We start from the raw sequence: 72,089 nt of genomic DNA, 5'->3' as shown, positions 1-72,089 counted from the left end.
TAAATTGTTGGTTATCTGCACGAACCCAGTCTCACTATGAGTCATCCATACATCAATTGTCTTAAATAATTTATTTATTAACTAACTAAACAATCACAGAAGTGCACACACAAACAAACAAAGTAAATATGGTTACAAGAAATGATAGGGGAATGTGCCCTAGTGGGCTAAACCGGCATGGCGGCTTGGTGTACAACAGGGAAGTGGGGGTAGACTGAGATAAGACAGTTGATAATTATAACAATTGAAATGCTAATCCTTTGCCCATGAACGCTCACTCATTCGGGAACAATTGCAATCAATATACACTGCTCAAAAAAATAAAGGGAACACAAAAAAAACACATCCTAGATCTGAATGAATGAAATACTTTTTTCTTTACATAGTTGAATGTGCTGACAACAAAATCACACAAAAATTATCAATGGAAATCAAATTTATCAACCCACGGAGGTCTGGATTTGTAGTCACACTCAAAATTAAAGTGGAAAACCACACTACAGGCTGATCCAACTTTGATGTCATGTCCTTTAAACAAGTCAAAATGAGGCTCAGTAGTGTGTGTGTGGCCTCCACGTGCCTGTATGACCTCCCTACAACACCTGGGCATGCTCCTGATGAGGTGGCGGATGGTCTCCTGAGGGATCTCCTCCAAGACCTGGACTAAAGCATCCGCCAACTCCTGGACAGTCTGTAGTCTCTCTCTCTCTCTCTCTCTCTCTCTCTCTCTCTCTCTCTCTCTCTCTGTCGTGGTTAGAATGGATAGTTCAGAGTGACATTCATTCATTTCGTTATAGATGTTTCAGCGGTTGTCGTTCTTCGAGTTCAATGATATCGAATTCCTAGCTGCAGACTAGTAATTAATATTAAAGACTTGTTCTTATTCTGTCGGTATCCATAGTCTAAGAGTTTAACCACGTGGGATGGTTAAAAGATTCAGCAATCATCTCAAACCTTGGCCCTCTTGTTATCGAGGTAAGCTGGTCTGGGCTCATGGGCGGTCCTCTGATTTAGTTCAACTCACAGGGGAATTGGAGTTTCCTTCATTAAAAAGTCAAAAATCATATTACACAAACAGTATCATCCTCACTCATTCATCTTATACAACAATTAGATGTAAACCTCATATCTGAGGCTATTATATAAACAGAGTTATGGTAATGTGGTCTCCCATGAGCTTCACCAAATTGCACCAAACGGACCAGTTCGTAGCTGGATTCTTCACCGATCTTTTATACCTTCTCCGGAACATAAATGTTGTTCGGACCTCAAGTTCTGTGAGGTGGAAGAAATTCCTTTGTTCTCTATGAAAATTCACTCTGTCTCTATACTGTGGCCATGAGGAGATAATCTCCTCCAGGAATTTATGACCTCTCTGACCACAGCAGCCTAGTTGTAGGAGACAGAGAGAGGGGGATGGTACTCGCTGTACCCAAAGAAGGCAATGTCATGACAACACCTAGGGAGAAAAGAGGGAGAAAGTTTCAAAGAGAGAGAGGGGGATAGAAAGAGGAAGAGAGGTGGTTAGACTGAAAGAGGGGGGGTGAGAGAGAGAGGGGGGCAGGGGATATAGAGAAGAAGAGAGAGAGAGAGAGAGGGGGGAGGAAGAGAGAGACAGAGGGAAAGAGAGAGAGGGGGATAGAGAAAGAGAGAGAGGAGGATAGATAGAGAGGAGGGAGAGAGAGAGGGAGAGAGAGAGAGAGAGAGAGGAGGGGGATAGAGAGAGTGGGAGAGGAGAGAGGGAATCTTTAAAACAGACTAGACAGAGAGGTAGTAGAACAAACTACCTCACTGCCTATTGCATTTATACTGAACAAAAATGTAAAGTGTTGGTCACATGTTTCATGAGCGGAAATAAAATATCCCCAAAAAGATTATTTCTCTCAAAAGTTGTGTACAAATGTGTTTACATCCCTGTTAGTGAGCATTTCTACGTTGCCAAGATAATCCATCCACCTGACAGGTGGCATATCAAGAAGGGTGATTAAACAGCATGACCATTACACAGGTGCACCTTGTGCTGGGGTAGCTACACTTGTTGGCCACTAACATATTATGATAGTGTGTGTGTGTGTTGACACTGATACATTGTGACAGAATGTTGTTCTCTGGGACTACAGGGCAGATGGTCCTCGCTGGGTGGGTCCACACACATTTCAATATGCTGTGTACTCACACACACACACAGAGACACACACACAGACAGACAGACAGACAGACACACACACACACACACACACAGACACAGACACACACACACAGACACACAGCAGTGTTCTTACCGTGAGTAGACAGAGAGAGGAGAGACAGCATTAACGACCAACTCCACGGCCAGCTCTTCCTGAGCACCATACCACTGTCCTCTGACACAAACAGACACACCAATACACACACAGAAACAAACCAATACACACACAGATACACACACAGATAGATACACACCAATACACACACCAATACAAAAAAAGTGTATTGTATTTTGAATGTAATCACCCAATGGTTCTGCAGCGTGATGCCAGGCGCTCTGTTAAGCCTTTGTAACACGCCGTACATCTACCCTCTCCCTCACATGCCTCCCCATTTGATCTCTCTTTTTATTCTCCCCATTAATTTTTCAGTAATCTGTATATATATATATATATATATATATATATATATATATATATATATATATATATATATATATGTGTGTGTGTGTGTGTGTGTGTGAGTGAGTGAGTGAGTGAGTGAGTGAGTGAGTGTGTGTGTGTGTGTGTGTGTGTGTGTGTGTGTGTGTGTGTGTGTGTGTGTGTGTGTGTGTGTGTGTGTGTGTGTGTGTGTGTGAGTGAGTGAGTGAGTGAGTGAGTGTGTGTGTGTGTGTGTGTGAGTGAGTGAGTGAGTGAGTGAGTGAGTGAGTGAGTGAGTGAGTGAGTGAGTGAGAGATTGATGTTCATAGGGAGCTCAGGTCATCCATCCTATTACGGCCCAATAGAATATCCTCCTGTCTCTCCCATCCTTTTCCTTCCTCTCCCATCCCTCTCTTCTTCCTCCCCAGTTCTCTCCTTTCACCTCCTCCCTCTACAGACCAGAACTAAACTGTCCTGCAACCACACCCCCACATACGCACACACATGACACAAGACAACAACAAGTGTTTTACAGAATGTAATAATGTTATAATTATGTTATATTCTATTTAACCTTTTCCTATATAATAATAATGTCTGTGATCTCGAGCTCAAGGTAAAAATAAACAGTCCACTCACCTGATATCTCAAACTGGCACCACAATAAGAACAAGAGCCTTCTAGACAAGACAAGGGAGTAGCCTTTCAAACAGGGAGGACCAAACTGGACCCGTCTCAAACCTTTCTTCACTTTTCAGGCCAGATGGACAAAGCAATGAAACAAACAATGAAAGGGTTAGTTTTCAGGGTGTATTGCCCAATGATGATCTGGTTTTGTAAGTGGTGATTATTTAATTAAGCAGACAATGAAGATAGCTAGCTATATGTGATGGGACAAGAGACAGACCCTGAGAAAGGGGTTTTGGTTGGATAAACTAGTATGAATTAGAGGTTTAGAAATGTTACATTTTCTATTTAAGTAACAACAAATCAAATCAGGCTATTCTGTAATACCATACTGTCTGAATTCCATTGGTCAGGCTATTCTGTAATACCACACTGTCTGAATTCCATTGGTCAGGCTATTCTGTAATACCACACTGTCTGAATTCCATTGGTCAGGCTATTCAGTAATACCACACTGTCTGAATTCCATTGGTCAGGCTATTCTGTAATACCACACTGTCTGAATTCCATTGGTCAGGCTATTCAGTAATACCACACTGTCTGAATTCCATTGGTCAGGCTATTCTGTAACACCACACTGTCTGAATTCCATTGGTCAGGCTATTCTGTAACAACACACTGTCTGAATTACATTGGTCAGGCTATTCTGTAACACCACACTGTCTGAATTCCATTGGTCAGGCTATTCTGTAATACCACACTGTCTGAATTCCATTGGTCAGGCTATTCTGTAATACCACACTGTCTGAATTCCATTGGTCAGGCTATTCTGTAATCCCACACTGTCTGAATTCCATTGGTCAGGCTATTCTGTAATACCACACTGTCTGAATTCCATTGGTCAGGCTATTCTGTAATACCACACTGTCTGAATTCCATTGGTCAGGCTATTCTGTAATACCACACTGTCTGAATTCCATTGGTCAGGCTATTCTGTAATACCACACTGTCTGAATTCCATTGGTCAGGCTATTCTGTAATACCACACTGTCTGAATTCCATTGGTCAGGCTATTCTGTAATACCACACTGTCTGAATTCCATTGGTCAGGCTATTCTATAACATCCTTTTAACATATTTTTTACCTATTCAAATTCTGGCGCACATTGCTAAATAATGAGGGATTGATACATTCATTTTTGGGGGCTTTTAAATGTCTCATGAGCTTAGTTCGACTGTCTTACTGTCACAACTTCCGCCGAAGTCGGCTCCTCTCCTTGTTCGTTCGGCGATCGACGTCACCGGCTTTCTAGCCATCACAGCTCCATTTTTCAATAATCCATTTGTCTTGTCTTGTTTCCATACACACCTGGTTTTCATTTCCCCAATCAATCTACGTGTATTTAACCCTCTGTTTCCCATCATGTATTTGTGTGTAATTGTTTCATGTTATTGTGGTGTCTTATTACGCGCTTGACTTTAGTTCTGTTCCGTGTTTTGAGCGCGTTTGATTTATGTAGCGCTCTCGTTGTGGAACTAAAATAAAGTGCGCCTGTTTACATCACTCTACTCTCCTGCACCTGACTTCGCCTCTTATACACTCGATGACACTTACTACATTTACAACCCAAAATATAAGCTTGATGTACTACATTTTGTGTAAATGATGTAATTGTAAACAAACACTGTATAGCTTCAAAACGTGGTTAAAACTATTATTTCCACCTCATTGATGGCCAATCCTTGCATCCATAGCTCGAAAATTTGAGAGTGGTCAGAGGGCTCCCGAGCGGCGCAGCGGTCTAAAGGCATTTCATCTCAGTGCTAGAGGTGTCACTACAGACCCTGGTTCAATTCCAGGCTGTATCTCAACTGGCCTCAATTGGGAGTACCATAGGGCGGCGCACAATTGGCCCAGCGTCGTCCGGGTTCGGCTGGTGTAGGCCGCAATTGTAAATAAGGATTTGTTCTTAACTGACTTGCCTAGTTAAATGAAGGTTACATTTAAAAATGTATCCAGCCCCACCTCTCAGCAACAAAACATGTATTGGTGTCAGCTTTGTCGATGTTTGAATATCAGGATTGCCACTTTAATGTATGTTTGAATTATTACAGATTTCTCCTTGAGGAGAATAAAACTTGACCACCTGTAAGACTGAACCAGTGTTTCATTCCACTTCAGCAAGCCAACTGTACATTTGAGAATTTTAAGTGTTTTTGACATAATGTATGTTTGAGTGGGTTTTGTTTCTGTTTAACCATCATATTTTACATATATGGATTACCAACTGCGGTCATTTTAACCCCAAGAAGAAACTATTGGCAAATCATAGAAAAATATCAACTTAACATTATTTACATATAATAAGAATTATCTGAAATTCAAAAAAATAACCAAAACAGGCTATTTCATTTACATTTAATTAGCATATTCTGTAAAAAGAAAATATGATTTTTTTTACTTAAATAATGTGCAGCTTTTTTCCAAAGTACAATCCACATTAGTACAAAAAAGCTGATTTAACATAATTTGATTGTAGTATCATTTCACTTTTAGAATTTTGAAGTGTGTGGTAGAAACGACTGCCATTTAAAGGGGCAGTAACCAAGTAATATACTTCATTTTCATTGATCTCATCCATTTATCCTGAGAGACATTGACCAAAAAAATACCTTTTGTTTCCTTTATCTACTTACCCCAGAGCCAGCATTAGCATTACTGCTAGTGAAACAGTGGGAGTAATAAGGCCTATGGCAGAATGCTTCAAAAAGCATGCCCAAATCATCAAAATCACTACAAACCAAATGGTATAGCAACCCACATACAATATTGCAATTATATAATATTGGAGGATATTATAGAAATTCTGGTATTTAGATAACACTTCCTGTATAATTGTTCTCTCTCCAGAGAATACACACCAAAACAGCCCCGTGTACATTTAGAGAGTAGCTGGTTTCTGCATTACAGTTCTATCATGTATTCATACCATTGACAGACTTTTATGAGCTGTTTTGACTGCAACTAAGCATACAGTGGCTTGCCAAAGTATTCACCCCCCCCCCCCCCCCCCTTGGCATTTTTCCATGTTTTGTTGCCTTACAACCTGGAATTACAATGGATTTTTGGGGGGTTTGCATCATTTGATTTACACAAAATGCCTACCACTTTGAAGATGCTAAATATTTTTTATTGCGAAACAAACAAGAAATAAAACAAAAAACTGAAAACTTGAGCGTGCATAACTATTCACCCCCCCCCCCCCCCCCCCCCCCCCTCCAAAGTCAATACTTTGTAGAGCCTCCTTCTGCAGCAATTACAGCTGCAAGTCTCTTGGGATATGTCTCTATAAGCTTGGCACATCTAGCCACTGGGATTGTTGCCCATTCTTCAAGGCAAAGCTGATCCAGCTCCTTCAAGTTGGACAGGTTCCGCTGGTGTACAGCAATCTTTAAGTCATACCACAGATTCTCAATTGGATTGAGGTCTGGGCTTTGACTAGGCCATTCCAAGACATTTAAATGTTTCCCCTTAAACCACTCAAACGTTGCTTTAGCAGTATGCTTAGGGTCATTGTCCTGCTGGAAGGTGAACCTCCGCTCCAGTCTCAGATCTCTGGAAGACTGAAACAGGTTTCCCTCAAGATTTTCCCTGTATTTAGCGCCATCCATCATCCTTTAAATTCGGACCAGTTTCCCAGTCCCTGCCGATGGAAAAACATCCCCACAGCATGATGCTGCCACCACCATGCTTCACTGTGGAGATGGTGTTCTCGGGGAGATGAGAGGTGTTGAGTTTGCACCAGACATAGCGTTTTCCTTGATGGCCAAAAAACTCTCATCTGACCAGAGTACCTTCTTCCATATGTTTGGGGAGTCTCCCACATGCCTTTTGGCGAACACCAAACGTGTTTGTTTATTTATTTTCTTCTTTAAGCAATGGCTTTTTTTCTGGACACCCAGCTTTGTGGAGTGTACAGCTTAAAGTGGTCCTATAGACAGATACTCCAATCTCCACTGTGGACCTTTGCAACTCCAAACAGGGCAATCCTGTAGTAGTGTTCTCTCCCAACTCCTCACGATCCAGCAGGTGGTACATCCCACCTGAACCCACAGGAGAGGTTACACATGGAGGGAGAGAGATAGAGATGTGTTATAGAGGTAAGAAAGAAAGAAACAAGATTACATGGCAGAACAGGCGAGAGACATAGTTTGTGTATGTGTGTACTCACTAGTAGAAGAGAGGCTGAAGAAATAGCTGGCGACAGCACCACTCTGAATCACATCACGTAGAGCATCCTGCAGAAAACACTGTTAGTCACAAGCTCTCTCACACTGACACACCTGTGTCCTCAGGTTGTACATGACACCCATGATACTGGACAGGAAACTAAACTCAGACACAAGCTCTCTCACACTGACACACCTGTGTCCTCAGGTTGTACATGATGCCCATGACACTGGACAGGAAACTAAACTCAGACACAAGCTCTCTCACACTGACACACCTGTGTCCTCAGGTTGTACATGACGCCCATGACACTGGACAGGAAACTAAACTCAGACACAAGCTCTCTCACACTGACACACCTGTGTCCTCAGGTTGTACATGACGCCCATGACACTGGACAGGAAACTAAACTCAGACACAAGCTCTCTCACACTGACACACCTGTGTCCTCAGGTTGTACATGACGCCCATGACACTGGACAGGAAACTAAACTCAGACACAAGCTCTCTCACACTGACACACCTGTGTCCTCAGGTTGTACATGACGCCCATGACACTGGACAGGAAACTAAACTCGCCTTTAGAAGCCTACTTCTTTTCATTCTTCTTCTTGGAACCTGAAGCTGAGTGTTTGTCTCCTGTTGCAGAGGCCATTCTGGTGCTGGCTATAGCTTCTAGCTACATTAGTTGGCCAGTTAGGGGTCTATATTTTCTAAATAATAATGTATAAGCAGACTAGCTGCAATAGCAGCTATAACTGCCTCTGCTGCTGCCAAAGTCCACTCCACAGTACAGCATGTGTTTGTTTTGGTGTTAGTAGTTATGCTAATTTAGCTTGCTATAGAGTGTGTGCCGTTAAACGCGAGCGACACATGCATGTTCAGCTTGTACACACACACCAATCTAGATGTTGCCTCGCTGGATGTGAACCACTGGGCTATACTATTAGTTTAGTTTGCTGACAGAATAAGTTATGTGTTAGCTATCCGGTTAGCACTGCTCAGTTTCTCCTTTCTTCTGGGTTCCTGTTGTAGTAAAACCAGTTGGGTCGGCTGTCTAATATCACCCTCTAGCGTCGGTTTACAGACCGCCTCTGCTCGTCTGTTTTCATTCTTGATAAGGAAAAGTTGACTTGCTGCAGATAGGCCTGCCGTTTTTGTCGTTTCAGAAATGCACTACTGAAAATGACGGCGCTGACATGTCAAATGTCTGTGTTTACTGTTGAATGCTAAAACGTATCGCTATGCATGTCACAGTTTAGATGGGTGCACCTGTCCTATCTATAGCCGCAGACAGAAAACCTTTCCGCACAACCAGTCCCATGACAGCTGACGTCACCGGGAATCTGCGCAGAGGTGGCTTGACCTGGATATAGAGAGAGAAAGAGAGAGAGAGAGATTGTGGAGAAAATTAATAAAGAGAGATTGATTGCGGGGATTAACTGTTGGGTCTCTCGGGATCATTTCAGCGAGAATGTCTGTGCTATTCTGTTGCTGTGTCTCCCCTTTCCAAAGACAATGACGAGGTATTGTATTGGAACAGGAAAGAAACATGATGTATTGTCTGGGGTTAAAGTACACTTTATTTTTCACGGGGGAACATCATTTATGGAATCAGACACATAAACACGGACGGCAGGTAGCCAGCCTATTGGTTAAGAGGTTGATCCAGTAACCCGAATCCCCGAGCTGACCAGGTGAAAAATCTGCACTTGAGCAGGACACTTAATTAACCATAATTGCTCCTGTAAATTGCTCTGGATTAGAGCGTCTTCTAAATTACTCCAAAATGTGAAAATAATCACACATGCCATTAGGCTGCTTTCAAATAATAAGCTTGATCAGATCATATTTACAATAAACCAATGTAATAGTGCACAACACATGAGCTACATGTATCTGCATCAGGACGGGTTATGGCACAATATTACCCACTTGAGTAAAACACACACTACTGAATATAATAGGTCTGTTGTTACAGTGTTTTAGACATTGATTGGATTTGTATAACCCGCCCCCATACCTCACTCACATAGTGGAACGTGTTTTACAGAGACAGCCTCGACTTCACACCAAGCCTTCAAAATCAGCTAAACCAGAGTCGGACAGACAGCCTCGACCAGCACACACAGGTTCAATCACACATATTACCACAATATTACAAGTGTGTGTGTGTGTGTGCGCGCGTGTGTGCGTTATTGTGTGTGTGTGTGTGTGTGTTTCAGTGAGTCAAAGTGGTCGGTTGGTCCTGAAGCTTGTGTGTGTGTTATTGACTCTGTTTGTGTGTGTGTGTGTGTGTGTTATTGACTCTGTTTGTGTGTGTGTGTGTGTGTGTTATTGACTCTGTTTGTGTGTGTGTGTGTGTTATTGACTCTGTTTGTGTGTGTGTGTGTGTTATTGACTCTGTTTGTGTGTGTGTGTGTGTTATTGACTCTGTTTGTGTGTGTGTGTGTGTTATTGACTCTGTTTGTGTGTGTGTGTGTTATTGACTCTCTCTCTGTGTGTGTGTGTGTGTGTTATTGACTCTGTGTGTGTGTGTTATTGACTCTGTGTGTGTGTGTGTGTGTGTTATTGACTCTGTTTGTGTGTGTGTGTGTGTGTGCACGTGCGCGCGTTATTGTGTGTGTGTGTGTGTGTTTCAGTGAGCCAGAGTGGTCAGTTGGTCCCGAAACGTGTGGGTGTGTGTGTTATTGACTCTGTTTGTGTGTGTGTGTGTTATTGACTCTGTTTGTGTGTGTGTGTGTTATTGACTCTGTGTGTGTGTGTTATTGACTCTGTGTGTGTGTGTGTGTGTGTGTGTGTGTGTGTGTGTGTGTGTGTGTGTGTGTGTGTGTGTGTGTGATTGACTCTGTTTGTGTGTGTGTGTGTGTGTTTCAGTGAGCCAGAGTGGTCAGTTGGTCCCGAAGCGTGTGGATCTAATAGACTTGGACCAGCGGTTCTCTGATGTAGCCGTGACGTTCAACCAACAACAGGAGAACTATGATGTCATGAAGGAACGCATCATCTCTCTGCGACGCACCTACGCCTGTAACAATGACAGCAACCTGACTCTTACGGAGTGTGTGAGGAAGATTAAAGAGGAGCACAGTGAGACACACACACACACATTTGTTTTAGTATCCTTGTGAGGACCAAACAATTGATTCCCATTCAAAATCCTATTTTCCCTAACCCTTAACCTAACCCTTAACCTAACCCCTTACCATAACCCTTAACCTAACCCCTTACCCTAACCCTAACACTTAACCTAACCCCTTACCCTAACCCTTAACCTAACCCCTTACTCTAACCCTTAACCTAACCCCTTACCCTAACCCTTAACCTAACCCCTTACCCTAACACTTAACCTAACCCCTTACCCTAACCCTTAACCTAACCCTTAACCTAACCCCTTAACCTAACCCTAACTCCTAATTGTAACCCTAACCTAAAATAACCTTTTTTCCTTGTGGAGACCGGCTAAATGTCCCTACTTGTCTGAATGTTCCTTGTTTTACTATCATTGTGAGGACTTCTGGTCCCCATGAGGATAGTGAAACCAACCAAAAGAAAACATGCAGGCATAACAGAGCCATGCCAGTCCTCTCTTTCTTCCTGACCTCACACAGTTCCAACTCCATCATCAAGTTCGCTGACAGTTGTAGGCCTGATCACCAACAACGACGAGACGGCCTACAGAGAGGATGTAAGCACTCTGACGGCATGGTGCCATTTAAACGTTTCTCCCTCAACGGCAGCAAAACAAAGGAGCTGATTGTGGACTTCAGGAGGAACCGGGCTAGGCATGCCCACATCCTTATCAACTGGGCAGCCGCGGTGACGGTCAAAACAGACCAAGTTCCTAGGCGTACACATCTCCGAGGAGCTGAAATGGTCAACCCACTCGGATACCGGGGTGAAGAAAGCACGACAGCGACTCTTCAACCTCAGGACATTCTACTTCTCACTTCCTCCCCATTGCTCCCCCTATGGACATTCCCTCTGGAACATTCCATTGTTACAGTTAAATATGTCTATATTATTATTTGACATTTTGTTATTATTGTTTCATTAACTACTCTTTATGACCTTCACTGTTGGAGCTCAGAGCTTAATAATTAACTGTACCCTGTGCATGTGACATATAAACTCATCTAATCTAATCTTTTTACCCCGCTCACTTCCACTCCCTTCCATTCGACAGGTAAAGGGTAAGTCTAAAGATGAAGGCATTATAACGTCTCTCTCTCTCTCTCTCTCTCTCTCTCTCTCTCTCTCTCTCTCTCTCTCTCTCTCTCTCTCTCTCTCTCTTCTCTCTCTCTCTCTCTCTCTCTCTCTCTCTCTCTCTCTCTCTCTCTCTCTCTCTCTCTCTCTCTCTCTCTCTCTCTCTCTCTCTCTCTCTCTCTCTCTCTCTCTCTCTCTCTCTCTCTCTCTCTCTAGGACAGTTGGTGTGTAACCATGGTGATGAAGGGGTATGACTTCTCTCTCTCAGTGGTTCCGCTGAGGTCTGAGGTCGATGAGTCTCCGCCTAGCCGCCTCCGATTAGCTCAGGCGGAGCTCTGGGGCATTTCCCAGGGCGCCAAAGCGATAAGCTGATAGGCTGGCCGCTGAGTGGGGGGGAGCGAATGGCGGAGAACGGTCAGGGAGGCGGTACCAACCCATCAGGACCACTGTAGGCTGGAGGAGAACCTGATTGAGACCATGCAGGAAGTGAGAAGGGCGAGGGAGCTTTCACTAGGTTACCGCCAGCAGGCTGGAGAGGTCCAAACTGAGGCTGCACAGATAGCAGGACTGGCCTGACACACACCAAACCACCCGTGGCTCCCCCAAAACATAGCAGTTTCTGCAGCCCACTCAGACACTCTCCTGCCATGTTACATAGCCTGTTTATACACTTATGGTTGAGTTTTGAGTAGTTCTACTGTTGTGGACAATAGTTAGGCTACACTCTAGGCCTAATTGCCATTGAAACCTATAGGCCTAAAATGGCCGCAAGGTAATTTAGATATTCAATTTGGCACCAGCTGCCATATGTTACCGCATCGAGAATATTGAAATACTGCTAGTTTTTAATTAAACTGCCTTTTTTGTCAGCACGCTAGGCTAGCTAATGCTAAAGCAAGCCATTGGATTCCACAACACTTCCGGAAGCTACTCACCCCAATGGTAGGTGTTGTATTTTAATGGAAAGCAATGGGCTGCTTTAGCATTAGCTAGCCTAGCATGAGGAGGAAAAAGGCAGTCTACTTGAAAACTAGCAGATTTGCTATATTCTCGATTTATCGTTTCTTGATATTGAGATAATTAGGAGTAAGCTACAACAACATCTTCCATCCCTGGATTGAGGTACATTTTTGAGCAATATCACACTATTATCCGGGTAGTATTTTCCCTGTATAGCTAGCTATTCCACTCTGTCATGTATGCATCATTAAGTCTCTTCCTTTATAGTGATTCCCCTCTATCTGGGGACCCAGCGCTGTTGTTCCTCTATCTGGGGACCCAGCGCTGTTGTTCCTCTATCTGGGGACCCAGCGCTGTTGTTCCTCTATCTGGGGACCCAGCGCTGTTGTTCCTCTATCTGGGGACCCAGCGCTGTCGTTCCTCTATCTGGGGACCCAGTGCTGTTGTTCCTTACACCTTGCGCTGTTAACTCTATGGGTTCACCTCTTATCGGATAGTACTCTCACACACACTGAGAGGAGAGAGACCTCTGGGGACACTGACCTATGGGGACACTGACCTCTGGGGACACTGACCTCTGGGGACACTGACCTCTGGGGACACTTTTAAATATTTTGGGAATCAACGTAGGCTATTTTTACTATCATGTAAAAAGCACACTATGGACCTACGCTGTTAGAAAACACTCCTGCAGGGTTCGGCTGGTCTTGGAGTGCCACAGATTATGACTGGTTATAGATAGTGTTTAAGTATTGTATTGTGAGTATGTCTAGAAACTCGTTAGAGAAATTAGCTGAGATATATCCTGATTTTTTTCTGGACAGGAATTCCTATTCTAAATCCTAATCTAATCAAAACAATGTTGATTAAACCGCTGTCGATATTAGAAATCACGTTAGGGTTTCTTCTGTGTTAATACTGTATGTTATTGTGTTTTATAACACATTAAAACAGCACTCTGTTGTTAGTGTCTTAAGATTTGTATGAACATGTTTGAGTGACATAGTGGAGCATTAGAACATGGTACACTGCACATCTAAACCACTTAGCACACAGAGACTCCTGATTGGTACTGACAGGATCCCGCAGCAGGACAGCGAGATGTAGGGAGGGAGGGACTGTGTGTGTGTGTGTGGGGGGGGTTAAGGGTGGGAGAGAGATGTGTGTGTGTGGGGGGGGGGGGGGGGGGGGTTAAGGGTGGGAGAGAGATGTGTGTGTGTGTGTGTGCGTGGGGGGGGGGGGGGGTTAAGGGTGGGAGAGAGGTGTGTGTGTATGTGCGTGCGTGGGGGGGGGGGGGGGGTTAAGGGTGGGAAAGATGTGTGTGTGTGTGTGTGTGTGCGTGGGGGGGGGGGTTAAGGGTGGGAGAGAGATGTGTGTGTGTGTGTGTGCGTGGGGGGGGGTTAAGGGTGGGAGAGAGGTGTGTGTGTGTGTGCGTGCGTGGGGGGGGGGGGTTAAGGGTGGGAGAGAGATGTGTGTGTGTGTGTGTGTGTGTGTGTGTGTGTGTGTGCGTGGGGGGGGGTTAAGGGTGGGAGAGAGGTGTGTGTGTGTGTGTGTGTGCGTGGGGGGGGGGGGGGGGGGGGGGGGGTTAAGGGTGGGAGAGAGATGTGTGTGTGTGATTGAGAGAGAAAAAGGGAGATGAGAAGTTAGAGGAAAAGCTTTGCTACTGACATGTTGCACTGTAGTGTGGACTAGGACAAGCCAGTCCATGTGTCTGGTCAATCATTTACATCATGTATTAGTTAAAATATTACTGCAATTATCTGAAGGTGGTTTTTTTTATCGCATTGATAACCATTGCAGGACCATTAGCTATGCACATCTTACCTCGTAAACTACTGGCAGATGGATGTACCAAATTATCATAATATACTTCCAGGGTTACTTTTTTTACATCAACCTGGTATAATTATTATTAAAAGCATTATATTTTTCTGGTTAATAACAATTATATATTGTAAGTCAATAGGCCTTGCAGTGATAACCATGTAGATACAATTTATAATACAGCATATTATAAATACATGCCCTTTGAAGAGCTGAGAACATTGTATACTTTCCCTTTTAAAATCACATATAAAGATGAATTTCAATGTTACAAATATCAGATATTATATAAAACACAATGGTTCATACATGACCAGTGTCTCTTCCTCTTCCCGTGGTCTGCCCTGACTGTCAGAGATGACAGCGACAATCCCCCGTATTTGCGGATATTATAAAGTCCCGCCCCTAACACCAAATTGCATTGGTTGCTATTTCTGGAGGCGTGGGGGTTACATTTTATACTGTTTGACCATTTGCTCACATGCCTGTCATTCCGAATTAATCCTCGGATTCAAGCTAGTAGGAATTGTGGTCGGAAATGAAGATGGAGGTGTATGTTGATAAATGATTTAGATAGTGGATTTATGAAGTAATTCATAGCTACCCATATGCTTGGACGGAACAATAGTGGACTTGGAGACAAAAGGAAATCTCGAGATAGCATGATAGTAAGTCAATAATACATTTTTCCAGCTAGCTCGTCTCCTTGGAGAGGCCATTCTGACTGAATGCACATTTTCAGTTTGAAATCTGACTCGAGTTGGCGAATGATTCTGCTCTGAGGAAACAAATACAGCTAGCTAAAGTAGTTACTACTGCCAGCGACCTCACACAAAGTAGCTTGTAATAACTGTTAGGTAAAATAGCTATCTTACAATAGGAAGCAGCTAGCAGATTGCTGTAGAGCTCACTGGAGAAGCTTTGAGAACTAGGAACATTGCCAAGTACTGTTAGCATCTACTGTAGCTAACTAACGTTGAGTCAAACGTGTCAGGCGTGAGTTAAAAATCATTAATTAGTAGCTGGTTTCGTGACTAGGTTGGCAAGATAACTACGATCGCTGGTTAGATGGTCAACTAGTTGCTAGTTAGCTAACTGTACTGTCATTGGCATGACAAGCCCAGGTGGCTTCCGTAATCAGACCGCTGTCAAAAAAAGTTTGTCCCTCAGCTAGCAAGTCATTTATACCCTAGTCTTATTTCCAGCAGTACCCGTTTCAGTCTGGTTTAGTCTCCATACGATGTAGCTAATCAATTGACTATGATTTGTATTGTAGTGACGGTCAACTAGCTACTGCTTAGTGTTTATGCCGGTAGATATTGTGGCTATACACTGATCAATAGTCTTGTAACATCGATCTGCGGTGGATACAGACTCACCAGGGTGGGAATAATTAGGGGAACTTTCCAACAGGAATCTGTTCCAAAAACTTCGTAAATAACAAGGACGCCAACAAACAACTCATACAAAGTAGCACGATCAATTCACCTTGTAAACTAGCTGCCGAATAGGCATCAACTCACCACGTAGATTATTCTTAATGTTTGTCCATAGGCAACCAGAGTGAGGACAGACATTGTTCGGAATAAACGTGGTGAGTGAAAATGTAATGAGGTAGCCCGCTCCATATCCGGTATCTTATTCTGCCGCTATACAACGTTGTTTGTTGGCGTCCTTGTTATTTACGAAGTTTTTGGAACAGATTCCTGTTGGAAAGTTCCACAAATTATACCCACCCGACTCACGACTGTAGAGACAGACGCACACAGAGAGTCCCTCTGCTATAGAGCAGTTCCACAGTGATGGATTTACACTTTGATTCAGATTCTTCACTTTAAAATGTATGCCAAACCAAAAACATTTGATTTCAAAATTTAACAAACCATGCACAAGGACTACTTTGAATAATTTACACAGACATTTTGGAATAATTGTGCTGAAACACATTTTTGTAAATCTCCCTCAGTTTTTATGCGATTTAGGTTTTTCCAAAAACTCTGCACCAAATTAAGATTCAAAGATGTCTGCAGAAAGAACATGGTGTCGGCTATGACATGACACTTGAGTTTTGAGGGAAAAAATATTATTGAATTACATTAAGTGAAGTGGATTTACATCTGGTAAAGGAATAAGATCATGTGACCCTTATCCGTACTACACAGACATATATAATTATGGATATGAATTATGGTAATGAATTTCACTGTGATGTATCTTCAATAGGTACACAGGTAGAAATATCCAATATCTGTCTTTTGCATATTTGGGTATTCTACACACTGGCTATTATTATAATGAGCTCCTCCCCCAAATAACACAGCGGCAAAGACAGTACAGTACTGCTTCTCCAATACAAATCCCAGATCATAAATGTAGGCGATGCCATGGCGATGTTGGCTAGCTAAACTCATGCGTGGGAACACGTCATCGGCCCTAACGGTCGTCTTGCGCTGGACTGCGCATGTGCAGGCCATCAAATCAAAGGCACTCCTTTGAATATAAAGTTGTTTTTGACAACAACAAAAAAAGTCAGTTTGTCACTCACGAGGTAGGAGTAATAATAAGTTCAGCTACTTGAGACATTGGCTGGAATCTAGGTTGTGGCTTTTAGATTTTTGAGAAAATGAACAATTTAAGGAACAGTGTTTCACTTCTCATTGACTTCTCCCAGTCCAAACCCCGGCCTGGTCTGCTTCACAAGTGTTCCTGGAAGTCTCGCGATGTTGCGCCTCTGGGTTTAGAAACTGTGTGACCACGGTCTGTACCAGACCAAATTTGAACCAATCACAGTACATACAGTGAAGTTGAATTGTTCAGTACAATACACTACATTATACTGTACTGCACCAGGGGTCTCATTAATGCAGAATTCTGTGTTTTTAATGCAGAAATATATATATTTTTAAAGCGTGTAAGAAATGTGTTTTCTATGAAGGAAAGCTATAGTTGAACATCCCTGATCAGTCTATTGATGAAACACTGATGACGAGTTCTAAACGCAAATTTGATGATGGTCTGCGACCTCTACTGTACTGACCTCTACTGTACTGACCTCTACTGTACTGACCTCTACTGTACTGACCTGTACTGACCTCTACTGTACTGACCTCTACTGTACTGAACTCTACTGTACTGACCCGTACTGAACTCTGCTGTACTGAACTCTACTGTACTGACCTGTACTGAACTCTACTGTACTGACCCGTACTGAACTCTACTGTACTGAACTCTACTGTACTGACCCGTACTGAACTCTACTGTACTGAACTCTATTGTACTGAACTCTACTGTACTGACCTCTACTGAACTGACCTCTACTGTAAAGTATAGTCCTGTGCTCTACTGTAATTACTGCGCTGTCCGAACTTGTGAAACAGACTTCTATCATTGGTTCAGGTTTAGTCTGGCCAGAGCAGACTGACCAAATTTCAACTACTTTTAAACGTTCCTGGAAGTCTGGTTTTGTCGGTGCTCAGTGGCTGAGGATGCCTGTTACAGTAAATGGGGAGAGTTGTGAGCTGAACATAACAGTATGCCAGTGGAAGGGAGGACAGTAGCAGGTGATACAACTGGTTTGTAACTACTACGATTTCCCATTGTAGCCAATTCAATTGCAGTAAGATAATTAATAGTTTTAATCCCTTAATAATTCAATAATTCATAAACTTCATATCAGCAAAATAAAAAATACAACGAATTGGTAGGTCTACCTTCACTTGTTACTTCTGTGATCTTTCATTATCCTCCCTCCACATGAGGGAGAGACATTAGAAAATATATTCAAGGTGTGTGGGTTTTTTGGTAACGGAATTACAAGGCAATGTTTCTTAAATGGTTATGCTTTCTGTAAGTTTATCAAAAACATAATATGTGTTGATAGTAGTTGGCAGGGGACTTTGGGCTCCCTAGTGTCGCAGCGGTCTAAGGCACTGCATGTCAGTGCTGGAGGTGTCACTACAGACCCTGGTTCGATTCTGGGCTGTATCACAACCGGCCCGTGATTGGGTGTCCCATAGGGCGGCGCACAATTGGCCCAGCGTATTCAGGGTTTGGCAGGGGTACGCTGTCATTGTAAATGAGAATTTGTTCTTAACTGACTTGCCTAGTTAAATAAAAGGTTAAATAAATAAAAAATCTACATTTTTTTTAAATGTATTTGTAAGACTTTTTCTAGTAGATGTTGTCTAAGACCCCTTTTCCATCTGTTTGACCAGAAATCAAAGCCTTATTCCTAGGAAAATGTATATATGCCTTAATTCCTCTAAAATATAGACTCTCTTATCTTAGCTTTCATTTGACACCCGCTCATTGCTCCTGATAGGAGAGAGCTTGGCCTAACAGCAGTATGAGGAGAGAGCTCTCAGTAAATATGATCAGATCTAAGCCTATACTGTGGTTCCTCAATTAAAAGTTGACTTTATGCAGTGGTGCATTATGGTATAGTACGGTATTGACTTTATGCAGTGGTGCATTATGGTATAGTACGGTATTGACTTTATGCAGTGGTGCATTATGGTATAGTACGGTATTGACTTTATGCAGTGGTGCATTATGGTATAGTACGGTATTGACTTTATGCAGTGGTGCATTATGGTATAGTACGGTATTGTCTTTATGCAGTGGTGCATTATGGTATAGTACGGTATTGACTTTGTGCAGTGGTGCATTATGGTATAGTACGGTATTGACTTTATGCAGTGGTGCATTATGGTATAGTACGGTATTGTCTTTATGCAGTGGTGCATTATGGTATAGTACGGTATTGACTTTATGCAGTGGTGCATTATGGTATAGTACGGTATTGACTTTATGCAGTGGTGCATTATGGTATAGTACGGTATTGACTTTATGCAGTGGTGCATTATGGTATAGTACGGTATTGTCTTTATGCAGTGGTACATTATGGTATAGTACGGTATTGACTTTATGCAGTGGTGCATTATGGTATAGTACGGTATTGACTTTATTCTGGGGTGCATTATGGTATAGTACGGTATTGACTTTATGCAATGGTGCATTATGGTATAGTACGGTATTGACTTTATGCAGTGGTGCATTATGGTATAGTACGGTATTGACTTTATGCAGTGGTACATTATGGTATAGTACGGTATTGACTTTATGCAGTGGTGCATTATGGTATAGTACGGTATTGACTTTATTCTGGGGTGCATTATGGTATAGTACGGTATTGACTTTATGCAATGGTGCATTATGGTATAGTACGGTATTGACTTTATGCAGTGGTACATTATGGTATAGTACGGTATTGACTTTATGCAGTGGTGCATTATGGTATAGTACGGTATTGACTTTATGCAGTGGTGCATTATGGTATAGTACGGTATTGACTTTATGCAATGGTGCATTATTGTATAGTACGGTATTGACTTTATGCAGTGGTACATTATGGTATAGTACGGTATTGTCTTTATGGAGTGGTACATTATGGTATAGTACGGTATTGACTTTATGCAGTGGTGCATTATGGTATAGTACGGTATTGACTTTATGCAGTGGTGCATTATGGTATAGTACGGTATTGACTTTATGCAGTGGTGCATTATGGTATAGTACGGTATTGACTTTATGCAGTGGTGCATTATGGTATAGTACGGTATTGACTTTATGCAGTGGTGCATTATGGTATAGTACGGTATTGATTTTATTCTGTGGTGCATTATGGTATAGTACGGTATGGATTTTATTCTGTGGTGCACTATGGTACAGTACGGTATTGATTTTATGCAGTGGTGCATTATGGTATAGTACGGTATTGACTTTATGCAGTGGTGCATTATGGTATAGTACGGTATTGATTTTATTCTGTGGTGCATTATGGTATTGACTTTATTCTGGGGTGCACTATGGTATAGTACGGTATTGACTTTATTCTGGGGTGCACTATGGTATAGTACGGTATTGATTTTATTCTGTGGTGCATTATGGTATAGTACGGTATTGACTTTATTCTGGGGTGCACTATGGTATAGTACGGTATTGATTTTATGCAGTGGTGCATTATGGTATAGTACGGTATTGACTTTATGCAGTGGTGCATTATGGTATAGTACGGTATGGATTTTATGCAGTGGTGCATTATGGTATAGTACGGTATATTACGTCACAGCAAGTGGGAGTTAGATCGCTGATTATTCTTTTGGGTTCGGTGTAAAGCGTTGGTACCCAGGCGCTATTACGTCTCTCTCCTCACTGAATGAATGAGGTGAATTGATGAATAAGTGATGGAAACTAGATAGGAACTGATAAATGTGCACGACTTCACCATTTTGAAATTGAATGAACTGAATAATGATGAGGATGAAGAAGAAGAGGGTGATTTTTGAATTTAGAACAATAGTTTAAAAATAGCAGGAAACGGATGTCCGTGCCTGGTCAGCTGGCTTCTCTTCTCAGACACCACTAATCCAGCTGTAGGTGAAGCTTTATCTTTAGGAACCAGGAACCACACAGTTACCGGGTCAACAGTAGGCTGTTTACTTGCCTCCCAAGGGGAGTGTGGCCTCTTTGAAACGATGGAGGAAAATCAACAAGATACCCAAGTATTCTTTCACAATAGCTGGCCTTATGGTATCTGCAGTTTTGCGCTGTGAAATGTCCCACTCTGTGGTGAATAGCATCCTCTTCACAAGCACCCACTCGTTGTTTATGTAATTGGCTGTAAGGCACAAGTGTTCTATTTTTAGAAAATCGTCAGTCCACATGTCAAGTGTAATTACGCCGTTACCCAAGTTCTCTCAACTCCGGGACCACCCGCCAGCTGATTTATTTTTTGAGGCCGATGCAGGTCTCTATAGTGGTAGAGGAGATGGACTCTCTGACAGAAACATTCACACCTCCCCAATAATTTAGTATAATAGTTTGGCTAGGTGTGGGAATTCCAAAATTTGTGCCACAGTTTAGGCGACTGACCGCAGCATCTATCAGTATTCTGAGCAAGTATAGGAGCGATGTTTTAACCTTCTGAATGAATGGGTTTAACCTGTTGAATGAATTGGTTTTAACCTTCCAAATTGATGGTTATGGAATGCTACTGAATAGATAACAAGAATGTAAATCTGGTGGCATCAAATCAGATTTTACGTGTAGATTTTTACCGTGCTTGCTTACGACCCCTTCCTCCCAACAATCAACAGCTGTGCATTATGAGTCTGACAGCACAGTGGGTCGTCGAAGATTTCACACTGAGGAAAGCCGTATTGCATGCTGGTTCTCATACCGCGGCTGCCATTTCAGTGGCATTCCAGAACACGTTTGAAACGTTTGAACACACTCCGGTATTCCACCTGTTTAAACTGTTTAAATGTTTTGCTCACGTCGGCCACAGAGTAAGAACACACAGACATCGGGAAAAACAGGGTCTTTCACGCAAGGCACGGTGTTCTTTTCCTCGACGTGTAAAAAGGCATTTAGCTTGTTTGGGAGAACTGCTTCGCTGGGCAACTCATGGCCGCGTTTCCCCGTTATTGTTTGCTCTGCCACACAGGACGATCATCGGAGCCGGGGGAATAGGATTCCACCTTCTATATTGGCCTTTTTATTTGTGTTGTTTGGTGTCTCGTCGAAGTTCGTAGCGGGCTTTCTTGTGTGTCCGTGTCCCATTCATTGAAAGCGGTAGCTCTGTCCTGTATCCCAGAGCGGGTATTGCCTGTACTTCATGGTTTTTGGTTTGGGTACGTTCTTAATCACTGTGGGGACAACATCGTCGATGCACTTATTGAACTCAACGCTGTCGGATGAATCGCGGGAACGTCAAAAGTTATATGTACCTTTTGATGGCATAGAAGGAAGGCCCTTCTTGCCTTGCCTCTCAGATCGTTTATAGCTTTGTGGAAGTTACCTGTGGCGCTGATGTTTAGGCCGAGGAATGTATAGTTGTTTTGTGTACGTAAGGACAACGGTGTCTAGGTGGAATTTGTATTTGTTGTCAAGGCAACTGGGCCTACTTTGGAACACCATTATTTGTGTCTCACTGAGATTCACTGTCAGGGCCCAGATCTGTGCAGATTCTGGTGCAGCAGCAAACAGTAGACATTTGACTTCAGATTCTAGTAGGGTGAGGTCGGGTGCTGCAGACTGTTCTAGTGCCCTCGCCAATTCTCTCTCTCTCTCTCTCTCTCTCTCTGTCTCTTTTCTGTTTCTACAGGAAAAAACATCTGGGGCAGCACTTTCTTCTCAACTCCAAGCTCTCCAAAACAGGGTGTACTGATTGGTCCATTCACTTCCTGGCTTTTGCTCCTGTCTGATAACATGCCAGAGCAGCGTTTACTTGTCCGGTCCATTTTCACAGCACTTGTTCACTTCCCTTCATGGTTTTATAAGGCAAAAGACTGGTGTAGGCAAGCCCATGCTTACCCCAATCCAGTTTTAAGTGGGTGGGGTGGGGAGGAGTGTGTTATTTGGGAGAAAGGACAGAGAATTGGGACTCATTAGAGTGTGAGTATGGGTTAGGTGAGGTCATGATGACTGAGGTGTCTGGGAGGTGTGTGTGTGTGTGGGGGGGGATTGTGTGTGTGTGTGTGGGGGAATGGTGTGTGTGAGACTGGGAATGGAGTTTGTTTGTATGTGAGACTGGGAATGGTGTGTGTTTGTGTGTGAGACTGGGAATGGAGTGTGTGTGTGTGTGAGACTGGGAATGGAGTGTGTGTGTGTGTGTGAGACTGAGAATGGAGTGTGAGACTGGGAATGGAGTGTGTTTGTGTGTGAATGGAGTGTGTGTGTGAGAGACTGGGAATGGAGTGTGCAAAACAATTTGTCACAATTGTACATAATTATGACATAACATTGAAGGTTGTAGACTTAGGGATGCCACCCGTTCACTGAAATAATAAATGTTTTGTTTTCGAATTGATAGTTTACGGATTCGACCATATTAATGACCAAAGGCTCGTATTTATGTGTGTTATTATGTTAGAATTAAGTCTATGCTTTGATATTTGATAGAGCAGTTTGACTGAGCGGTGGTAGGCAGCAGCAGGCTCGTAAGCATTCATTCAAACAGCACTTTCGTGCGTTTGCCAGCAGCTCTTCGCTGTGCTTCAAGCATTGAGCTGTTTATGACGTCAAGCCTATCAACTCCCGAGCTAGTCAGCGGTGTGCGCGCTAATTGTGTTTCAAACGTCACTTGCTCTGAGACTTGGAGTAGTTGTTCCCCTTGCTCTGCAAGGGCAGCGGCTTTTGTGGAGCGATGGGTAACGATGCTTCGAGGGTGGCTGTTGCCAATGTGTTCCTGGTTCGAGCCCAGGTAGGGGCGAGGAGAGGGACGGAAGCTATAGTGTTACACTGGCAATACTAAAGTGCCTATAATAACATCCAATAGTCAAAGGTATATGAAATAGAAATGGTATAGAGAAATAGTCATATAAATACTATAATAACTACAACCTAAAATCTCTTACCTTGAAATATTGAAGTCTCATGTTGAAAGGAACCACCAGCTTTCATATGGGGCGGCAGGGTAGCCTAGTGGTTAGAGCGTTGGACTAGTAACCAGAAGGTTGCATTTGTTCTTAACTGACTTGCCTATTTTAAAGGTAAAATAAATATGTTCTCATGTTCTTAGCTTTTTACATGGCACATATTGCACTTTTACTTTCTTCTCCAACACTTTGTTTTTGCATTATTTAAACCTAATTGAACATGTTTCATTATTTATTTGAGGCTAAATGGATTTTTATTGATATATTAAGTTTTAAATTCAGGCTGTGACACAACAAAATGTGGAGAAAGTCAAGGGGTGTGAATCATTTCTGAAGGCGCTGTAGGTGGGAGGGCATGCAGGCAGTCGGCAATTTATTAATGCACAATTTGCCTAAATGGGTAGTGGAAACACTTCAACCAATATGTTTTTATTCGCCACTGTAGTTTTTAGTGGTTTCTTTATTTGACATTTTAGGTTTGACGCATTGTGGACGTAATGTCCAGCTGTTTTTCTTGACACAAGATAGTTAAATGTAAACGCACCTTTAGCAGGCAATTGTCAACAAAAAAATGTTTTGCAAATGTTCCAAAGGTCGACAACAAATCACTGGACAAGTTAATAAAAACATACCTACAGAGGGGAATATTAGAACCAACACTCTGAAGTTCCTGTTTGGTGTTGGGCTGCCTCGCAACACTCCACTGTGTCTCTACCCAGTTGAAATGACTGACTCCCAGTGATCCCCTGTTGCCATGGTCAAAGTTTGGTGTTCTCTAGTCTGGTAGGTGGGGTCCATGGAAACATACTGTAGCTGGGTGATATTTACATGATTCATCTAGCTCTGTTTATACCATACAAGGAGATGTCTGTGTGCGTGTGTGGTCTCGTGGAAGCAGACAAAATGTGTGTGTGTGTGTGTGTGTGTGACTGATATGAATATAAAGAATCTTAAGAAGTGGAATTTCTTCAACTAAGTTGAGCACATGTTCCTGCATGAGAGTTCTCTCCCTCTCTCAATTCATTTCAATTTAAGGGCTTTATTGATATGGGAAACATGTTAACATTGCCAATTGCAAGTGAACTAGATAGTAAACAAAAGTCAAATGAACAGTAAACATTACACTCACAAAAGTTCCAAGGGAATAAAGATATTTCAAATGTCATATTATGGCTATAGACAGAGTTGTAACTATGTTCAAATAGTTAAAGTACGAAAGGGAAAATACATAAATCTGGGTTGTATGTATAATGGTGTTTGTTCTTCACTGGTTGCGCTCTCTTTCTCCCTCTTTCTTTCTCACTCATTCTCTCACTCACACACTTTTATGTTACTTGCAGAGAGCCTAAAGTAACATAATAAAGAGAGGAAGTGAAAGAGAGTGAGGGAGAGTGCTGTTGATAATGAGAGAGCTGAGAATGTCTGAAGTTGCAATCAAGGGAGAAACGAGAAGGAAGGAAGGCTTTTTGGATTGTGTGTCTTTTTGTATTAAAGGTCAACTTTAGGCACAAACTACTTTCTCAATTTTCAAAAACAAATGAGGTGTGTCTTTTAGTGATTCGTTGATGTCATTCTGGACATGCTTTCCGTTACTGATGTAGCTAGCTATTTCAGTAGCTGAGCTAGCCATTTCAGTAGCTTAGCTAGCCAGATGTAGCTAGCTATTTCAGTAGCTGAGCTAGCCAGTTGTAGCTAGCTAGTTCATTAGCTGAGCTAGCCAGATGTAGCTAGCTAGTTCATTAGCTGAGCTAGCTAGTTTAGTAGCTGAGCTAACCAGATGTAGCTAGCTAGTTCAGTAGCTGAGCTAACCAGATGTAGCTAGCTAGTTCAGTAGCTGAGCTAACCAGATGTAGCTAGCTAGTTCAGTAGCTGAGCTAACCAGATGTAGCTAGCTAGTTCAGTAGCTGAGCTAACCAGATGTAGCTAGCTAGTTCAGTAGCTGAGCTAACCAGATGTAGCTAGCTAGTTCAGTAGCTGAGCTGACCAGGTGTAGCTAGCTAGTTCAGTAGCTGAGCTAGCCAGGTGTAGCTAGCTAGTTCAGTAGCTGAGCTAGCCAGGTGTAGCTAGCCACTAACTCATCCAGTATGTGTTGACGTCATTTTACATGATTTGTTTTTGGGCGAAAGCTGTAGAGATCGGTAAGAAAAGGCACTTCTGTACATAATATCTTATTAATACATGTTTTTGTTTTTAAGCTTTAAATGACCTAGTATGATGGTGCATTGATCAGTTATACAGTTTAAAGTCGTTATTTTTGCTTTTTTGCCCAAAGTTAACTTTTAACAACCGCCTCTTTGCTTGCTTCCCAGGTAGAGGTGTGTCCACAGCAGATGACGGAAGATGTTGGCTATGAACCAAGGAGTGGTGGAGGAATGGCTGTCGGAGTTTAAGGTGAGGTGAGGGGGGTGGGTGTGTGTGTGAGTTAGAGGAGAACCAGTGTCAATGTGTCACCATCAGTATTCACTGCACCTCTGTCACACTGTCTCACTCTCAATTCAAAGGGGCTTTATTGGCATGGGAAACATGTGTTTATCAAAGCAAGTGAAATAAACAAATTCAACATCAACAAAAAGCTATTAGAACCTTAAACATTGCTTTTAAAAAGGTTTTAAAAAATGATAAAGATATTTCAAATGTTATATTATCATCTATGTATAGTGTTTTAGGGGTAAGATACATAAACAGAAGTATTGGTTGTATTTATAATGGTGTTTTGTGTTCCACTGGTTGCCCTGTTCTCATGGCAACGGCCCACCAATCTTGCTGCTGTAATTGGTATTTCGCCTAACAGATATGAGAGAGTAATTTTTAAAATTACTTTTACCCTTTTTTTCGTAATATCCAATTGGTAGTTAGTCTTGTCCCGTTGCTGCATGTGTCCTCCGAAACACAACCCCGCCAAGACTCACTGCTTCTTGACACAATGCCCGCTTAACCCGGAAGCCAACCTTAGACTGTGGGAAATAGTTAAAGTGCAAAAGGGAAAATAAATAAACATAAATATGGGTTGTATTTACAATGGTGTTTGTTCTTCACTGGTTGCCCAGGTCACAAATCTCGCATTTGTGATGACACACTGTGTTATTTCACACAGTAGATATGGGAGTTCATCAAAATTGGGTTTCTTTTTTAAATTTTGTGGGTCAGTGTAATCTGAGTGAAATATGTCTCTAATATGGTCATACATTTGTCAGGATGTTAGGAATTGCAGCTCAGTTTCCACCTCATTTTTGTGGGCAGTGTGCACATAGCCTGTCTTCCCTTGAGAGCCAGGTCTGCCTACGATGGCCTCTCAATAGCAAGGCTATTCTCACTGAGTCTGTACATAGTCAAAGATTGTCTTAATTTTGGGTCAGTCACTGCGGTCAGGTATTCTACCACTTTGTACTGTTTAGGGACAGACAGCATTCCAATTTGCTGTTTTTTGTTTGATTCTTTCCAGTGTGTCAAGTAATTATCTTTTTGCTTTCTCATAATTTGGTTGGGTCTAGTTGTGTTGCTGTCCTTGGTGGTCTGTTTTGTGTTTGTGAACAGAGCCACAGAACCAGCTGGCTGAGGGAACTCTTATCTAGTTTAATCTGTGGGCATAGCTTCCTTTTAGGTGGCTGTAGAGTTTAACAGTTCTTTTCTGGATTTTAATAATTAGTCCTAATTCTGCTCTGCATGCATTGTTTGAGGTTTTGTGTTGAAGGGGAAGGATACTTTTGTAATCAAATCAAATGTTATTTGTCACATACACATGGTTAGCAGATGTTAATGCGAGTGTAGTGAAATGCTTGTGCTTCTAGTTCCGACAATGCCGTAATATCCAACGAGTAATCTGACCTAACAATTTCACAACAATTACCTTATACACACAAGTGTAAAGGAATGAATAAGAATATGTACATTAAAAAAATATATATGAATGAGTGATGGTACAGAACGGCATAGGCAAGATGCAGTAGATGTTATAGAGTACAGTATATAGATATGAGATGAGTAATGTAGGGTATGTAAACATATAAAAGTGGCATTGTTTAAAGTGGCTAGTGATACATTACATCAAGATGCAGTAGGTGGTATAGGGTACAGTATATACATATGAGATGAGTAATGTAGGGTATGTAAACATTATATTAAGTGGCATTGTTTAAAGTGGCTAGTAATACATTTATTACATCAATTTTTCCATTATTAAAGTGGCTGGAGTTGAGTCAGTATTTTGGCAGCAGCCACTCAATGTTAGTGGTGGCTGTTTAACAGTCTGATTGATGGCCTTGAGATAGAAGCTGTTTTTCAGGTTCTCGGTCCCTGCTTTGATGCACCTGTACTGACCTCGCCTTCTGGATGATAGCGGGGTGAACAGGCAGTGGCTCGGGTGGTTGTTGTCCTTGATGATCTTTTTGGCCTTCCTGTGACATTGGGTGGTGTAGGTGTCCTGGAGGGAAGGTCATTTGCCCCCGGTGATGCGTTGTGCAGACCTCACTACCCTCTGGAGAGCCTTACGGTTATGGGCGGAGCAGTTGCCGTACCAGGCGGTGATACAGCCCGACAGGATGCTCTCGATTGTGCATATGTAAAATTTGAGTGTTTTTGGTGACAAAAAACTTCAGCCTCCTGAAGTTGAAGAGGCGCTGCTGCGCCTTCTTCACAACGCTGTCTGTGTGGTTGGACCATTTCAGTTGGTCTGTGATGTGTACGCCGAGGAACTTAACTTTGTACCCTCTCCACTACAGTCCCGTCGATGTGGGTAGGGGGGTGCTTCCTCTGTTGTTTCCTGAAGTCCACGATCATCTCCTTTGTTTTGTTGACGTTGAGTGTGAGGTTATTTTCCTGACACCACACTCCGAGGGCCCTCACCTCCTCCCTGTAGGCCGTCTTGTCGTCGTTGGTAATCAAGCCTACCACTGTAGTGTCGTCTGCAAACTTGATGATTGAGTTGGAGGCATGCATGGCCACACAGTCGTGGGTGAACAGGGAGTACAGGAGAGGGCTGAGAACGCACCCTTGTGGGGCCCCAGTGTTGACGATCAGCGCGGTGGAGATGTTGTTACCTACCCTCACCACCTGGGGGTGGCCCGTCAGGAAGTCCAGGACCCAGTTGCACAGAGCGGGGTGGAGACCTGGGATCTCAAGCTTCATGACGAGTTTGGAGGGTACTATGGTGTTAAATGCTGAGCTGTAGTCGATGAACAGCATTCTCACATAGGTATTCCTCTTGTCCAGATGGGTTAGGGCAGTGTGATTGCAATTGCGTCGTCTGTGGACCTATTGGGTCGGTAAGCAAATTGGAGTGGGTCTAGGGTGTCAGGTAGGGTGGAGGTGATATGGTCCTTGCATACCACTGCTGGCTTGCTTCTGAAGCTAAGCAGTGTTGGTCCTGGTCAGTCCCTGGATGGGAGACCAGATGCTGCTGGAAGTGGTGTTGGAGGGCCAGTAGGAGGCACTCTTTCCTCTGGTCTAAAAGAATATCCCAATGCCCCAGGGCAGTGATTGGGGACATTGCCCTGTGTAGGGTGCCGTCTTTCGGATGGGACGTTAAAAGGGTGTCCTGACTCTCTGAGGTCATTAAAAAAAATCCCATGGCACTTATCGTAAGAGTAGGGGTGTTAACCCCGGTGTCCTGGCTAAATTCCCAATCTGACCCTCAAACCATCACGGTCACCTAATAATCCCCAGTTTACAGTTGGCGCATTCATCCCCTCCTCTCCCCTGTAACTATTCCCCAGGCCGTTGCTGCAAATGAGAATGTGTTCTCAGTCAACTTACCTGGTAAAATAACGGATAAATAAAATAAAATAAATAAATGATGACAGACGCGAGCGCTACGGTGCAGTTGTCAGTTACCTTAGCTTTCTTGGGAACAGGAACAACGGTGGCCCTCTTGAAGCATGTGGGGACAGCAGACTGGGATAAGGATTGATTGAATATGTCTGTAAACACACTATCCAGCTGGTCTGCGCATGCTCTGAGGACGTGGCTGGGGATGCCGTCTGGGCCTCCAGCCTTGTGAAGGTTGACATGTTTAAATGTTTTGCTCACGTCGGCTGCAGTGAAGGAGAGCCCGCAGGTTTTGGTAGCGGGCCGTGTCAGTGGCACTGTATTGTCCTCAAAGCGAGCAAAGAAGTTGTTTAGTCTGTCCTGGAGTAAGACATCCTGGTCCGCGACAAGGCTGGTTTTCCTTTTATAGTCCGTGATTGACTGTAAACCCTGCCACATACCTCTCGTGTCTGAGCCGTTGAATTGTGATTCTACTTTGTCTTTAAACTGACACTTAGCTTGTTTGATTGCCTTGCGGAGGGAATAGCTACACTGTTTGTTTTCGGTCATGTTTCCGGTCACCTTGCCCTGATTAAAATAATGTAGAATGCTGCATGCAGAGTCTCAATTGGGTGTTTGTCCCATTTTGTGAATTCTTGGTTAGTGAGTGGACCGCAGACTTCACAATCATAGAGGCCAATGGGTTCTATAGCTGATGGAAGTATTTTTAGCCAGATCCTAGTTGGGATGTCGAGCTTTATGTTCATTTGGATGGTATAGAACACCTTCTTGCCTTGTCTCTTAATTCACAGCCTTGTGGAAGTTATCTATCTGTGGTATTGGTGTTGAGGTAGGTACAGTGGATTCGGAAAGGATTCAGACCCCTTGACATTTGACACATTTTGTTATGTTACAGCCTTATTCTGAAATTGATTACATTTTGTGTGTTTGTGGGGGGGGGGGGGGGGTCTCATCACACACAATACCCCATAATGACAAAGCAAAAACAGGTTTTCAGAAATTGTTGCAAATTTGTGTTCAGACCCTTTACTCAGCACTTTGTTGAAGAACCTTTGACAGCGATTACAGCCTCGATTCTTCTTGGGTATGACGCTACAAGCTTGGCACCTGTATTTGGGGAGTTTCTCCGATTCTTCTCTGCAGATCCTCTCAAGCTCTGTCAGGTTGGAAGGGGAGCGTCGCTTCACAGCTATTTTCAGGTCTCTCCAGAGATGTTCGAACGGTTTCAAGTCCGGGCTCTGGCTGGGCCGCTCAAGGACATTCAGATCCCGAAGCCAGTCCTGCGTTGTCTTGGCTGTGTGCTTAGGGTTGGTGTCCTGTTGTAAGATGAACATTCGCCCCAGTCTGAGGTCCTGAGCGCTCATGAACAGGTTTTCAACAAGGATCTCTCTCTGTACTTTGCACCGTTCATCTTTCTCTCGATCCTGACAATCCCTGCAGGCCACTACCATAAAGGCCTGATTGGTGGAGTGTTGCAGAGATGTTTGTCCTTCTGGAAGGTTCTCCCTTCTCCACAGGGGAACTCTGGAGCTCTGTCAGAGTGACCATCGGGTTCTTGGTCACCTCCAATCGTCTCCCCCGATTGCTTAGTTTGACCTGGCGGCCAGCTCTAGGAAGTCTTGGTTGTTCCAAACATTCTTCCTTTTTAAGAATGATGGAGGCCACTGTGTTCTTGGGGACCTTCAATGCTGCAGAAATGTTTGGGTACTCTTCTCCAGATTTATGTCTCGACACAATCCTGTCTCGGAGCTCCACGGACAATTCCTTTGACCTCCTGGCTTGGTTTTTGCTTTGACATGCACTGTCAACTGTGGGACCTTATATAGACAGGTATGTGCCTTTCCAAATTATGTCCAATCAATTGCATTTACCTCAGGTGGACTCCAATCAAGTTGTAGAAACATCTCAAGGATGATCAATGGAAACAGGATGCACCTAAGCTCAATTTCAAGTCTCATAGCAAAGTGTCTGAATACAAATGTAAATAAGGTGTTTTTAAAAACCTGTTTTTGCTTTGTCATTATGGGGTATTGTGTGTAGATTTGAGATTTTATTTATATATATGTGTGTGTGTGTGTGTGTGTGTGTGTGTGTGTGTATATTATTGTATTTATTTTAAATCCATCATAGAATAAGGCTGTAACTTAACAAAATGTGGAAAAAGTTAAGGGGTCTGAATACTTTCCGAATGCCCTGTATACTTATTTGTCTGCTCTAAGGCAACTGTGTCTAGATAGAATTTGTAGTTGTCCTGGCAACTGGACTTTTTTTGGAACAACATTATTTTGTTCTTAGTGAGATTCACTGTTTGGACCCAATCTGTGCAGAAGATCTAGGTGCTGCTGTAGGCCCTCCTTGGTTGGTGACCGAAGCACCAGATCATCAGCAGACAGTAAACATTTGACTTCAGATTCTAGTAGGGTGAGGACAGGTGCTGCAGACTGTTCTAGCTAGTGCCCTCGCCAATTTACTGATGTATATGTTGAAGAGGGTGCGGCTTAAGCTGCACCCCTGTCTCACACCCCGGCCCTGAGGAATGAAATGTGTGTTTATTGCCAATTTTAACCGCATACTTGTTGTTTGTGTACATGGATTTTATAATGTTGTATGTTTTTCCCCCAACACCACTTTCCATCAATGTGTATGTCAGACCCTCATGCCAAATTGAGTCGAAGGCTTTTTTGAAATCAACAAAGCATGAGAGGACTTTGTTATAGTTGTTGCTCTCTCACTCACTCATTCTCACACACGCATACACACATCGTTACCTGTTATTTCAAGGTTACTCCGAGTACAGAGTGTTGATCTGTGTGATTGTGTACAGACCCTTCCTGACAGTGCAGTGTCCAGCTACGCAGCGTCTCTGAAGGAGAAAGGCTCCCTGGTCCCAGCGCTCTACAAAGTCATCAGAGAGAACTACAGTGATGTACGTACTACACACACACACACACACACAGATACAATCCACACACACACACACACACACGGATACAATCCTTTTCCACTAGAATTGCTACATTCTGGAAAAATACTAGCCAAGAGCTTGTGTTCTTTGCTAAATAACCAGCTAACTTTCTAAAGGGGTTTAGATGAAACAACAACCTAGGTATGTTGAAACTAAAGCTAAAACTTAAAATGAACTCTCCCTCAAACCTTCTCCTCTCCATCTCTCTTCTAGCTGTTGGAACCCGTGTGTCACCAGCTGTTTGAGTTCTACCGTAGCGGGGAGCTTTGGCTACAGCGGTTTGTGCTCCAGTTCCTCCCTGAGCTGCTCTGGTCCCTCCTCCTGGCTCCGTCTGCAGCCAGGGACCCACACACCTCAGGCTGTATAGAGGCCCTGCTACTGGGGATATACAACCTGGTGAGAGACACACCAACACACACTCGTTCTCTCTCTCTCTTTCTCTCTTTCTCTCTTTCTCTCTCTCTCCTCTCTCTCTCTCAGAATAACAGAGTAGGTCAGCTGTCAGTCGTCATCCTGTCTCAGCGATTACTCATCCTGACATTTAGCAGCTCTGACAGTGCCTGACAGGCCTTTGAACACACATTCACACACACCACTCAGACATTGCTTTCTTGGCACGCTCTTTTAACAAATGTTATTTCCTTCAACCTGACATTCCGTCTCTCCTCCCCCCCCCCCCCCCCCCCCCCCCCTCTATGTAGGAGATCGTAGATAAGGATGGACAGAGTAAAGTCCTCTCTTTCACTGTCCCCTCCCTCTCCAAACCCTCAGTCTACCACGAGGTAAGTACAAGTCAGTCTTTCTCTATGAACAGTAGTGTATGGATAGATGGCCAACTGTTCAGTCTTCCCCAGATGAAAGTGTTTCTAATCCAGAGTAATTAATATGAATAAACCCCTCCCCCAGCCCTCCCACATTGGCTCGCTGGCGTTGACTGAAGGGGCTTTAGCCAATCACGGGCTGAGTAGAGTGGTGTACAGCGGGCCTCACCTACAGAGAGAAACCTTCACTGCTCAGAACAGGTCAGAGACGGCGAGCTATGGTTGAGTTGGAACTCGACTGCTGTGTGCTACATTTCTTTCATGACTAATTGACTGTTGTGCAACAGTTCTTGGTTTGTGTTAATGTTGCATTTTGTGTGTGTGTGGTTTTACTATTGTTGTGGGGACCACAAGTCCTTACAAGGATAGTAAAACAAGGTCAATTTGGGCATTTCGCCGGTCCCCACAAGGGAAAAAGCCTGTTTTAGGGGTTAGAAATAAAGGTAGGGTGTGGAGTTATGGGTTAGTGGTTAGGAAAAATAGGACTTTTAATGGGAATAAATGTTTTGGTCCCTACAAGGATAGTAAAACAAACGTCTGTGTCTGTGTGTGTGTCTGTGTGTGTGTCTGTGTGTGTGTCTGTGTGTGTGTAGGTTCGAGGTGCTCACCTTCCTGCTGCTGAGTTACAATGCGTCCCTCAGTTACATGTCCTCCTCCTCTCTGCAGTCCCTCTGCCAGCTCAGCTCCAGGTACCACAGATAATACGTCATGACCCTGCGCTGTTCTGCCATCAGGGAAAGTCCGTTCCCAACACGCACACACACACACACACATTCCCACTCCCCATGCAAGCATCCGCTCAACTGATCCTCTTTAAGACTTGAGGGTGGAACTGAGCCAAGATACTACCACTTCCTAGAGAGGCTAGGACACACAGATCTCTCTCTGAGGACTACTTCATCTGCTGGCAGTGTGTTGAACACTGAGCTAAAGCCACTCAGAGGGGCGATCTGCTCACTACAGTTCTACTGGATAAGAACATGAATGCTGGCACCACTGTGGCCTTTAGGAACAAGGCTGCTTGAGGTCAATACATTTAGACACAAGTAATAGACTTCCTTGTCTTGTTCCAGAAACAACGTTTGCTTGCAAAACCTGCCAAAACATAGCAGTATACCTAGACTGGTATGGATTTTTCAAATCATAGTGCTCTTTTATAAAACAAAATACGCTGGCTGACACATTTCTCAAAGAGTGCCTTTGTGTCTCGGTTGGTTGACTCTATTCTCTGTACTCTGATTGGTTGACCGATGGATGGTATTCTCTGCCCTGTGATTTGGTTAACAGGGTGTGTATCTGTGGTTTCCCACGACAACATTTGAGGAGGTATAAAGGTATCAGCTCTCGTCTGACCGTCACCTCTGAGTTCCTGGTTCAACTCGTCACTGGGATACACTACGCACTGTGAGAACACACACACCAGAGGAGGCTGGTGGGAAGAGCTGTAGGAGGACAGGCTCATTGTAATGGCTGGAATAGAATAAATAAAACGGCATCAAACATATTAAAACCACATGTTTTGACTCAGTTCCATTCATTCCATTCCAGCCATTACAATGAGCCCGTCCTCCTATAGCTCTTCCCACCAGCCTCCTCTGTTACACACTAGCCCTAATCTCTGATCCTTGATTTTAACCTTGACCCGGATCGTGCGTGTGTGTGCGTGTGCGTGCGTGCGTGCGTGCGTGCGTGTGTGTGTGTGTGTGTGTGTGTGTGTGTGTGTGTGTGTGTGTGTGTGTGTGTGTGTGTGTGTGTGTGTGTGTGTGTGTGTGTGTGTGTGTGTGTGTGTGTGTGTGTGTGTGTGTGTGTGTGTGTGTGTTTGTTCCAGGTGTAATGGGGAGATGGACCTCGGTTCCAAGGCGCTGGATGATGTTCTGTATCGAGCTCAGCTAGAATTGTTCCCTGAAGCTCTACTGGTGGGTGACATCACACACACACACACACATCGGTGTGTGCCAGGACACTGACCTCTCCCATGGTGTGTGTGGGGTGCCAGTAATCCCAGTAGATTATTCAATGTTGAGACGTTGAGATGTTAATCTGTAATCCTGAAGGCTGCTGCTGTGTCAAACAGCTTCACAGCAGGTTGTTCAACAGTCCCGTTGTCAATGCCTAACATTGTGTGTTTAGGTGGGTAATGCCATCAAGTCCTCTCAACAGTGTGCAGCGCTAAAGTCTGGCGCTAGTAAAGAAGGAACTCGCATCATTCAGGTGGAGATGACTCCTACTTCCTCTAGGTATGTGATGTATAAATTCTAATGACACAGTTTTCATGTTTCATCTATAGGTATAGTTTCGTAGATTCATCTTTTTTTGTGTGGACATTTTAATATATTGGATTTTGACATTTCATTCCATAACGGTATCATGTGCCGAGCTAGATCAATATTGTTTTTTTTATGGATGATGATTTTAAATGACGTTTCCTGTTTACCTGTTTTGAACTACTAATAATTGCCCCCCTGAATGTGCATTCCGTCCTGTAGGATCTCACGGAACGCAGTCACATCACTCTCTATCAGAGGACATCGCTGGAAGCGACATGGTAAGACACACAGGCACACAAACAGGACTGGGTTTAGAAACACTATCCTAGTCTCAGTAGGGTATCTGATCTATTCTCTGTAGCTTGTCTAGTGATTAAAGACATTCGTCTGTCTGTGTAGTGGCCTGTCTGTAGAACCATTAATGACTACTGATGAGAGGTTATCAGTTCTAGACCCTTCCCATCCACACAGCTCTACTGACTACTGATGAGAGGTTATCCGCTCCAGACCCTTCCCATACACACAGCTCTACTGACTACTGATGAGAGGTTATCCGCTCCAGACCCTTCCCATACACACAGCTCTACTGACTACTGATGAGAGGTTACCCGCTCCAGACCCTTCCCATACACACAGCTCTACTGACTACTGATGAGAGGTTATCCGCTCCAGACCCTTCCCATACACACAGCTCTACTGACTACTAATGAGAGGTTATCCGCTCCAGACCCTTCCCATACACACAGCTCTACTGACTACTGATGAGAGGTTATCCGCTCCAGACCCTTCCCATACACACAGCTCTACTGACTACTAATGAGAGGTTACCCGCTCCAGACCCTTCCCATACACACAGCTCTACTGACTACTGATGAGAGGTTATCCGCTCCAGACCCTTCCCATACACACAGCTCTACTGACTACTAATGAGAGGTTATCCGCTCCAGGAGGAACTGGAGTTCATTACTTATCTATGTATTATTCACTACGTCACTGCTCATGTGTCTCCATATTGTCCTCTATACATTATCACTGTCAAATAAAATGTTTTTAGTCACATGCGCTGAATACAACAAGTGTAGTAGACCTTACAGTGAAATACTGAATACAACAAGTGTAGTAGACCTCACAGTGAAATGCTGAATACAACAGGTGTAGTAGACCTTACAGTGAAATGCTGAATACAACAGGTGTAGTAGACCTTACAGTGAAATGCTGAATACAACAGGTGTAGTAGACCTTACAGTGAAATGCTGAATACAACAGGTGTAGTAGACCTTACAGTGAAATGCTGAATACAACAGGTGTAGTAGACCTGACAGTGAAATGCTGAATACAACAGGTGTAGAAGACCTTACAGTGAAATGCTGAATACAACAGGTGTAGTAGACCTGACAGTGAAATGCTGAATACAACAGGTGTAGTAGACCTTACAGTGAAATGCTTACTTACAAGCCCTTAACCAACAATGCAGTTTCAAAAAAATACAGATAAGAATAAGAGATAAATAGTAACAAGTAGTTAGCAGCAGTAAAATAACATATTACGGATGCATTATCACTACCTATACAGTTGAAGTCGGAAGTTTACATACACTTAGGTTGGAGTCATGATAACTTGTTTTTCAACCACTCCACAAATTTCTTGTTAACAAACTATAGTTTTGGCAAGTCGGTTAGGACATCTACTTTGTGAATGACACAAGTATTTTTCCTACAAATGTTTACAGACAGATTATCTAACTTATAATTCACTGTATCACAATTCCAGTGGGTCAGAAGTTTACATACATACATTAAGTTGACTGTGCCTTTAAACAGCTAGGGGTGGCAGGGTAGCCTAGTGGTTAGAGAGTTGGACTAGTAACCAAAAGGTTGCAAGTTCAAATCCCCGAGCTGACAAGGTAGTCTGTCGTTCTGCCCCTGAACAGGCATTTAACCCACTGTTTAGGCTGTCATTGAAAATAAGAATTTGTTCTTAACTGACTTGCCTAGTAAAATAAAGGTAAAATAAAAAATTCTGATAGGCTAATTGACATAATTTAAGGCAGTTGGAGGTGTACCTGTGGATGTATTTCAAACTCAGTGCCTCTTTGCTTGACTTAGTGGGAAAATATAAAGAAATCAGCCAAGACCTCAGAAAACAAATTCTAGACTTCCACAAGTCTGGTTCATCCTTGGGAGCAATTTCCAAATTCCTGAAGGTACCACGTTCATCTGTGCAAACAATAGTACGCAAGTATAAACACCATGGGACCACGCAGCCGTCAAACCGCTCAGGAAGGAGATGCGTTCTGTCTCCTAGAGATGAACGTACTTTGGTGCGAAAAGTGCGAATCAATCCCAGAACAATAGCAAAGGACCTTGTGAAGAGGCTGGACGAAACAGGTACTAAAGTATCTATATCCACAGTAAAACGAGTCCTACATAACCTGAAAGGCCGCTCAGCAAGGAAGAAGCCACTGCTCCAAATCCGCCATAAAAAAGCCACGGTTTGAAACTGCACATGGGGACAAAGATCATACTTTTTGAAGAAATGTCCTCTGGTCTGATGACACAAAAATAGAACTGTTTGGCCATAATGAGCATCCTTATGTTTGGAGGGTAATTGGGGATGCTTGCAAGCCGAAGAACACCATCCCAACCGTGAAGCATCATTTTGTGAGGGTGCTTTGCTGCAGGAGGGTCTGGTGCACTTCACAAAATAGATGGCATCATAAGGAGGGAAAATAATGTGGACATATTGAAGCAACATCTCAAGACATCAGTCAGCAAGTTAAAGCTTGGTCACAAATGGGTATTCTAAATGGACAATGACTCAAATCATACTTACAAAATGGACAACAAAGTCAGGTGTTGGAGTGGCCATCACAAAGCCCTGACCTCAATCCTATAGAAAATGTGTGGGCAGAACTGAAAAAGCGTGTGCGAGCAAGGAGGCCTACAAACCTGACTAAGTTACACCAGCTCTGTCAGAAGGAATGGGCCAAAATTCACCCAACTTATTGTGGGAAGCTTGTGAAAGGCTACCCGAAACGTTTGACCCAAGTTAAACAATTTAATGGCAACGCTACCAAATATTGAGTGTATGTAAACTTCTGACCCACTGGGAATGTGATGAAAGAATTAAAAGCTGAAATAAATAATTCTCTCTACTATTATTCTGACATTTCACATTCTTTAAAATAAAGTGGTGATCCTAACTGACCTAAGACAGGGAATTTTTACCAGGATTAAATGTCAGTTCCTATACGTGCTCACTGTCTATACATGAGCACTGTCTATACATGAGCACTGTCTATACATGAGCACTGTCTATACATGAGCACTGTCTATACATGAGCACTGTCTATACATGAGCACTGTCTCATCTTTTTGCATAGTTGACTGTATTATTATACAGGCGTGTACATTATCACTGTCTGCATGTGCATTATCACTATACTCTGTATACTTTGTGATCATAATATTTTTTTTTTTGCCATCATATTTATTTTACTGTCTGTGTTTGTGTGTCTGTCTCATATCTGTGTCCCCATCTCCATGACCCCAGAGTCCCAGGAGGTCAGTGTAGACAGTGACCTGGCGGCCCCTGGAGGTCAAGGGTCATCCATCCCAGAGATCAGTGTGACGATGCCCAATGGAGACTCTCTGCGACCCCGTGACCCCCGACCATTAACCCAGCCCGAGCCGGAGCCGCTGGGGTCAGCCTCAGAGGTCAGCCCCACCCACGACCTCAGTCTTAGAGGTCAAGAGGTCAGGAGGCAGAAGTCTGTGAGGCGATTGGTGGACGAGGGTTCTGGGCCCACCTCCGCAGGGAGGGCCCAGTACTAAGACCCTCCCCATCCCCGGGGTAACCTAGGTAACAGTGTGTGGAGGCATGGTCTTGTCTAAGCATGACGGCTGATTGGTTTGCTGACTAACTTTTGCCGTGCGGCGTTGCCTCTCCTGATATCTACAGTACCAGTCAAAAGTTTGTATTTTTACTATTTTCTACATTGTAGAATAACAGTGAAGACATCAAAACTATGAAAAAACACATGGAATCTTGTAGTAACCAAGAAAGTGTTAAACAAATCAAAATATGTTTCTTCAAAGTAGCCACCCTTAGACTTGATGACAGCTTTGCATACTCTTGGCATTCTCTCAACCAGCTTCATGAGGTAGTCACCTGGAATGCATTTCAATTTACAGGTGTGCCTTGTTAAAAGTTAATTTGTGGAATTTATTTTCTTAATGCGTTTGAGCCAATCAGTTGTGTTGTGACATGGTAGTGGTGGTATACAGGAGGTAGCCCTATTTGGTAAAAGACCAAGTCCATATTATGGCAAGAAAAGCTCAAATAAGCAAAGAGACACGACAGTCTATTACTTTAAGACATGAAGGTCAGTCAATCCGTAAAACTATGAAAGTTTCTTCAAGTGCAGTCGCAAAAACCAAGCGCAATGATGAAACTGTCTCTCATGAGGACCACCACAGGAAAGGAAGACCCATAGTTACTTCTGCTGCAGAGGATAAGTTCATTAGAGTTACCAGCCTCAGAAATTGCAGCCCAAATAAATGCTTCAGAGCTCAAGTAACAGACACATCTCAACATCAACTGTTCAGAGGAGACTGCGTGAATCAGGCCTTTATGGTCGAATTGCTGCAAAGAAACCACTACTAAAGGACACCAGTAAGACGAAGAGACTTGCTTGGGCCAAGAAACACGAGCAATGGACATTAGACTGGTGGAAATCTGTCCTTTGGTCTGAGTTCAAATTTTAAATGTTTGGTTCCAACCGGCGTGACTTTGTGAGACACAGTGTTGGTGAACTGATGATCTCCGCATGTGTGGTTCCCACTGTGAAGCATGGAGGAGGAGGTGTGATGGTGTGGGGGTGCTTTACTGGTGACACTGTCTGTGATTTATTTAGAATTCAAGGCACACTTAACCAGCATGGCTACTGCAGCGATACACCATCCCATCTGGTTTGTGCTTAGTCCCACTATCATTTGTTTTTCAACAGGACAATGACCCAACCCACCTCCAGGCTGTGTAAGGGCTATTTGACCAGGAATGAGAGTAATGGGAGTGATGCATCAGATGACCTGGCCTCCACAATCACCCAAACTCAACCCAATTGAGATGTTTTGGGATGAGTTGGACCGCAGAGGGAAGGAAAAGCAGCCAACAAGCATATGTGGGAGCTCCTTTAAAGACTGTTGGAAAGCATTCCTCATGAAGCTAGTTGAGAGAATGCTAAGAGTGTGCAAAACTGTCATCAAGGCAAAGTTTATTTTTTTGGGTTACGACTTGATTCCAAATGTGTTATTTCATAGTTTTGATGTCTTCAGTGTTATTCTACAATGAGGACAATAGTAAAAAGAAAGAGAAACCCTAGTTGTTACTGTATGTCCTCCGGTCTCTTTCTTCTTCCTCACCCTCTCCATCCATTCTCCCTCTGTTCTCCATTCACTGGTGAAGGAAGTTTGGTGTGTGTGTGCATGTGCGTGCGAGGTATTTTGGTCTCTAAAACGCCTTGCTCCAACACATCACTGGGTTGCCGGGGGTGACAGACTGCTCTCTTCTGATTAGTTAGCTGTAGCAGCTGAGGAGGATAGGCAGCTCTGGATTGGCCATTAGGTCACTGTGCTCATCAAATCAGAAAGGGGTTCTATCTAGTTTGCCCATACTGGCAGTCTCTTGCCCAGATGTTGTAAGGTTTTTATTTAGTATTCATTTCAGTTTTTATATCAGTTCAGTTTTATTGAAGGACCTGCCTATCTGTCCGTCTGCTAGTAGATAGTAGATGGTAGTGTGTGTGTGTGTGTGTGTGTGTGTGTGTGTGTGTGTGTGTGTGGTGGGTATGCGTTTTGCTTTCTACTACTCCTGCTGCCCAGACCTCTGCCTGTTGCTGGCCTCTGATAACTGGTGATACCTGATAAGTTAACTGATCACAGTACTAACTGCTATCACACAGTAGTACAGCTGAATGGCAACCAGTGCTTGAAGTGGAATGTAAAAAAGGTGCTCTCTCTCTCCTTCTTTCTCGCTCTCCCTCCTCTTTCTCGCTCGCTCTCCCTCTTTCTCGCTCGCTCTCCCTCCTTCTCTTTCTCGCTCGCTCTCCCTCCTTCTTTTTCTCGCTCGCTCTCCCTCCTTCTCTTTCTCGCTCCCTCTCCCTCCTTCTCTTTCTCGCTCCCCCTCCTTCTTTCTCGCTCTCCCTCTTTCTCGCTCGCTCTCCCTCCTTCTCTTTCTCGCTCGCTCGCTCTCCCTCCTTCTCTTTCTCCCTCCTTCTCTTTCTCGCTCTCCCTCTCCTTCTCTTTCTCGCTCTCCCTCCTTCTCTTTCTCGCTCGCTCTCCCTCCTTCTCTTTCTCCCTCCTTCTCTTTCTCGCTCCCTCCTTCTCTTTCTCGCTCCTTCTCTTTCTCGCTCTCCCTCCTTCTCTTTCTCTCTCCTTCTCTTTCTCGCTCTCCCTCCTTCTCTTTCTCGCTCTCCCTCCTTCTCTTTCTCGCTCTCCCTCCTTCTCTTTCTCGCTCTCCCTCCTTCTCTTTCTCTCTCCCTCTCCTTCTCTTTCTCGCTCTCCCTCCTTCTCTTTCTCGCTCTCCCTCCTTCTCTTTCTCGCTCTCCCTCTTTCTCGCTCTCCCTCCTTCTCTCGCTAGATGCAGTGGATTTGGGTTCCCCGGACGAGTTGATGGATATCTCGGAAGTGGATGAAGGGGTGTGGCCTAAAAAAGGGTCCGGCCCGGACTACCTGACTCCGCCCACCATCACTATCAGCAACAGTATCACCCCTGGGGTGGGAGGGACCAAGACAGGAAGCAGGAAGTGGCATTTAGGTGGACGGTCGCATAAGGAGAAGGAGACTTGTACTCCAGGGGGGCAGGCTTTGATCGAGAACCTGGATCTGTCAATCAAACGTCTGACGCTGACGTCCAGCCAATCGGTGCCCAAGGGGCCGACCCATAGCGCTCTGAGCAGCCTATCGCGTACAGCCAGCGCCGTGTTCTCCCGCTCCTTCGAAGGAAACAACACTGGAGGTAATCGTGGTAACCCAGAGGCTGGCCGCTATTCATGCAGTGGCAGTCTACAGGAGGAGGAGCTAGGCTATATAAGCCCCTCCCACACCCAGCGCTCGCCAAGCATCAGGGTGCACTTTAGGAGTGACCTGTGAACCCTGATATTTAACCCTTGACTTCTCACCACTCACCTAAACCCTCTAACCCCATGCCCCTGTACCTTTTGATCTGGACTCCCAGCCTGCCAGTGGGACTGGAACCCAAACTCATTAACACATGCCCTCCCTTCTTTCCTCTCCACACCATTCTTCATCTCCCCCACCTCTTCTTCTCCAGTAGGACAGCTTCCCACCTCCAAAGGCCGGCTCCTCTCCTCCCCCTCCTCTCTCCCCAAAGCAAGAGCCTGGTGTGAGAGAGCCGGGACCCTGGGTCCAGCCCTCATCCCTGGAGTTACTGAACCACCCCCCCTGGTGGTAACTAGACAGAACTGCAGACTGGACAGAGTGACTCACTACAACTGTTTTTGTAAAAGGTTTGGAAATTGAGTATTTAAAAAAAAAACTCCTGTTTGTCCTGCTTGACTTTCCATACATCCCTCCTGACCATTGTGTGTGTGTGTGTGTGTGTGTGTGTGTGTGAGAATGAATAGGAGAGTTTAGAGCCCCCAACCCCTTCCACTCTGCACCCCAATGGTAATCCTGTACTCCTACCCATCATGCACTAGGGTTTGAACAACCCCAACACAACGCCAAGTTCACACTCCTGTTGCCATAGCATCCCACGAAACGATTAAACGACAGATTGCTAAATTGTAGAAACCCCCCCCCCCCCCCCCAAAATGATGAATGTCGTAAATGTCTGAATAGTATTGATTGATGTTATCCTATTAGAAGCAATATTTTCTCACTGATCTCATCAATAAACAAGCTTATTGGGGTTTGTGTGTTTCAGATCAGTAAGTTGATTGGGGTGGATTTGTTTTGATGATGTATGAACTGTTTTTTTGTAAACTGTGGTATGTTCCAATGACGAAGAGAGAGACTAGGGTTTTTGTAAAGATACACTTGATGGTGGTGTCATATTGCGGAGTGTAACGGTGGATCCCAAACCCTCACCCCAGCCAACTCGCTTGGAGGACCCTCCGTTTGTCACATGTTGCTTTCAAAAGAGTGGCGAGGGTGATGTCCAGAGAATGGCGAGGGATCCCTGAACCCATCGACTTCGGGACACGCTCGTGACTTGACCGACGTAATTCATGGTCCACATTTTAAATAATAAAATGAGCATGACATTTTAAATGAACAAATCCCCCTGTTGTTTTAAAAGATGTATAAACCTCAGTAACAGTTCAATGTTTCATTTGTGAGGTTTTTCATCTGTTACATGTGTCAAATCAGGCAAACAAACAACTGCAAAGGGACTTATAATTGGGCACGCCGCTCAAATTGCAAACATATCATGGTGTGTGTCGGGATAGCACTTCGCACTGCAGCCTTGCTGGCTTGGCCAACGTGGCTCTCCGAGGGTCTAATTAGCCCCTACCCCCTTGATTAATTTTCACTCCCTCAGCTTTGGGACACTTGTGCATACAGTATGGCAGAGGCATGTGTGAACACTCAAATGAAGGGAGTGATTCAGCTTATGTAGTAGCAGGAAGTCACCCCACCGTGTATGCTGACGTCATATTGCAGAGTCAACCTTTTAACTGTGGTGTTCTATGTACAGCAGACCAAGTCTGGTTATAAATGTGGCATTTTCCTACGAGACAGATAGTTGTTGTTTTAGCAGTGTTGAATCCCTTCAGTGTTAAAGCACAAGAAAACCCAACCCTGCACGACCACCATCCCAAACATACCCTGGGCTTAGGAGGAGTGGATATAGGGGCGGCTATAGGGGCTAGGGAGGAGTGGCTATAGGGGCGTAGGAGGAGTAGCTATAGGGGCTTAGGAGGAGTGGCTATAGGGGCATAGGAGGAGTAGCTATAGGGGCGGCTATAGGGGCTAGGGAGGAGTGGCTATAGGGGCGTAGGAGGAGTAGCTATAGGGGCTAGGGAGGAGTGGCTATAGGGGCGTAGGAGGAGTAGCTATAGGGGCGGCTATAGGGGCTAGGGAGGAGTGGCTATAGGGGCGTAGGAGGAGTAGCTATAGGGGCTAGGGAGGAGTGGCTATAGGGGCGTAGGAGGAGTGGCTATAGGGGCGGCTAGGTAGGAGGGGCTATAGGGGCTAGGGAGGAGCGGTTATAGGGGCGGCTAGGAAGGAGCAGATATAGGGGCGTAGGAGGAGTGGCTATAGGGGCGTAGGAGGAGTGGCTATAGGGGCGGCTAGGTAGGAGGGGCTATAGGGGCTAGGGAGGAGCGGTTATAGGGGCGGCTAGGAAGGAGCAGATATAGGGGCTAGGGAGGAGTGGCTATAGGGGCGTAGGAGGAGTGGCTATAGGGGCGGCTAGGTAGGAGGGGCTATAGGGGCTAGGGAGGAGCGGTTATAGGGGCGGCTAGGAAGGAGCAGATATAGGGGCTTAGGAGGAGTGGCTATAGGGGCGTAGGAGGAGTAGCTATAGGGGCGGCTATAGGGGCTAGGGAGGAGTGGCTATAGGGGCGTAGGAGGAGTAGCTATAGGGGCGGCTATAGGGGCTAGGGAGGAGTGGCTATAGGGGCGTAGGAGGAGTAGCTATAGGGGCTAGGGAGGAGTGGCTATAGGGGCGTAGGAGGAGTGGCTATAGGGGCGGCTAGGTAGGAGGGGCTATAGGGGCTAGGGAGGAGCGGTTATAGGGGCGGCTAGGAAGGAGCAGATATAGGGGCTAGGGAGGAGTGGCTATAGGGGCGTAGGAGGAGTGGCTATAGGGGCGTAGGAGGAGTGGCTATAGGGGCGGCTAGGTAGGAGGGGCTAGGGAGGAGCGGTTATAGGGGCGGCTAGGAAGGAGCAGATATAGGGGCTAGGGAGGAGTGGCTATAGGGGCGTAGGAGGAGTGGCTATAGGGGCGTAGGAGGAGTGGCTATAGGGGCAGCTAGGGAGGAGCGGCTATAGGGGCGTAGGAGGAGTGGCTATAGGGGCGTAGGACAAGTGGCTTTAGGGGCGGCTATAGGGGCTAGGGAGGAGCGGCTAGGGAGGAGCTGCTATAGCGGCTAGGGAGGATCGGCTAGGGAGGAGCGGCTAGGGAGGAGCTGCTATAGGGGCTAGGGAGGAGCTGCTATAGGGGCTAGGGAGGAGCGGCTATAGGGGCTAGGGAGGAGCGGCTATAGGGGCGGCTAGGGAGGAGTGGCTATAGGGGGCGGCTATAGGGGCGTTAGAGGAGTGGCTAGGGAATTTGGAGTAGGCCTATTCAAGCTAGGGTTGATCTTTATTGATTGATTGGTCTTTTAATTGATCTGTTCTCTGGTCTATCATAACCTGCTTTATAATGTAATACACACAAATAACACCCTTGAGGAGAGGTGTACTGCTGACTAGCAGAACAAAGTCAAAGTCACATTCTTCTCCATTTTGGTGGCAATAAAGTTCACTGCGGTAAAGATTGAGAGAAGTTTTGGGAGCATAGAAATAGAATGAATTGAAAAGACTTGGAAGCTCTAACCCTGGCAATTTGGCTGGTAAATTCATGGATACACTTGCAATGGCTGCCTGGTATTGTAACGCAATATTTTTCAAAGTAATGTAGAATGTTCATTTAAATTGTTAACTATGTGGCTCATGCAATGGAATGTATTTTTTTGTAATGTCAGTTGAGTTTAAACAAATCACAGCACATATTGATGTTTACACTTCCTGCTTTTACTTCATGCTTTGCACATATGGGTACACTTGCAATGGCCACTAGTCCATCCATTTTGCCATCATTGACTTGAATGGTGACATCTGTTCTATTCATTCTATTTCTATGATTAGGACTCCGTAGATCAGAACACTGTTTCCTACTGGAGATCTGAATGCAGAATAAAGTCTGCCCCTCTGGAACCTTTGTGTTCTAGAACCAGTGTTCTATCAGTCCCAGAGTTCTGTCCGTCAGTGTTCTAGATCTGTTTTATATTCATATGGTGGAACAATAACAATCATGTTTCTGTATTCTGTTTTATAGTATGTCATGAATCTGTACATATTGATGGACTTCAATTGTTTGGGATTTTCTGTCTGAAGATAACTCACTGATAGAGATACTCTCTCTGAGAATAAAGTATTTCTATATTTCACTATATTTCTGTTGCTGTTCTTCATCACACACATGCAAGCACAAACACACACTCATCCTCACTCAGGAGATGACATGACGGGCCTAGTTCTCAAACCCAGACATCTGAGTGAAAGTTTGCAGCCAGTTTGTGTATGTATGTTATCAGCATGCATATTTCAGTATGTATTATGTTAATGTTAAGCTTTGTAATGTTCAGAAGAACATTAGTATGAGGAGTTTGCTTGGAGCTAATCTCACATGGAAAGATGCACGTGTAAACGGCGAAGTGACAATTTTCGGGAGAATTGGGTAACGAGAACTGGGTAGCGAGATTAGTTTGGAGCAGAAACATTTGCGCCCACAAAGTGGCGCTCGTCACAATTGTGAGTGTACCAACTGTCGCAAAAAGCAACCCTTTCTGCCTTGCTTTACGGCCAAGCTTCCTCCGTCGACTTCCTCTTTTTCACGTCCTTGAGGGAATCAGTGAACCTGCTAGATACCTGCAAAGTACCATGGCGAAGTTCAGCAAGGAGACCAAACAACGCCTGCAGACGGTATTCCAGACCGGACAGTTCGTCATCCGCTGGGGTTTCATCCCCACGGTGCTCTATCTGGGTTAGTACGGGGCTCGCTGATTAGCTTAGCATGCTACCAGTTCGGTTTCCGGGGGCCTAGAATAGGCTTACAATGTGCACCCCAGACCGAGTTTGGGAAACGCTGAGCTGTGGCTCACAGTGGCGTGTTATCATAGTCAGGGGTGTAAATGGGGAAATTAAACCAGAGACAGACCGACCCTGAATTAACCCAGGTATGCCCCAGCTGTCAAAGGAAACTAGTTTGCAAAACGCACATTGGGACTCATCGTGTTAAGCCTTAGTTTAAGTGGGTGTGGTGTGCGCGCGCTGGAGTAGCTGCGGTAACAGTGCTGTGGCAGAAGCGTTCGGGGTCAAATGGTCGGCTGTACGCTACTGTTTTTTTGTGCGTGTGTGTGCTTGTACGGTGTTATAGGAGAAATCAGATTCATGATCCCCCACGGGAGTATCCAACCTTTTTATTTATTTAGCTAGTTTCACTTGACAGCAGGGGCGTACCTGGTTTCACTTCCCCATTCACGCCCCTAGCTATGATAACTGACCACTGTGAGCCACAGCTCAGAGTTTCCCAAATTCGGTGCTGGGGACCCCATGGTTTGCAAATTTGGGTGTTTTGCCTTAGCACTACACCGTGATGAGTTGATCATTTGAATCAACTGTGTGGTACTAGGGCAAAAAAAACTAAATATGCACCCCTTGGAGTCCCCAGGACCGAGTTTGGGAAAAGTCTTCACTAGCTGGTTTAGCTATTATTTCGACAGGAAATCCCTTTGTCAGGCTAGGGCCATAAATCTCCATAAATGTGGGCTGCGTGGCTTCGCTAACTGTAAGAGGAAAAACACAAACGAGCTTCCCCTAACTCGAATTTGTGAATATTAAACAGATGTCAAGGAGGAGGGAGCCTAACTCAACCTACCACCTCCCTTTTTTTTGTTGTTGCTACTTTGAAGAATCTCAAATATAAAATATATTTTAATTTAACACTTTTTTTTCTGGTTACAACATGATTCCATATGTGTTATTTCATTGCTTTGATATCTTCACTATTATTCTACAATGTAGAAAATTAAAGAACAACCCTGGAATGAGTAGGTGTGTACGGACTGTTGACTGGTGCTGTATATGTCATTGTTATTGGTTGCAAGAATTTTGTATAATTGAACAATTCTAAGTTCTGAATCCAGTATCATTTTGTGTATCAGTTCATAAACCATGTGCCACGAAATTGGTACATCAAATCTCTTCCCAACTATTTAGCAATCTATATGGCACAGCTGTCAATTTATTGGTTTTGACATGAAACTGCACCACTCCTTTCCAAGTGTCCCCCTCTCCCCTCTAGGTGCTAGCTGAGGGTTGTGTGTGGGTGCACAATGACTTGTAATTTAGAGAATAGTGCAGAATGCACATTGCTATTGGGTATCATCAAGTTTGATTCACACAGTGCATCTCTCATGGCTAATGTTTTGCTACCAGACCAGTAGTTCTATTTAGGTCTGGAGTGGATACAGCTTCTCTGGGAGCGAGATAGTTACACTGGGGAACCTCTGAGTGTCTGCCACAAGCTAGCATGTCTACACAGTACACACACACACACACACACTCTATCTTCAGAGAACTTGATGAGAAACCCGGAATGTTTGCAGTGTCAGGAATGAGAATGGTGATGCAATGTGGCATGAATGAATGGAGTGAATGAATATGGTTGCAGAAATATAGAAATGTAACTTATGATGACACACTGAGTTTCACAAGCTAGCTGTCCACTCTTAAAACACGGTTACTATTCTCTTATCCCCTCACGACAGTCGGTAACGGCTGTTAAAGAGACAAACATTTCCAGACGGTTGTAGATGTTGATTCTCCACCGTTGGTTCACACCCAGCAAGTGACTGCTTTTAGCCGTTTGTCTTTTAGTTATTAGGGGAGTCAGTTCCAACATTGTTTCCTTCCCTGACATCTCTACTTGTCCACAGGGACAACTGCTGGCCAGGAGGAAAGGGGGAGAGGGAAACAGGAGGAAAGTGAGAGATTGGGGTGGAGAAAGAGAGCGGGGTTGAGGAAGGGACAGGAAGTAGGGGAAATCCAGACTCTGCCTGCCCGATGGTCTGGAATGTTATGACGCTTCAAGTGTTGGTTACGCAACACCCATGTTCACCCCTTCTCAGGAACACGCTACTGATGCTAGTAAACTACATGGCCACGTTTGAGTCAGAGGAAATGATGGAGACGGTTTTATTGGAGAACAGCTCAGATAGTACTAGATGTTACGCAGGCTTTGGAAAAACGAAGCTCAGGAATGCAACTAATATCTCTTCAACAATTTGCTTCTCTCCATCTCTGCTCATTGTTTTTGATTGACAGGTTTTGCTCGTGGCGGGGATCCTGGAATGCCTGAGCCAAACATTCTAAGGTATGCTGTGTGTGTGTCTTTGTCTGGGGTTTGGCCTCCTGATATAGGGAATAGTGTTCCATGGATCTGGTCAAAGTAGGGCACTATATAGGGAATAGTGTTCCATGGATCTGGTCAAAGTAGGGCACTATATAGGGAATAGGGAGCCGTACCATTCAGACGAAGATGACCTCTGACCTTGTTTTCTCTCTTCCAGTCTGCTGTGGGGCTGAGAACAACCCTGACCTGGCCAATCACCTCATCCAACTGTGGTCATGTGACTCCCAGCTGTCACCACAGAAACGGACGCCATCTTACCCTCACCAATTTCTATATGGCTAATATATTATAGGTTGGATGGAACTTTCATTGTCACGTCGCTCAGGTTACGTCGGAAACATGAAGCTCTGAATGATCCTCTCATTCTGAAATGCCCAATGGCGTGATGGACATCTTATTCTGAAACAGGTCCTTTACTGTGACCAATGTTTCTCTATTGTTTGGTTTCCTCTCTGTTTGGGAACATGTAAAAACCTTTATCTTGTCATTTGTTCATGGATCTGTGTTTGTGTGTTTTACTTGAAATGATCCTATATAAAAATGTCTGCCTGTTGGTTAAAAGTGGACCTGAGTTTCTCTATAAATCACCTTTTGAGAGATGACTGTGTGTGATTCACTGGTTGGTCAATTCACCAACCAATCAGTGGAATTAATGTTTTGTTGTGATGACAACGTGAATAACCATCTGGTTGAAACTACAGTATCAGTCAAACGTTTGGACACGCCCACTCACTCAAGACTTTCTATTTCTACTATTTTCAGACATCTCTAATTTGGACTCATCAGACCCATTGACAGATTTCTACCAGTCTAATGTCCACTGCTCGTGTTTCTTGTCCCAAGCAAGTCTCTTCTTATTGGTGTCCTTTAGTAGTGGTTTCTTTGCAGCAATTCAATCACGAAGACCTGATTCACACAGTCTCCTCTGAACAGTTGATGTTGAGATGTCTGTTACTTGAACTCTTGAAGCATTTATTTGGGCTGCAGTTAACTCTAATGAACTTATCCTCTGCAGCAGAAGTAACTCTGGGTCTTCCTTTCCTGTGGTGGTCCTCATGAGAGACAGTTAACTCTAATGAACTTATCCTCTGCAGCAGAGGTAACTCTGGGTCTTCCTTTCCTGTGGTGGTCCTCATGAGAGACAGTTAACTCTAATGAACTTATCCTCTGCAGCAGAAGTAACTCTGGGTCTTCCTTTCCTGTGGTGGTCCTCATGAGAGACAGTTAACTCTAATGAACTTATCCTCTGCAGCAGAGGTAACTCTGGGTCTTCCTTTCCTGTGGTGGTCCTCATGAGAGACAGTTAACTCTAATGAACTTATCCTCTGCAGCAGAGGTAACTCTGGGTCTTCCTTTCCTGTGGTGGTCCTCATGAGAGACAGTTAACTCTAATGAACTTATCCTCTGCAGCAGAGGTAACTCTGGGTCTTCCTTTCCTGTGGTGGTCCTCATGAGAGACAGTTAACTCTAATGAACTTATCCTCTGCAGCAGAGGTAACTCTGGGTCTTCCTTTCCTGTGGCGGTCCTCATGAGAGACAGTTAACTCTAATGAACTTATCCTCTGCAGCAGAGGTAACTCTGGGTCTTCCTTTCCTGTGGCGGTCCTCATGAGAGACAGTTTCATCATAGCGCTTGATGGTTTATTGCGACTGCACTTGAAGAAACGTTAAAAGTTCTTGAAATGTTCCTGATTGACCTTCATGTCTTAAAGTAATGATGGACTGTTGTTTCTCTTTGCTTATTTGAGCTGTTCTGCCATAATATGGACTTGGTCTTTTACCAAATAGGGCTCTTCTGTATACCACCACTACCATGTCACAACACAACTGATTGGCTCAAACGCATTAAGAAGGAAAGAAATTCCCCAAATTAACTTTTAACAAGGCACACCTGTAAATTGAAATGCATTACAGGTGACTACCTCATGAAGCTGGTTGAGAGAATGCCAAGCGTGTGAAAAGCTGTCATCAAGTCTAAGGGTGCCTACTTTGAAGAATCTTAAATATACATTTGTTTAATCATTTTTTGGTTACTACATGATTCCATATGAGTTATCTCATGGTTTTGATGTCTATACTATTATTCTACAATGTAGAAAATAGTAAAAAATAAAAACCCCGGATTGAGTAGGTCTGTCCAAACTTTGACTGGTACTGTATGTTCAGTAAATAAACAACACAGGAGCAACACATTTCTATATTATTTGAGACCATTTATTATTCATTGTTGTATCCACAACATCACAGTGTGTCCAACATGTAGTCACTGATGTACTGTTAACGCATTTTGAGATACATTCAATTCTGTGCTTGAAATCCATCAACAGCATGTCATCATTAGAAAAATACATTCAGAGTCCATTTGTATGGAAATAAATAACTCTTTGCTTTAAAAAAAATATATTTTTTTATCTGAGGCACAAAGCTTCTCAAGATCAAATGAATGAATCTGATTAAATAAAATAAATTAATTAAATGCATTTCATCTCAACCATAAATATTTGGATCATTTTCAAGTTCAGTCAAGTATTACATTCAATAAATAAATCAAAAGAAACCGTTGTGTTAGAGAATAAGACACTGCAAGTTTCTGTTCCAGGCCTGATATAACACATCTATGCCCATAGCAGTGTTGTCATGGTTACTGGAAGTCTTTGCCCCTCTTTCCCATGCGGCTGAGGGCTCTCTTGGTGTCAACCAGGAAGTTACGTAGCTCCCTAAGGATGGCGTGAACGCTGGTCTTCCTCTCCCACTCTGTCCCCGTAGACACCTCACCCAGAACACGCTTCCTCTCACTGGCAGACAGGTCCTCCACTACCTCAGCAACCTTCATCTTGAGAGAGAGCGAGAGAGATGCACTACGTTAGGTCAATCTGTGTGCCACAAGACTGCTAAACCTTAGGCATCTGAATGAATCAAGTTCTGGGAAATCGGCTCATGGACCACAATGAAAGTACATTTTTTCTTTTTTTAATGATATTTAAGTAGTATTCCAATAGAATATAACACTTTTATATTACATATTAGTATTACATACCTGGTCTTTGACCAGCCCTATCAGCACAGTGGTCTGGTGTGTGACAGAGGGGAGTAGGGTTGATTGAGGGTATTCAGCCTTAACGTGCTGAAGAAGAAGCTGGTACACTTGCAGACCCCGACTGATCTCCTGCAGACATGCCTCCTATAGGAGAGAGGACAACAAACACCATCAATCAATTAATCAATTAGTCACATTTTATTTCAACTCCCCGGGGCTTAGATTCTAGAAGGAAGACAACGAGGAACAAGGCTCAGACTGTCAGACAATAAAGATATCTGCATGTTGCTACCTAGTCCATCTGCTTCTGCCATTTAAATGCCTCTTTTTCAGGTAGGGGGTTTTTCATTTTGATCACAAAAGGAATATCTTGGCTTCATTATTTGGACTGAATTCCAGACACAGGTCAGGGACATTTATTAATTGATCTCCATCTTTACCTTGTTGGAGGTGGAGCAAAGAGTCTTGGAGAGGTGTGGGGGGGTGGATGGGACCTGGTGCTGTGAGAACGATGAAATCTCTTCCACGGGCTTCTGAAACTCCTCCACAAACTACAGAGGTGGAAAAAGTACCCAATTGTCATACTTAAGTAAAAGTAAAGATACCTTAATAGAAAATTACTCAAGTAATACTACTTGAGTAAAAGTCTAATAGTATTTGGTTTTAAATATATTTAAGTATCAAAAGTAAAAGTACAAGTATAAATAATTTAAAATGACTTATATTTAAGCAAACCAGATGGCACAATGTTCTAGTTTTTTAACTTTTACGGATAGCTAGGGGCACACTCCAACATTCATAATTTACAAATGAGCCATTTGTGTTGAGATAAGAGGCAGTAGGGATGAACAGGGATGTTCTCTTAAGTGTGAATTGGACAATTGTCCTGTCCTTCTAAGCGTTCAACATGTAACAAGTACTTTTGGGCGTCAGGGAAATGTATGGAGTAAAAAGTATATGCTTTTCTTTAGGAATGTAGTGATGCAAAAGTTGTCATAAATAGTAAAGTAAAGTACAGATAACCCAAAAAACTACTGAAGTAGTACTTTAGAGTATTTTTACTTTACACCACTGACAAACTACAACACAAGGACGAATAAAAGTTGTATTTTTCAGATTGGTTTAATTTATTATGTTCAATGTTAGTAGGCCTGTTGTTGTTTTCAACTATAACGGTCAACATTTTTAACACATCTAAAACAACTCACCTGTTGGTTCCGCAAGGTGGTTACCTCGTGAACGAGCATCTTGATCATTTTCTCCCACTTCGGGGGCGCGCCCGTTTCACCGTCTGTCCCGAGCTCCTCTCCTGAGGTCCATCCGGAGGTCATGAGCTCAGAGAGCGCGCTGGGCACTGGATTCCCCTTAACTAACACCACGAGCGCCGAGAGGAGTGAGAGATCTGAAAGGAGGGGAAGAGGAGAACAAGTGAGTGATAAAATACAAAAATGCGACCAGGGAGAACGGCAGATTAGTGTGACGTCAGACGTACAGCGTGTAGAATAATTCATGTTCCAGCTAATTGTTTGTAGGCTCTGTGTCCAGTGATGCTCCTGACTGATGATGAAGTTGGTAGACTACTTGTTTTGTCAGACTGATGCTGCATGCCCCAGCATTTATATTCTTACACATCACAGGGGTTTCCTCTTCTCCTCCCCCTAGCCCTCCTCCCCCTATTCTCTTCTCTTCTTTAGCATCTTTCCATCATTATCAGTCAGACATGTTGGATACTTCCTGAATGGCACCCTATTACAGACTAATATCTCTCCATTAGAGACTTCCTGTAGTCATATATTTGTGAATGTGTCCCAAAAGGTACCTATTCTCTACTTAGTGCGCTATTTTTGACTGGAGCCCTGGTAAAAAAAAAGTAGTGTACTATGTAGGGAATAGGTGTCATTTGGGACATAGAGGGACACAGACAAAATAATGACTACAGGAAGTCTCTAATGGAGAGATAGTAGTCCGTTGTCATATAACCTGTCATGTAACGCAGGTCAGTAGGTCTCTCTACTCTGGTCCATGGAACACCTCAAATAGGTATCAGGCCTATCTAGAATGCAGGGTTGGGGGAGTTCTCTCAATTCATCCCAGATAACAGTTAGCTCAGGGTTGGGGGAGTTCTCTCAATTCATCCCAGATAACACTTAGTTCAGGGTTGGGGGAGTTCTCTCAATTCATCCCAGATAACAGTTAGCTCAGGGTTGGGGGAGTTCTCTCAATTCATCACAGATAACAGTTAGCTCAGGGTTGGGGGAGTTCTCCCAATTCATCACAGATAACAGTTAGCTCAGGGTTGGGGGAGTTCTCTCAATTCATCACAGATAACAGTTAGCTCAGGGTTGGGGGAGTTCTCTCAATTCATCACAGATAACAGTTAGCTCAGGGTTGGGGGAGTTCTCTTAATTCATCCCAGATAACAGTTAGTTCAGGGTTGAGGGAGTTCTCTCAATTCATCACAGATAACAGTTAGCTCAGGGTTGGGGGAGTTCTCTCAATTCATCACAGATAACAGTTAGCTCAGGGTTGGGGGAGTTCTCCCAATTCATCACAGATAACAGTTAGCTCAGGGTTGGGGGAGTTCTCTTAATTCATCCCAGATAACAGTTAGCTCAGGGTTGGGGGAGTTCTCTCAATTCATCACAGATAACAGTTAGTTCAGGGTTGGGGGAATTCTCTCAATTCATCACAGATAACAGTTAGCTCAGGTTTGGGGGAATTCTCTCAATTCATCACAGATAACAGTTAGTTCAGGGTTGGGGGAATTCTCTCAATTCATCCCAGATACCAGTTAGCTCAGGGTTGGGGGAGTTCTCTCAATTCATCCCAGATAACAGTTAGCTCAGGGTTGGGGGAGTTCTCTCAATTCATCCCAGATAACAGTTAGCTCAGGGTTGGGGGAGTTCTCTCAATTCATCCCAGATAACAGTTAGCTCAGGGTTGAGGGAGTTCTCTCAATTCATCACAGATAACAGTTAGCTCAGGGTTGAGGGAGTTCTCTCAATTCATCACAGATAACAGTTAGCTCAGGGTTGAGGGAGTTCTCTCAATTCATCACAGATAACAGTTAGCTCAGGGTTGAGGGAGTTCTCTCAATTCATCACAGATAACAGTTAGTTCAGGGTTGGGGGAGTTCTCTCAATTCATCCCAGATAACAGTTAGCTCAGGGTTGGGGGAGTTCTCTCAATTCATCACAGATAACAGTTAGCTCAGGGTTCGGGGAGTTCTCTCAATTCATCACAGATAACAGTTAGCTCAGGGTTCGGGGAGTTCTCTCAATTCATCCCAGATAACAGTTAGCTCAGGGTTGAGGGAGTTCTCTCAATTCATCCCAGATAACAGTTAGCTCAGGGTTGGGGGAGTTCTCTCAATTCATCCCAGATAACAGTTAGCTCAAGGTTGGGGGAGTTCTCTCAATTCATCCCAGATAACAGTTAGCTCAGGGTTGGGGGAGTTCTCTCAATTCATCCCAGATAACAGTTAGCTCAGGGTTGGGGGAGTTCTCTCAATTCATCCCAGATAACAGTTAGCTCAGGGTTGGGGGAGTTCTCTCAATTCATCACAGATAACAGTTAGTTCAGGGTTGGGGGAGTTCTCTCAATTCATCCCAGATAACAGTTAGCTCAGGGTTGGGGGAGTTCTCTCAATTCATCCCAGATAACAGTTAGCTCAGGGTTGGGGGAGTTCTCTCAATTCATCACAGATAACAGTTAGTTCAGGGTTGGGGGAGTTCTCTCAATTCATCCCAGATAACAGTTAGTTCAGGGTTGGGGGAGTTCTCTCAATTCATCCCAGATAACAGTTAGTTCTGGCCTACATCAGCCAGGGTCACATTCTTGAGTAAAAGTAAATGCTAAACATCAAATTCCTTATATTAAGCAAACCAGACAGCACAGTTGTGTAGTGTGCCCCCAGACAGCACCATTGTGTAGTGTGCCCCCAGACAGCACCATTGTGTAGTGTGCCCCCAGACAGCACCATTGTGTAGTGTGCCCCCAGACAGCACAGTTGTGTAGTGTGCCCCCAGACAGTGAGGACAAAACAAACACTCAGATATCTTGAGTGAGTCCGACAGATCAGTAGGGATGACAACGCGCTATATTGATAGGTACATAAATTGGACCATATTGCTCAGCTTGGTCTCGTTGATGTCCTGCCTGAGCATTTGAAATATAACAAGTTATGTTGTGTGAGATGGAAAATGTATGGGAGTTAAAAGTACATATTTTCTTAAGGAATGTAGTGAAATAAAATAAAAAGTTGTCAAAAATATTAAAAATACTTAAAAAAACGACTTATGACTTAAAGTATTTTTCCTTAGTATTTCACACCACTGGGGCCACAACACAGACAAACTGAGTCCATCTGGTTGAAGTGGTCTTTTCTTTTGTACCAAGTCTGTTGTGTGTTATGTGTGAGAAGTGGGGTTTGTTTCTTTATTCTGTAAGTGTCTACCGTGATCCATGCATATATATATTCAACATATCTCACAAATAAAACTAGGATCTGTGAATATTAACAAATATTTCATGAATAAAACCATAATCTGTAAATATGTTAAAACATTTTAAATTGAACCATTATCCGTGAATATGTGAAGATATTTTACAAATATTCACCATATATCCCAAATAAATCCATGATCTGTAGATATATTAAACATAGCACACAAATAGTATAAAAATTTCAACAAATGTTGAACGATTTGTGAGCAAAATCCCTAACATTTACAACTGTGGAATGTGCATTTGCGCATTAAAAAAGTGCTTACAGATTGTTTAGAAAATTTGTCCACCTGTAGATGTGTTACAATCCACAAATGTGGCTTCAGATTAAAGTTGGCTCTCTCCATTCATTGGGGATAATCTTTGTGTCACGTAACACGCAGAGTGATGACATCTCGGCATTCTCATTCGGCTTTTTCTTCTGTGAACTCTTTCTAGCTAGAAGAATAACTAAACAACAACTTTATGAAATGTAAGTACAACGTTTTATTTATTCAACAAATTATGTTGAAATGTTCAACAAATGGCTTTCATATGAATGTTCAATTCAATCATTGAGGTGTGCAATGCCGAGTGTGTGATTTTGACAGGCCACTAGCAGATGATCTCGTCAGTTGGTTAGACAAAAAACAGACAAAGTTAAACTAACTAGTTAATTGTTAATTCGGGAATGTGTCAATTTTGAAGAACAGCTCCGTTTTAAAATCCTGAATTGGGGATTTGGCTAGCCAGCTAATGAGAAATGTTGCAAATAATATTTTTCAATCTGTGATTTGTTTGCAGGACCAAGCACTCTTTCCCAACTGGTGAGGTAAGAAATTTAGAACTTTATCTGATTGATAGATATATATATATATTTTTTTTTTAATTGACGTGGGACCGCCGAAAAAGATGGCAGCACGTTAGAGAGCTCCTAATACCTGCATGTACATACTGAAATTTAACGGCATACACTTTCATTTTTGTCTTAAAATATTTGACTTGAAGTACAGTTTAATATAAAAAATAATTTACTTTTTGAAACATCTCGCTAAAGTGGCATTGTTGGAATGTCGACACGCTGAAAACTTCTTCAAGCCTAACACGCGGTATTCACAGAAGGCCACGTCGATTAGCAAACAACAGCAAGTCTTCCCGAATACCCCCACCAATACATGGAGAAACACGTCAACCCGGAGAAATCTGAAGGATCTATTTGAGCAAACTAATCCCGTGTGTGCAGAAAATCATGGCAGAAGGATTTGGATTTGACGACAGGAACGAATTCGAAATTGAACGAACCCATTGCAGCTTAACCATGCCTGGCGAGAATGGGGCCCCCGAGAACGGTTCTCCTGCACTTCCAACGATCTACAACCTGGAACAAGGTTTGTAGAAAGCAAAGGCGTTCAGTGGGAAGGCCGCCGGCTGTCTTTTTTACCAGACCTGTCCAATGAACTGGCAATGAAGAGGAAGAAGTTTGCAACTGCGAAGAAACAAAAATAGCTTTACTTGGGAAGGAAAGAAAATCATTTTCAAGGACAACGTGGAGGCAGAAAGATTATTGCTAAAGAAAGGTGTTTAGCCTAGATAAAGAAGACGAGACAAGGTAAAATACACGTTGAATTGAACTCCGAGACAGGATGGTGTCGAGGCACAGATCTGGGGAAGGGTACCAAAAAATGTCTGCAGCATTGAAGGTCCCCAAGAACACAGTGACTCCATCATTCTTAAAGGGAAGCTGTTTGGAACCCCCAAGACGCTTTCTAGAGCTGGCCTCACAGCCAAACTGAGCAATCGGGGGAGAAGTGCCTTGGTCAGGGAGGTGACCAAGAACCCGATGGTCAGAGTTCCTCTGTGGAGATGGGAGAACCTTCCAGAAGGATAACCATCTGTGCAGCACTCCCCCAATCAGGCCTTTATGTTATAGTGGCCAGACGGAAGCCACTCCTCAGTAAAAGGCACATGACAGCTCGCTTGCAGTTTGCCTTAAAGGCAACTAAAGACTCCCAAACCATGAGAAACAAGATTCTCTGGTCTGATGAAACCAAGATTGAACCCTTTGGCCTGAATACCAAGCGTCACATCTGGAGGAAACCTGGATGCTGGCTTGGATTGAATAGAACGGGAACCAAGTTATCCTTTCACCCCTGTTGATTCTCTGTCACATAGTCTGACAGGGGAGAGGTCTGTTGATTCTCTGTCACATAGTCTGACAGGGGAGAGGTCTGTTGATTCTCTGTCACATAGTCTGACAGGGGAGAGGTCTGTTGATTCTCTGTCACATAGTCTGACAGGGGAGAGGTCTGTTTATTCTCTGTCACATAGTCTGACAGGGGAGAGGTCTGTTGATTCTCTGTCACATAGTCTGACAGGGGAGAGGTCTGTTGATTCTCTGTCACATAGTCTGACAGGGGAGAGGTCTGTTGATTCTCTGTCACATAGTCTGACAGGGGAGAGGTCTGTTGATTCTCTGTCACATAATCTTACAGGGGAGAGGTCTGTCGAAACTCCCAACCCAATTTTCCTACACTCAAAAGAGGTGTGAAGAACAGTACACAGTATATGTGGAATTTCACATCAAAAAACAAGGACACTCATCATTGTGGCACAATCCTAGGCTACGGATAGGAATGATGTCTGTATACTGGAAAAAGTGGGTAATGAAAGGAATTCATACAATAGGTGATCTGTATAATGGAGAGGTTTTAATGTCCTACTCAGATCTGGTAATAAAACATGTGGGAGAGGGATATTAATGGAAGTATTTACAATTGAGGGAACAAAATCCAGGAAAGAACCCAATAGCGGAGTATTTCGAATTACCCAAACACAAAGCAGCCATTTTTTAAAACTCAATATATAGTCATCTGCAGAGTAGACTGTAAAAACCTCAGAATAATATGGTAAATGGACCTTAAGTGTGAAATTGAGGATGATGCTTGGTTGAAGATCTCTTCCAGCTCAGAGAGGAACGTAAGGGAAGCCAGGGGGAAACTTACTCAATATAAGATACTACATAGGTTTTATTGGACCCCAACAAGGCTTCATAACAGGGGTCTGACCAACAGTTGGAAATGCCAAAAAAGACCCTGGGACATTTTTACACATAATATGGGAATGTACATTAGTGCTGCCTTTTCTGGAAGGATGCTTTGACATATCTGGAGGAATGGTTGGGGTTAACAATTCCAGTTTCACAGAGAATATGTCTCTTGGGTGATAAAACTGAGTTACTTAATGTAACAAATGAGGAATTTGCACTGATCACTGTTGGTATGGTTATAGCAGTTAGAGTAATCCTTAGAATTTGGAAGTGTAATGCCACTCCTACTCTGAAACAGTGGATAGAATCAATGTTGGAGGTAGCGTCTTATGAACACATGCTTGCTAGGATCACTGGAAGAAACGACAAGTCTAGAAGCTGGACGTGTTTTATTGGTCATGTTGTTTCTAAGACTGGAAGGTGATGACTTATGCTTGTGAACCCATTTAGTTCTGTACTGGAGCTTGTGAACCCATTTAGTTCTGTACTGGAGCTTGTGAGTTGTGTATGTGTGCTATGTTTGAGGATATGTCTGGATATCATATCATGATCAATGTTTTTATGCTGTACAATATTTCATTTATTTTTTGTTTGTATTTTTATGGGAGAAAAAAAAAAACTTTAATAAATAATTAAATCTTTGCAATTCAGCGAGCTGTTTTCTGCTCCATGTAGGCTAGCTTGCAAGCAATGCCTGGTTTTCAAACCATGCCACAGCTTGTTAGCCCCTCCCAATGCTTTGGACCTGTGCTTTGCCTCTTGAGTGTTCTGATGTCTGACAAATGGTTTACCATGTTATTGTCACTAGAACGTACAACTGTCAACGTGGGGTGAAGTAGCTAGCTAGCCAACCAACAACAGCTGGAATGCCTCAATCAGTCCTCAATTGTCAACGTGGGGTGAAGTAGCTAGCTAGCCAACCAACTACAGCTGGAATGCCTCAATCAGTCTTCAACTGTCAACATGGGGTGAAGTAGCTAGCTAGCCAACCAACAACCGCTGGAATGCCACAATCAGTCTTCAACTGTCAACGTGGGGTGAAGTAGCTAGCTAGCCAACCAACAACAGCTGGAATGCCTCAATCAGTCTTCAACTGTCAACGTGGAGTGAAGTAGCTAGCTAGCCAACCAACAACAGCTGGAATGCCTCAATCAGTCTTCAACTGTCAACGTGGGGTGAAGTAGCTAGCTAGCCAACCAACAACAGCTGGAATGCCACAATCAGTCTTCAAGTGCCTTTAGCAGCACTGCAGTCCAGTAAACAAACTCACAAATTGCTTCCTGATGTCTAAAATACCTGGACAAGAAGGCATTGAACCATCATTGTTCTGTTTACTACTATTACAGACAAAACAACAGACTATAGCTACTATTACAGACAAAACACAATACTGTTGCGAGTATGCCATTACTGATTACATGCCCCCACCCCCTCTCTTTTTGCGCTCTTTTCAGTGTAAATACAGCTTCCCTGTTGAGATTGTCAGTGATAGCATTCTAGATAACACTAACTTATGGAGGGAGACCTGCCGTGTGTATGTAAACATCTACTGTAAGTTCACAGCTTATTTTGTAAATTTCATTGGCGATGTCATTTACAAAATAGCCTCCAGCACTCTACTCAGCAAACTGGATGTAGTCTGTCACAGTCCATCTGTTTAGTCACCAAAGCCTCATATACCACCCACCATTGCGACCTGCATGCTCTCGTCGGCTGGTCCTCGCTACGTATTCGTCGCCAGACCCACTGGCTCCAGGTCATCTACAAGTCTGCTAGGTAAAGCTCCGCCTTACCTCAGCTCACTGGTCACCATAGCAACACCCACCCGTAGCACGCACTCCAGCAGGTATATCTCACTGGTCATCCCCAAAGCCAACACCTCCTTTGGCCACCTCTCCTTCCAGTTCTCTGCTGCCAATGACTGGAACGAACTGCAAAAATCGCCGAAGTTGGAGACTTATATCTCCCTCACTAACTTTAACCATCAGCTATCTGAGCTGCTAACCGATTGCTGCTGCTGTACATAACCCATCTGTAAATAGTCCATCCAACTACCTACCTCATCCCTATATATTGTTTTTATTTTTTTTAATTCACTTTTGCACACCAGTATTTCTACTTGCACACCATCATCATCTGCACATATATCACTCCAGTGTTAATTTTCTCAATTGTAATTACTTCGCTACTATGGTCTATTTATTGCCTTACCTCCTTACTCCATTTGCACACACCGTATATAGATTTTTGTATTGTTATTGACTGTACGTTTGTTTATGTGTAACTCTGTTGTTTTTGTCACACTGCTTTGCTTCATCTTGGCCAGGTCGCAGTTGTTATTGAGAACTTGTTCTCAACTGGCCTACCTGGTTAAATAGAGGTAAAATAAACCTGGTATTATCATTTGTCCTATATAAAACATATGATAGATCCTGTGTCACTCTGAGAAGACTGTTACAAGATGTGCTGTTGGTGGCGCTGCTTTTGTAGTTGTCATGACACCGAAAGTCACCAACAGACTGTATTAGAAAGGTTTGCTGAAAGAGGTTCTCTGCGATCAGCAAAGACTCGTGGGCAGATTTTTGTATTGCACTCTAGGGTTTGTTTCTGGACCAGACTATTGTTTTACAGCTTGAGTGCCCAGTGTCTGCCTTAAATGATGCAGAATATTAAAGGTTGCCTGAACATTCTGGTTTGGCCTCTTTTTAGATTTGGTTCATTAAAAAATGCTAGCAGCCATGACTGAGTTCAAACGTGGCCTGGTTTAGGGGTGTGGCCTGGTTTAGGGGTGTGGCTTGGTTTAGGGGTGTGCCCTGGTTTAGGGGTGTGCCCTGGTTTAGGGGTGTGGCTTGATTTCAGGGTGTGGCTTGGTTCAGGGGTTTAGGGGTGTGGTATGGTTTAGGGGTGTGGCTTGGTTTCGGGGTTTGATTTCGGGGTGTGGCTTGGTTTCGGTGTGTGGTTTGATGTGTCAGTTTTTAAAAGTAGAATAAATGTTTCTGACTAATATCGATGCCACATATGCTGTTTTCTAAAGGAGAAGTTGTTTTTTAGGGGCAGTTGCTCTTTAACATTACATTTCTGTCCTAACCACAGGTTTCCCCTACAAGGAAATTAAGAAGTCCAGTTCCCCATGATGGTAATCTGACTGGCACAGGCTAATAATAACTCATTTTAATTCACTTTGAGAACATTTTCACTACTTTCTCCCTCCCTGTTTTTAAGTGACCCATGAACACCATTTGTCACCTAAGCAGGTAGAACATACAATATCCCAGTGTGCATCTGGCTCCGTCAGACCCACCCCCAGAGCCGGCTGCGGTGCAACGCGTCCCCCTCTGTCTCCATGGTGATCGACCCCAGTGCTCCTGTGCTGCCTTACCAACGACAGTGTTTACAACGTGGTTTTGTTTACTTCTTTGTTTTGGTCGTGCTCAGTGAATGCTTTGTATATGTACTGTTTATTATTAAAAGAAGAGAACTTATAGATTAGCGGTTACAAAATAAAGAGATAGAGGTTGTTGTGTGTGTGTGTGTGTGTGTGTGTGTGTGTGTGTGTGTGTGTGTGTGTGTGTGTGTGTGTGTGTGTGTGTGTGTGCGTACATGTCTGTGTGTGTCTGTGTAGCACAAATTAGGGACCCATGATATAATTCCGTTACCGTAATTCTGTTACCGCGTGTAAATCCACTTCACTGACTGTAGTTCAAACTCAAGGTGCCATATCATAGTTGACATATACCCCATTCTTTCTGCATTCCTCTTTGACTTTGAATTGGGAGCAGATATTTAAGAGTTAAAGGGTTTTTGGAAAACTTAGTTGCGTAAAAACATGACATTCTGTTTACTGTAATTCTGTTACCAAAGTTTTCATCTGCACAGTTCTTCCACTAAATTCGTTTTCTGTAACATGTTTAGGGAAAATTGTTAAACGTAGTTTTCATGTGTAGAATTGTATGGTTTGTTAATCTTTGAAATCCATTGATTATTTTAAACAGCTGTGTGGTGCTAGGGCAAAACCAAAAAGGCGCACCCAGGGGATCCCCAGGACAGAGTTTGGGAAACACTGATCTAATATTATCTTACATTTGTTTTATTGTTTCATTTTCTAATCCACTCATGAGATTTAATAATAGAAACTGAGTTTCAATTACTAATGTTTCTACCCAATCAAATGTTTATGTAGTTTTTCACAATTCTATCATTTACCTTGTTGCCACACACACACACACACACACACACGTTCAAAAAGTACCCAAATGTCATACTTGAGTAAATGTAGAGATACCTTAAATGTAAAGAGACTCCAGTGAAAGTCATCCAGTTAAATACTACTTGAGTAAAAGTCAAAGTATTTGGTCGAAGTTAAATATACTTAAGTATCAAAAGTAAATGTAAAGTTTTAGATATGGAACAACAAAAGGTACTTTTGTTGTCACTCTACTTGGCAGTGTACTAAATTAGAAGCCTTCTGGCATGATGTTTGTGACACCTTGACCTTTTATTATGGAGGTCTCTTTCCCACTTGACCCTGGAATATGCCTTCTGGGTAACTTCACAAATGTGAATTTGAGGAATAACTTCAAAATTGAATTGACAGAAATCGCCCTTGCCCCTGCAAGAAAGCGTGTTGCATTGACATGGAAATCCTATTCCCCTCTCCCAATTACAAGACGGCTCTCTGAAATGAATAAGTGTATTCCTATGGCGAAGATGACCTATGCTTTAAAGAAATAATTTCAACCACTTTGTGAAAATATGGCAACCCTTCCTGGTCTCTATGGAAACACTTCCATTGGGGTTTGGTGGATGTGAGCTTGTAGATTGATGTAGCTGTTGTCTCTCTGTAATGTGCTTTGTGTATATGTTGGTATCTCTTGTCATTTGTCTTATTTAGTCATTAGTATTATTACTATTCTAATTGAACTCTTATTTTTATTTTGTAATTTGTCATTGTTTTAATTTATTTTTATTTCGGCAGTCGGGAGGGTTGATTTACCTTTTGTAGTAGTACTTACTTTTGTTGTGTTTTTTATTGTTCTGTTGAATAATTTAAAATATATATATATATTAAAATACAAAGTTAAAGTATAAATCATTTAAAATTCCTTATATTAACCAGACGACACGATTTTCTTGTTTTTTAATATCCAGGGGCACACTCCAACACTCAGTTTGAGTGCAAAGCTGTCGTCAGGGCAAAGAGTGGCTACTTTGAAAAATCTCAAACATGAAAAATATATATATATTTGTTTAACACTTTTTTTGGTTACTACATGATTCCATATGTGTTATTTCATAGTTTTGATGTCTTCACTATTATTCTACAATGTAAAATTTAAGAAAAACCCTGCGATGAATAGGTGTGTCCAAACTTCTGACTAGTACGGTGTACTGAGTGTACAAAACACTAGGAACACCTTAATATCATAATAGCCTCAATTAGTCGGGACATGGATTCTACAGGGTGTCGAAAGCATTCCACGGGGATGCTGGCCCATGTTGACTCCATTGCTTCCCACAATTGTGTCAAATTGGCTGGATGTCCTTTGGGTGGTGGACCATTATTGTTACACATGGGAAACTGTTGAGTGTGAAAAACCCAGCAGCGTTGCAGTTCTTGACACACTCAAACCAGTGTACCTTGCACCTACTACAGTGGAGACTGCTGAAGGGAGGATGGCTCATAATAATGGCTAGAAAGAAGTGAATATTTATTTGATACCATTCCACTGATTCTACTCCAGCCATTACCACGAACCTGTCCTCCCGAATTAAGGTGCCACCGACCTCCTGTGACCTACCATGGTCCTTTGTAGCTCAGTTGGTAGAGCTTGGCATTTGTAACACCAGGGTAGTGGGTTCGATTCCTGGGACAATCCATACTTAAAATGGATGCATGCATGACTTTAAGTCGCTTTGGATAAAAGCGTCTGCTAAATGCCATATATTACCATACCCTGTTCAAAGGCACTTAAATCTTTTGTCTTGCCCATTCAACCTCTGATTGGCACACATGCACAATCCTTGTCTCAATCGTCTCAAGGCTTAAAAATCCTTCTTTAACCTGTCTCCTCCCCTTCATCTACACAGATTTAAGTAGCTTTCACCTGGTCAGTCTGTCATGGAAATAGTGTGTTTTGTACACTCAGTGTTTTTGGTAACCAACCTTTCTCAGAATCTAAAAAGCATTGTACTTAATGATAATGTACTACAATGTATGTCAAGTACGGGAGACAACTGTGAGAGGGGAGGAGAATGGTATGGCGTGAGGGGTGGTATAGTTGAAGTCGGAAGTTTACCTCAGCCAAATACATTTAAACTCAGTGTTTCACAATTCCTGACATTTTAATCCTAGTAAAAATTCCCAGTCTTCGGTCATTTAGGATCACCACTTTATTTTAAGAATGTGAAATGTCAGAATAATAGTAGAGAGAATGATTCATTTCAGCTTTTATTTCTTTCATCACCTTTCCAGTGAGTCAAAAGTTTACATACACTCAATTAGTATTTGGTAGCATTGCCTTTCAATTCATTAACTTGGGTCAAACATTTCGAGTAGCCTTCCACAAGCTTCCCACAATAATTTTGGCCCATTCCTCCTGACAGAGCTGGTGTAACTGAGTCAGGTTTTTAGGCCTCCTTGCTCGCACACACTTTTTTCAGTTCTGCCCACAAATGTTCTATAGGATTGAGGTCAGGGCTTTGTGATGGCCACTCCAATACCTTGACTTTGTGGTCCTTTTTGCCACAACTTTGGAAATATGCTTGGGGTCATTGTCCATTTGGAAGACCCATTTGCGACCAAGCTTTAACTTCCCAACCGTTGTCTTGAGATGTTGCTTCAATATATCCACATAATTGTCCTGCCTCATGATGCCCTCTATTTTGTGAAGTGCACCAGTCCCTCCTGCAGCAAAGCACCCCCACAACATGATGCTGCCACCCCCGTGCTTCACGGTTGGGATGGTGTTCTTCAGCTTGCAAGCATCACCCTTTTTCTTCCAAACATAACAATTGTCATTATGGCCAAACAGTTCTATTTTTGTTTCATCAGACCAGAGGACATTTCTCCAAAAAGTACGATCTTTGTCACCATGTCCTGTTGCAAACCATAGTCTGGCTTTTTTATGGAGGTTTTGGAGCAGTGGCTTCTTCCTTGCTGAGCAGCCTTTCAGGTTATTTCAATATAGGACTCATTTTAGTGTGGATATAGATACTTTTGTACCTGTTTCCTCCAGCATCTTCACAAGGTCCTTTGCTGTTGTTCTGGGATTGATTTGCACTTTTTGCACCAAAGTACGTTCATCTCTAGGAGACAGAACGCGTCTCCTTCCTGAGCGGTATGACGGCTGCGTGGTCCCATGGTGTTTATACTTGTGTACTATTGTTTGTACAGATGAACGTGGTACCTTCAGGCCTTTGGAAATTGCTCCCAAGGATGAACCAGACTTGTGAAGGTCTACAATTTTTTTTCTGAGGTCTTGGTTGATTTATTTTGATTTTTCCATGACATCAAGCAAAGAGGCACTGAGTTTGAAGGTAGGCCTTGAAATACATCCACAGGTACACCTCCAATTGACTCAAACCATGTCAATTAGCCTATCAGAAGCTTCTAAAGCCATGACATCATTTTCTGGAATTTTTCAAGCTGTTTAAAAGCACAGTCAACTTAGTGCATGTAAACATCTGACCCACTGGAATTGTGATACAGTGAATTATAAGTGAAATAATCTGTCTGTAAACATTTGTTGGAAAAAGACGTGTCATGCACAAAGTAGATGTCCTAACCGACTTGCCAAAACTATAGTTAGTTAACAAGAAATTTGTGGAGTGGTTGAAAAACAAGTTTTAATGACTCCAACCTAAGTGTATGTAAACTTCCAACTTCAACTGTATGTGCCAGCTGGTTACTACATGATTACATGTGTTATTTTATAGTTTTGATGTCTTTGATATTATTCTGCAATGTAGAAAAATAGTAAAAATTAAGAAAAGCCCTTCAATGAATAGGTGTGTCAACTTTTGACTGGTACTGTATAGACAGGGCATTCTGAAAGTATTCAGACCCCTTTTCTTTTTCCACGTTACGTTACAGCGTTATTCTAAAATGGATTGAATAGTTTTTATTCCTCATCAATCTACACAAAATATCCCATAATGACAAAACAAAAACAGTTTTTCAGATTTTTTTTGCAAATGTATTACAAATAAAAAACTTAAATATCACATTTACATAAGTGTTCAGACTCTTTACTCAGTACTTTGTTGAAGTGATTACAGCCTTGAGTCTTCTTGGGTATGACGCTACCAGCTTGGCACACCTGTATTTGGGGAGTTTTTCCCATTCTTCTCTGCAGATCCTCTCAAGCTCTGTCAGGTTGGATGGAGAGCATCGCTGCGCAGCCATTTTCAGGTCTCTCCAGAGATGTTCGATCGGGTTCAAGTCCGGGCTCTGGCTGGGCTTGAAAATAAAGTTCTGAGCTGGTTCGAACCCCCCAAAAATTATTTTTTTAACGTTAATTCGACATGAAATTACTTCACCAATCAACATGGATAGAGCAGTTTGCTATGGAGCAGACAAGCTGTTGTGTATGCGCGATGGACAGATAAGTGTAGGACGCGAGTTGCGACTGAACATTTTGGGGTGGGGAAAGAGCACCAGAGGGTGGATGAGGAGACTTGGCTCGAATCGTTGGGCATCTAGTTATGACATGCATTATATGAATTAGGCCCACATAATCAAACAAGATCAGATTCATTGAGTCTCGCCTACCCTTTTCAGTGACCGTGATGTGAACTACAAAAATATGCAAACCAATACTTCAGGTCAGTTTGATCAATGAGCATGCCTACTTTGCATGAATGACATCTCTCAAATTAAACAATGCGAAATTCCAATATAAAATCATTTGTCTAGCTGCTTTCTATTCTGTTGCTGCATGAAATAGCAAACATAACGTAAATTCAGCGATTACATTTGTTGACTTCATCTTTGTCGCTGCCTGATAAAACAGTAATATTCCTTAAAAAATAAAAATACTATTGGTCGCGTATACATATTTATCAGTATACGCAGGTGCAGCAAAATGCTTATGTTACAGGCTCCAACAGTGCATTAATACTTAATAATACTAAGCAACAGGCTATACACAACTCCAAAATAAAAGTAAAATAAATTAAGAACTATCAGAATGAGCAATGTCACAACTGTCAGTAAGAGTCTCCATGATCGAGTCTTTGAATGAAGAGATGGGAGATAAAGCTGTCTAGTTTGAGTGTTTGTTGCAGCTCGTTCCAGTCGCTAGCTGCAGCGAACTGAAAAGAGGAGCGACCCAGGGATCTGTGTGCTTTGGGGACCTTTAACATAATGTGACTGACAGAACAGGTGTTGTATGTGGAGGATGAGGGCTGCTATAGATATCTCAGATAGGGGGAGTGAGGCCTAAGAGGGTTTTATAAATAAGCATCAACCAGTGGGTCTTGCGACGGGCATACAGATGACCAGTTTACAGAGGAGTGCAGTGATGTGTACTATAAGGAGCATTGATGGCAAATCTGATGGCCAAATGGTAAAGAACATCAGGCCCTTGATCCTGACTAGTCTCCTAGTTCCTGCCACTGAAAAACATCTCCACAGCATGATGCTGCCACCACCATGCTTCACCGTAGGGATGGTGCCAGGTTTCCTCCAGACGTGATGCTTTGCATTCTGGCCAAAGAGTTCAATCTTTGTTTCATCAGACCAGAGAATCTGGTTTCTCATGGCCTAAGAGTCCTTTAGGTGCCTTTTGGCAAACTTCAAGCGAGCTGTCATGTGCCTTTTACTGAGGAGTGGCTTCTGTCTGGGCACTCTACCACAAAGGCTTGATTGGTGGAGTGCTGCAGAGATGGTTGTCCTTCTGGAAGGTTCTCCCATCTCCACAGAGGAATTTTGCAGTTCTGTCAGAGGGATCATCGGGTTCTTGGTCACCTCCCTGACCAAGGTCTTTCTCCCTTGATTGGTCAGTTTAGCCAGGCAGCCAGCTCTAGGAAGATTCTTGGTGGTTCCAAACTTCTTCCATTTAAGAATGATGGAGGCCACTGTGTTCTTGGGGGCCTTCAATGCTGCAGAAATGTTTTGGTACCCTTCTCCAGATATGTGCCTCGACACAATCCTGTCTCGGAGCTCTACGGACAATTCCTTCAACCTCATGGCTTGGTTTTTGCTTTGATATGCACTGTCAACTGTGGGACCTTATATAGACAGGTATGTGACTCTCCAAGTCATGTCCAGTCAATTGAATTTACCCCAGGTGGACTCCAATCAAGTTGTAAAAACATCTCAAGGATGATCAATGGAAACAGGATGCACTTGGGCTCAATTTCGAGTCTCATAGGAAAGGGTCTGAATACTTATGTAAATAAGTTATTTCTGTTTTTATATTTAATACATTTGCAACAATTTCTAAAAACCTGTTTTTGCTTTGTCGTTATGGGGTATTATGTGTAGATTGCTGAGGATTAATATTTTATTCAATCAATTTTAGAGTAAGGCTGTAACTTAACAAAATGATGAAAAGGTCAAGGGGTCTGAATACCTTCCGAATGCACTGTATATATATATACATATATATATATATATATACACCCATAAAAAACGCCAAATCTTTCACACATCATGATACAAGCTTGCAAGATGTTATTTCACATTTGTGAACATTTTGCGAATCGTACTTACAACCACGAATCTCAATGTGCGACCATAAAATTCTGAAGTCACCATCCACCATTATGATACTCCTCATAAGGAACAGCCTCCTAGGAATTCATGGGAATTTACAGCATTTCAGTGTAATGTTTCTGGGAGAAAAATACATGTGTTTAAGTATTTATTTTTGTATTGGGGACTGCATAAGTACTAAAAAAGAACAAAAAAAATTCCAAAATGTTTAATGTTTTGATGTCACATGCAGTACAGTGAAATGTCTTTCTTCCAAACTCAAAAACCCAAAAGGCAATAATCAATAACAAAAACACACGACAACTAAGAATAGGAAATATGAGAAATGATTGGCTTCTGTTCAGTTCATACAATACTATGTATTGTTTTAAAAAGTATCTGTAATAATAAAAAATAAAAACGTGTGTATCTTCTTAAACCTGTAGCTGTTGAAATCTAGCTCACCACTCTACACTACAAAGCAACACAGTGTTGATTACTATAATGGAGGCTTAAACCTGTAGCTGTTGAAATCTAGCTCACCACTCTACACTACAAAGCAACACAGTGTTGATTACTATAATGGAGGCTTAAAGCTGGAGATGGTCATGCATGACCCCTTAATAATGTGTTTTCAATATGGCTGACCAATTTAAGATCAATCTGGTGTAAAGTTACTTCCCCGTGAAGCCAGTAAAAATTGCAGTAGACTCAAGACCAATAAATGTATCTTAGTAAGCTACAATGAACCTATTCACTCAGACTGGAAGAAAAACATTGGCTTCACTGGGGGCCTTTCTAGAAATGTCATGTCCTGTAAATTAGGTGCTCGGCTGTAAGTGGATGGATCGTTCGCGAACGAGTCGGCTGTAAGAGCCGGCTCTTGTAGGTGAACGTTGGGAGCCGGCTCGCA

General features: G+C 43.2%; 2 protein-coding genes and 1 long non-coding RNA gene across 4 annotated transcripts; 1 reads left to right on the top strand and 2 right to left on the bottom strand.

Moving 5' to 3' along the window:
* Positions 1–5,635: 5,635 nt before the first annotated feature.
* Positions 5,636–7,532, bottom strand: LOC139391824 (uncharacterized). The gene is made up of 2 exons (XR_011629610.1): positions 7,466–7,532; positions 5,636–7,337 (listed from the first exon to the last, which is right to left on the bottom strand). It is a non-coding gene; the product is annotated as an uncharacterized lncRNA (long non-coding RNA).
* Positions 7,533–14,941: 7,409 nt separating this feature from the next.
* LOC139391822 (hyccin-like) lies at positions 14,942–44,001 on the top strand. Of its 2 annotated transcripts, XM_071139393.1 has the most exons (13): positions 14,942–15,119; positions 26,201–26,282; positions 32,479–32,580; positions 32,833–33,015; positions 33,321–33,401; positions 33,526–33,641; positions 34,034–34,129; positions 34,728–34,844; positions 35,269–35,356; positions 35,571–35,677; positions 35,927–35,985; positions 39,260–39,568; positions 42,347–44,001. In XM_071139393.1, exons 2-12 carry the CDS (start codon positions 26,232–26,234, stop codon positions 39,538–39,540), a joined length of 1,281 nt encoding a protein of 426 aa, XP_070995494.1. In that variant the 5' UTR covers positions 14,942–15,119; positions 26,201–26,231; the 3' UTR covers positions 39,541–39,568; positions 42,347–44,001. The 2 variants fall into 2 exon arrangements, with proteins under 2 accessions (XP_070995494.1, XP_070995493.1); XM_071139392.1 differs by lacking the exon at positions 39,260–39,568 and having other exon boundaries at positions 14,959–15,119; positions 42,347–43,088.
* Positions 44,002–52,553: 8,552 nt separating this feature from the next.
* LOC139392086 (interleukin-6) lies at positions 52,554–54,460 on the bottom strand. Its single transcript, XM_071139805.1, has 5 exons — positions 54,442–54,460; positions 54,158–54,351; positions 53,390–53,500; positions 52,950–53,093; positions 52,554–52,745 (listed from the first exon to the last, which is right to left on the bottom strand). The coding sequence occupies exons 1-5, from the start codon at positions 54,458–54,460 to the stop codon at positions 52,554–52,556; spliced, it is 660 nt and encodes a 219-aa protein (XP_070995906.1).
* Between the last annotated feature and the right edge of the window lie 17,629 nt (positions 54,461–72,089).

Source organism: Oncorhynchus clarkii, chromosome 32 (genome assembly GCF_045791955.1).
Source record: "Oncorhynchus clarkii lewisi isolate Uvic-CL-2024 chromosome 32, UVic_Ocla_1.0, whole genome shotgun sequence".
In the NCBI taxonomy this organism is placed as follows: Eukaryota; Metazoa; Chordata; class Actinopteri; order Salmoniformes; family Salmonidae; genus Oncorhynchus; species Oncorhynchus clarkii.
This window is presented reverse-complemented; position numbering and strand designations above follow the sequence as displayed.

Coding starts and splice junctions, on each gene's coding strand:
- LOC139391822 (XM_071139392.1), top strand. CDS start 26,232: ATGTTGGCTATGAACCAAGGAGTGGTGGAGGAATGGCTGTCGGAGTTT. Junction 35,357..35,570: donor TGTTCCCTGAAGCTCTACTG/GTGGGTGACATC, acceptor TTGTGTGTTTAG/GTGGGTAATGCCATCAAGTC. Junction 35,678..35,926: donor ATGACTCCTACTTCCTCTAG/GTATGTGATGTA, acceptor TCCGTCCTGTAG/GATCTCACGGAACGCAGTCA.
- LOC139392086 (XM_071139805.1), bottom strand. Junction 53,501..54,157: donor CCACCTTGCGGAACCAACAG/GTGAGTTGTTTT, acceptor CCACCTCTGTAG/TTTGTGGAGGAGTTTCAGAA. Junction 52,746..52,949: donor TAGGGCTGGTCAAAGACCAG/GTATGTAATACT, acceptor CTCTCTCTCAAG/ATGAAGGTTGCTGAGGTAGT.